At 33.0% G+C, this 72089-nt stretch overlaps 4 protein-coding genes across 4 annotated transcripts; 3 read left to right on the top strand and 1 right to left on the bottom strand.

Moving 5' to 3' along the window:
* The first annotated feature begins 5566 nt into the window (after positions 1-5566).
* On the top strand, positions 5567-6430 carry LOC107949897 (factor of DNA methylation 1-like). The gene is made up of 3 exons (XM_016884662.2): positions 5567-5587; positions 5774-6061; positions 6175-6430. The coding sequence occupies exons 1-3, from the start codon at positions 5567-5569 to the stop codon at positions 6370-6372; spliced, it is 507 nt and encodes a 168-aa protein (XP_016740151.1). The 3' UTR covers positions 6373-6430.
* A 21491-nt stretch (positions 6431-27921) lies between these two features.
* On the top strand, positions 27922-33527 carry LOC107949706 (transcription factor GTE10). The gene is made up of 10 exons (XM_016884444.2): positions 27922-30152; positions 30257-30305; positions 30409-30549; positions 31678-31721; positions 31855-31924; positions 32019-32099; positions 32177-32292; positions 32388-32454; positions 32556-32686; positions 32772-33527. Exons 1-10 carry the CDS (start codon positions 28830-28832, stop codon positions 33102-33104), a joined length of 2355 nt encoding a protein of 784 aa, XP_016739933.2. The 5' UTR covers positions 27922-28829; the 3' UTR covers positions 33105-33527.
* A 2432-nt stretch (positions 33528-35959) lies between these two features.
* On the bottom strand, positions 35960-39635 carry LOC107949707 (26S proteasome non-ATPase regulatory subunit 6 homolog). Its single transcript, XM_016884446.2, has 8 exons — positions 39338-39635; positions 39119-39233; positions 37766-37856; positions 37516-37661; positions 37198-37417; positions 37002-37110; positions 36722-36890; positions 35960-36560 (listed from the first exon to the last, which is right to left on the bottom strand). Exons 1-8 carry the CDS (start codon positions 39618-39620, stop codon positions 36386-36388), a joined length of 1308 nt encoding a protein of 435 aa, XP_016739935.2. The 5' UTR covers positions 39621-39635; the 3' UTR covers positions 35960-36385.
* A 20000-nt stretch (positions 39636-59635) lies between these two features.
* LOC121202866 (adenine/guanine permease AZG2) lies at positions 59636-61566 on the top strand. Its single transcript, XM_041090129.1, has one exon. The coding sequence runs from the start codon at positions 59791-59793 to the stop codon at positions 61396-61398; it is 1608 nt and encodes a 535-aa protein (XP_040946063.1). The 5' UTR covers positions 59636-59790; the 3' UTR covers positions 61399-61566.
* The last annotated feature ends 10523 nt before the right edge of the window (positions 61567-72089 follow it).

The raw sequence follows: 72089 nt of genomic DNA, 5'->3' as shown, positions 1-72089 counted from the left end.
TGAATGCTCATGTAAGCACATAAATGAGAAGCTCTTTCGAGCCATATAACGGAAAGTTCATGTGAGCCATGTAACGGGAAGCTCCGGAGAGCCATTAACGGGAAGCTCATACAAGCCAATATCGGGAAGCTCCAAAGAGCCATTAACGAAAAGCTCACAAAGAGCCTTTAATTGGGAAGCTCACGAAGAGCCATATATCGGGACGCTCATAAGAGCTACGGTGTGTCCACAACACATGTAGGATCACAACCAAATCGGGATGCTCCGAAGAGTTATTAACGGGAAGCTCGCAAGAACCATATAAGGGAAAGCTCATAAGAGCTAATAACGGGATGCTCTTTTGAGCTGTGGTGTGTCCGCAACACATGCAATACCACAACCAATTGGGAATACTGTATCCATCGAATTTCATTTATTCAAATTGGACTTACTACTTGTCAGATATATTTGGATGTGTGTTCAATTTTCATACATGTCAATTACACTATTTAAATCACATAAAAAAATTCAATTCAAAAATATAAATATACAATTTAGTTACACGAACTTACCTTGACAATGTTCGTGTATAAAAAATCTACTAATCCGACATTTTTTCTTTTCCTCGATCTAACTCCGTATTTGGTCTATCCAGATCTATACGAATGAATTAACATCAATTTAATACAATTTACATTCAATTCAATCCAATTCACATCTTAGGAAAAATTACTATTTTGCCCCTATACTTTTAATTAATTTCAATTTCATCCCTAGGCTTGGAAAATGAAATTCATGCAATTTAATCCTTATTCCAAGCCTAACTGATTTTTACCTATGACTATAATAGTCTATGCATTTTACAAAAATCAAAATTTTTCCATGAATTTTACATCTTTTCAATTTAGTCCCTAAATTACAATTTCATGAAAATTTCCTTTACAAAAGTTGTTTATCTATCAACAGTCTTTCCATTTCTAGCATAAAACTTCATAATTCATGCATACTCATCCATGGAAAAAAATTTAATATCTTAATAACTTTGCAAATTAATCCCCGAGATAGCTAGGTTAGGTTACTACGATCTCAGAAATATAAAAATTACTAAAAACGGGGGGCAAGATTACTCACCTAATTAAGCCAAGTAAGATTGTCTTTCTTCAGGCTTTAAATTAGGGTTTCCATGTCTTAGGTTTTAGGAAAGATGATAATACGATGATATTTTATGTTATTTTATTATTTATCATCTTTTCATCTTTTTCTTTCCAAATTAGTCCTTTTCTTTATTAGATTTTCTCATGATGACTAATCATGCTTATCTACTAACTCCACTAATTGGTCTATTTACCATATAAGGACCTCAAATTTTGAATTCCATAGGTATTTGATACCTATAGCTACTAAAACTTAACTTTTGCATTTTATGCAATTTAGTCCTTTCCATCTAATTAAACATGTAATTGGTAAAATTTTCTTAACGAAATTTTCATACGACATTCCTATCATAATGAAGACCATGCAATAATATTAAAATAATTTTCCTTTCAAACTCGGATTTGTGGTCCCAAAACGACTGTTCTGATTTTACTGAAAACAGGCTATTATAACTCAACCCGAGGTGAAAGCTCTTGCTCGAGCATACACCATACGTACTCGTGAAAAGGTCGAAACCAAGGATGTTGTCTCAAGTATATTCTTCATATTTAATATTTCAGTGCATTCATTAATAGATCCTAGTTCCACACACTCTTATTGTTAAACTAAGCCTTATTGGATAATATGTTTTGATATAACAAATTAATGTGTTTTTGAATAAAAGTAAAGTTGAGCAAATTGATAAAATCAAGTTGAAATGGTTTCAATTGAGTCAAACATTTTTAAATATGTTTTAACCATTTTCAAACAATTTAAAATTGCTCCAGGACAAAAAGTATCGATACTTTTTGTCTAAGTATCAATATTTTACAAGATATCGATACTCCTCTGATAATCGATACCAAATTGACATTCTATTCCTTTCAAACCCTGGTAGGTTTCGATCTGGTACCGATACTTTTCTTAAGGTATCAATATATTTCCTAAGGTATCAATATTCATGCTCCAACGGTCACTGAAATCTACATTAATTACAAAAATATCGATACCTTTTTAGTAGGTATCGATACTCGTTGCTGCAGGTGCAGTTAATGACCTGATATTTCATCCCCAACAGCTACATTCACTTCTACAATAACCCCAATAGTTGAAAATCAATTAGAGGGTATTAATATCATCTTCCAAAGGTTTAGCAATAAGAAGAGCAATGTGTAAAGGTTAAAGATAAATCAAAAAATCCTAGAGCTTAATTCTTTCATACCTTTTCTTGTTGACACTTGTGAGCTTTCATTATATTTATTTAGCTCAAGTGTTCTTCTTTGTTTTTGTGCTTAATTGGCAAACATCATGATCTTGTGGGGATTGTTTTCTTTGTTTGGTTATCTGTATCTCTTTTGAGAAAATGGTTTATTCTTACGGTTTAGGTAGAAACCTTAAAAGAGTTGTATCTTAAGATTTTAGGGTATAAGTCTTAAGAGAAATTGTATGCTTAAATCTTGTCCTCAAAGGTTGCCAAATTAGTGAATTTGGGAAAATCCTTAGTTGTGGAAAGTTAAGGTAGTAAAGTAGGCAATTGGGGACGAACCACTATAAATCCTTGTGTTCTTTTTTGCACAATTTTTGTTGCTTCCACCACAACTTCTCAAAGGTCGATTCAACCTCCCTATCGTCGATTTCAAATTGAACCTTCCGAGCTAACACTTATATTAGCACCAGTTTAGTGGGTTCGAGTAGTTTCCCGGTGGAGAAGTCTAAATTTGATATAAATGTATTGAGTCCTCTAAGTCAACCCGTAATCGTGAATTAGGTGTGTTGTTGTTTCCCACTTGAAATCCATGGTAGAATTGTTTTGGCTAATCTTTTAATTACGTTGTTTAATAAATTTAATGTGATTCTAGGAATGGAATGGTTTTTAGAGCACGGTGTGATTTTGGATTACCGACAAAATAAATTTGAAATTCAGTACCAAGAAGGTGATAAATTTTTGGTTTAAGGCATAAAATCGAGTAATGCTACTCCTATTATCCCCGCGGTGCAAGCTAGCAAACTTTTAAATCGACGTTGCAAGGCATTCCTAGCTTATGTTATTAACTTAACCTCTGAGAATCTGAATTAGAATGAAATTCGAGTCATATGGGAATTTCTAGATGTGTTCCGAAAAAAGTTACCTGGGTTACCCCCTGATCGTGAGGTAGAGTTTGCAATTGAAGTTTACCCTAGTACAACTTTGGTATCTATTGCTCATCACCGCATGACACTGATTAAGTTACAAGAGCTGAAAGTGCAATTATAAGACTTATTAAATTAAGGCTTTATACAGCCAAGTATATTGCTTTGGGGAGCATTGATTTTGTTTGTCAAAAATAAAGATGGCACAATACGACTTTGTAATTATTATCGGTAGTTGAATAAATTGACAATAAAAAAACAAGTATTTATTACCTCAAATTGATGACTTGTTTGATCAATTAAAAAAAACTTCAGTGTTCTCAAAGATTAATTTGAGATTTAGGTATTATCAACTGAAGGTTAAAGAGCGTGATGTGCCGAAAACAACTTTCCAAACGAGATACGGGCATTACGAGTTTTTGGTGATATCATCTAGGCTGACGAATGATCCTGCATTATTCATGGATCTCATGAACAATATTTTTCAAATGTGTTTAAAAATAGTTACATGAGAAGCTAAATAAATGTGATTTTTGGACTTGTGATATCAACTAAAGGAATTTGGGTAGATTCCAAAAAAAATTGAAGCTATTTTACAGTAGAAATGCCAAAGAATGCTACGAAGGTTCAGAGCTTTTTGAGTCTAATTGGCTATTATCAATGATTCGTTCAGGGATTTGAAATAGCTCTACTAATGACTTGATTATTACAAAAAAAATAGAGTGTTTGAGTGGAGTGATAGATGTCAGAACAATTTTGAGAAGCTAAAACAAATGTTGATAGAGGCTCTAATGTTAACGTTAGATGTCAGAACAATTTGCGTTCAAAATCTGACAGCATTATTTGTATGGTAAGAAGTGCCACATCTATATCAATCATAAAAGTGTTAAATATCTCTTCACCCAAAAGAAGTTGAATTTGAGACAGTTTAGATGAATTAAATTAATAAAAGAGTGACATACTCTGCTTGGCTAAGGGTAAAACAATCCAACTCTTTTGATTAAATTTGTTTCCATGCAATTGACAGATTTCATGTGATAGTGGGTAAGTTGAAATATTATGCTTGGAAAGTGAGAGCTGGGAGACGATAAGTAACTGTTCTTTGATGGAGAGGGTAAGTGTGAAAGCTACAGTCTTTCTTTTGAGCTTTGAACTGTTGACTTAACCATACGTTTGTGTTTTGAGGATCTAAAGGAATTGGATTGTGTCCGGTCCCATAAATATGCCAGTCTAGTTAGAACTAGATTTGCTCTTGCCTCTGACTGGAGAACTCAAATTAGTTCTAAATTCTATTATTCTGACTCTATTAATTGATGGCAAATTAGCCACCTTGGGAGGAGGGTTGGGTGTTGCAGTAGAACCTGGATATGGTGGGTGCCTTAAATGGCTGATTACCAGCAAACCAAGAAGTTATTGGCAAAATAATCATGTATCCCTAAAAATTAGAAACAGCAACAAAAATAAAGAATGTTCACAAAATATGACCACTTTATTGTTGTCAAACCCTACATGATTTTCTATCCAAGCATATGATTTTTACAGCATCACTTTCTGATCCTTCATTGTTTGTCTTTCTCTGTGACTTTATCCTACTAATCTTGCTCTGCCCAGTTTTTGCATGAAAGTAGGTTCAACCATCGACTATAATGACATGCATCTTGCTTTTTCCACCTCCATGAAATTAGTATTGGACATATTACTTGAATAATTTCCTTTTGTTAAGTTTATATACTTCATCATGCAAATCAATCTAGTTATTTGGTACTCCAACTGTTACTGTTGTTTAGCAATGCCTCAATTTTGTTACTTTTATCCTTTTGTTAAACTTTGTTTTTGGTACGAGATAGAAAATACAGTCTTTGGATTTTATGTAAATATACTTTTTAGTATTTGAATTTGATTTTAATTTCAAATTAGTACTTATGTTTTTTCTTTTTTTCATATTGGTACTTGAATTTGACTTCCATTACAAATCAAAACTTATGGATTTTATTCCTCATTGCTGTTTTCTGCTTTCCTTTTGTTGCATTCTGGTCTCAATAGTGTCAAAGACACAGTTGATAAGTTAAGAAGTGATGTCAGGCAAGAGTCTAAGACAAAATTACATATAGAGGATAGTAAGGTTCTTTGCAGAGGTAATTTATCTATTGCATTTATTATCTATTTTCCTTTTCTTTTTCTCCTTTGTAACTCTTGTCTGTTCTTTACATGTGTCGTTCATTAAGGGGCTTTTTTGATATTTTAAATTTATAGAAATGTTATTTAATTTTATGATCTAGAGAAGAAAAAGAGATCCAAAAGTTCATCATCAATATCAGAAGTTATGAATATAGATGAAGATGCTGTAAGTGCCCCATTTATACATTTTCTTCCATTCTCTTTCTAATATAAGAAATCTTGAAAGACCATTTCTTAATATCTTCATTCCAAGGAAATATTACCATATTTTCTAAAATATTGGTTGCACTGTTCATTGTACACAACATTTATTGTCAAATAAAAGATTGGGTTTTGTTTGGGATTGTTTTAGGTTGCAAGAAGAACATGGAGTAGAAAGTATAAAGTGGAATCGGAAGGTGTAGTTATTGAGGAAAGAGCAAATGAAATGGAAATCGAAGACTTGAAAAGCAAGCTGCAAGTGATGAAACATCTTGGACAAGATGATGCAGCTGTACAGAAGAAGATAGAAAAGATGAATAATGAGTTGCAAGAGAAGACTGATGATCTGCAAGATCTGGGGTCAACAAACAAAACTCTTATATACAAAGAACGTCAAAGCAATGATGAGCTACATGAAGCAAGGAAAGTGCTAATTCAGGTATTGCCTACTTTATCTTGGCTTAAGACTGAATTACGTTTGCCTAAGCCTTGGATTACTATGCAGACTCAAGCAACTGGTTATAAAATCAATGTTCTTTTTCTTTTATGTAGGGTTTGCCAGAATTGTTGGGTAATCGCACTAATATTGGATTAAAGAGAATGGGAGAGCTTGATCCAAAGACTTTTCATGACACTTGTAAGTCGCGATTTCCTCCTGATGAAGCGGAAATTCAGGCCACTACTCTATGCTCATCATGGCAGGAGAATTTGAAGAATCCAAATTGGCATCCAATTTTCAGGAGAAACTAACAAATCTAAAGCTGGAATGGGGTGAAGAGATTTATAATGCAATGGTAACAGCTTTGAAAGAACTCTTTTGTGGCAACTTATTGTAGTGTGCTTGTAGTTGAAGTTTCTTATAGTAAACATCATGTCGTTTATTCGGTAGAAGTTTCAAAGATTTTAGTTTTAAAAGAAAGTATGTACTGTAGTTGTTAGATTGGGTTTTCAAATATGATTATGTTAACATTTTGATCAAACATTATGAACAGTTCTCTTGTTAATGTTTTTGAACTCAAAAATAATTTAAAAAATGTGTCCATTGTTAGGTCATTTAAATTTTGTATAATTATTTAAGGTAAGAATGTAAATGAGATGATTAAAAAAGAAGGTGAATTTGATATGGTCTTTAGCAGCGTTTTTGGGGAAAGCGTCGCTAAAGGTTGTTCTTTAGCAGCATTTGTGGGGAAAGCACCGCTAAAGGTAATGTCTATAGCGGCGTTATCTATAGAGGCATTTTTAGTGGCACTTATAAGCCCAAAAAAATACCGCTAAAAACTTGTTTTGCTGTAGTGTAACACTTTATACCCAACACAATTTATCAAACTCGAATATAAGATTTCATAATACTTACATACTTAACAAAATTTTACAATCTGGGAAAACCATATTGAATTTACCTATTATTTATTTAAAATCCTTTCTAAGACAATGGTTGAACAAAACATTTATCGTTCGTCCTAGACTTTCAAAAATAGTAAAAAAACCTTACAACATAAATGTTTGATTAAATAGACATGTTCATAGCGTGTATTACTACTTTTCATTTGAGAACATGTTTCTGAAAGTGCCCCTCTATATGCATAACATTACCCTCGATCTGCCACTGTGGCATATCCCTAACTTGGTCCTCTCAGGCAAACTGGTGCAAACCTATTAACCTGCATAGAAAATAAACACCCATAAGTTCAATGGAACCTAATGAATCTTAACCAGTATTACCTTTTTAACATTACTACTGAATTCCTTGACTTTAATATTCTGGACTTCCTTTCAAATCTTGGCAAATACTTTTTTGCTTCCTAGTTGGCGGATAACCAAATGCCAAAATCTACTTTTTTAACCATCTTTTACACATTTTACTCAATTGGCAGATCACGGACTACACGTCATATCTCAAATCTCATTACACAATTTCTTTGCAAATAGTAGTTGGATACACTTCTCAGAATGATACTCAATGGATGCTACTCTTAATGTATTCTTTTACAGGATTTAGCAATTATCAAGACACCAGTTACATCGTATTTTCAAATCAGTCTAGACAACTAAACTTGCTTTGAAGAATATAACATTTTAATTCAAGCGATAGAATCTCAGATGACTTCAATACTGAATCTAATAAATTTCAAGTTTGGTGGACACTTGCACCACCAATATTCCAAATTACCTAAATTCCCTGTCATGGAGGAATCATTAAACGTGTTCACTGTCAAGAACTCTTTCATATAATGCATCATAAGCATGCTCAGGTCTTACCACAAGGGTGGAATAACAACTCACCATTTAGGCATTGCAAAATTCACAATACAAACCTTCCAGAAAACTTGCTACAAGTATTCCCCAGATTACTCCGCCACTGAAGCTTTCTAAATAGTGCGCCACGAAGGTTTTACAGCGAGTGTGCCACAAGGGTTTTCTAGAGAATTCGCCACAAAGGCTTTCTACATAATTCGTGTTTACTGTCCTGACGGACCATCTTTGTGGATGCCACGGGGCTTCCCCCACATAGTCTTATACCTTCACGCCCTCTTGGCATATTATCATATGATGCCATGGCCATGGACTTTTTACAACTTTATTCAGCAATCTTCCAATCCAATTAGTATTATAGTTGCCCTATCAAAGACTACACAATAAATCACCATTTTCACAGTGATCTACCTATCTGATCAACAATATATCTGCCCTACCAGAGGCTACACAAACGAATCTTTTTCTCACCTTTTTACATAACTCAGATTTTTCAGGTTCATATAGTAAGAAATTATTAGGCAACAAACACACACACGCCACCAACAACAACTTATATCACACAGCATCATATCTTGTCGCACATTGTTCACATCATTTACATATTTGTAGATACCCCTCAGAAAACACACATAAAAATAATTACATGACATTCAAGAGTCAAGTTTAAAGACTTGTTAGAGACCTACCTTTACTTAGACCTGGAGTTTCTATTTTGACTATCTTTCCCAATTCAATAGTAGCTACTGCTTAAAAGATCATAAGATTTCTATTAGAATTCTTTTTACAGATATTTTACTAACATTTCAACTACATGTGACCCCCATACAATGCCTTTCTAAACACTCTTCCTTTCTATAATCGTAATGTGTAATGCTCTAAGACTTACCAGAAGGCAAAATCATCTACTCATTAAACAATATCTTAGTCTGATCTTAACGAAGAAGAAGAAGAGAACATTGAGGTTAGAAAGAAGAACCTGAACATTAAGTAGATAGAAAAAACCATCTGAAATGTCCCCTTCCCATAAATATACTCTTGGTCACCCTGATTTCGGACCAAATCCAAGGTAGATAAAAGAAAATCTGACAAAGGTTTACCTTACTATTGACCAGTCATGGGGAGGGTCAAATCAATCTAATTGACTCGTATTGAGGAGTGGTGAACCATGTTGTCGTGATGTTTTGTTTAGTTGTCTTGTTTTAGTGTACAAGCAATCTTTCAAACATCTTTCTACTCTATTTTTTACTATAATCTCTACTTTTGTTGTTGCAGAATTCTAACAACTCTCAACTAAGCCTGATACAAGATCTACTTGAATAGTATTCATGCAAATCGAGTGTACCATGTATTGGCAGTGTTTCACGTTCGGCGTGTTCTTAAATATAATTAAGTTTTTTACAACTTCCTCAAACACTTGGCAGACTCTTAGTGGTCAAACAAAACTCTAGGCGTACTCTCCTTAGGTGTGCACTTTCTTGGGCGTAATCTTTCTTCACTTGGAAACATCCTGTAATTAATTCCTTAGATACCGCCAACATGAAAATACTTTAACGCTAGTATGCGCCAATAATCTATCTCACCAACCAACCAGCCGAGTAGCGGATCATGCTATCATAGTGCGCCAAAACAAAATTAACATGCATATCTTACTTATATTTTCAGATTCGTCAAATTTAAGATTGTGACAAATGTCATTTGGGTTATCATGGATCGTTGACAAAGTCAACGTATTTTCTAGCTATGAGGAATGATTGGTCACTTCAAAAACTAGTTGAGGTATACATTTACGAAATAGTTAGCTTGCATGGTGTTCTAGTGTCAATCATATCAGATAGAGATCCTCGTTTCACATCGAGAATTTAGAAACAACTATATTAATCTCTGGGTACAAGATTACATTTTAGTACGGCCTTTTATCCATAATTGGATTACCAATCTAAATGTGTTATACAAGTTCTTGAAGATATGTTGTGAGCATGTATAATTGAGTTTAAAGGTTGTTGGGAGCACTACCTACCGTTGGCTGAGTTTGTATATAATAATAGCTTTCAAGCAAGCATCCAAATGGCTCCATATGAAACTCTATATGGTCGGAGGTTCCAAATGCCATTATGTTGGACCACATTGAGCAAGAAAAATATAGTTGACCAAATCTGATTCAAGAAGCTAAAAATAAGGTTCAATAATCCGAGGCAAATTTAGAGCGGCGTTAAATTAAAAAAATCGTATGCAGATTTCAAATGAAATGATACTGAGTATTCAGTTAGGGATATGGTGTTTCTGAAAGTGTCGCCATGGAAAAAGGTTTTGTGCTTTGGTCGCAAAGGGAAGTTGAGCCTGAGGTATATCAGACTATATAAAATTGTCGAACGAGTCGGTTCGGTATCTTATTGTTTGGCATTACCTCTAAAACTAGAAAAATTCAAGTGTTTCAAGTTTCTATGCTTTGGAGGTATTGGTCGAACCCATTGCATGTAATTTCAATCGAGTCTATTGAGATTCAACTCGATTTATTCTTCAAATAAAAGCTAGTGAGATCATAGCCCAAGAGATAAAGGAATTATGAAATAAGCATGTATTGCTAGTAAAGGTTCTATGGCGAAGCTATAGTGTTGAAGAAGCCACATGGGAACCCAAAGAAATGATACAGTTACAATATCCCCACCTCTTCTCAAGTAAATTTCGAGGACAAAATTTCTTAATGTAGGGTGGAATTGTAACGACCCAACTTTCAACGGTGTCGTAAAATTTGATTTCAAACTGAATTAACTAAGTCAAGTTAGTATATAATTATAATACAATAATTATGTGCCAAGTACAGATTAGAGAGATCAAATCACTAGGTGTTATAGAATTAAATCGGTTAATAAAAATAGTACAGGGACTAAATTGATTAGGGATTAAATGAAGAGAAATTGAGTTTTAAATTGACAAGTGCCTTAAATGGCAATTAAACTAAGGTTCTATTATCAATAAAACCATTTTTATAAAGTTATGTTAATGCTTTAATGAACCACTTATCATCATTTTTCACTAACTTATATTAAGGTTAGTTAATAACTAGATTAATTAATATTAATTTGATTACTTTTTTTAACTAAGTTAATTATTTGCTAATTATTTTTATATATATGTACATAAGATAGTGAGTGAGAGAAAAAAAGTGGAGTTAAAAGCATCATCTTTCATTCATCCTCATCACTGGTTGTCTAAGGAAATAAAAGAAGAAAATTTTTCCTTTCATTTCCTCCATAGTCAAACATAGCTCAAGGAAAATTTGGTAAGTTCTCATCAAATTCTTATTGAATTTTGGTTAAATTATGATAGATGTTAAGAACCCATTAAGTGAATTACAACATGTTTGGTTGGAGGGAATATGAATGGATTACAACCCAATTCGGTATGCCTACCACCAAACTAATATTTGGTTGACTGTAACAACCTATTACGGCCCGTGGTGAATATGGCCTTATTCTAGGAAGACGCAACATAGGCATTCCCGTCCTTCACCACTGAATAGTGATTCAGCTTGGGTGGAATAAGATTATTTTTCCCATTTTCAGTTTTTTTCCCTCAACTTTCTGAAACCTTCCTCCCTCAACTCGACAATCGCTCTCACCCAGCCTCCCTTGCTTGCTTCGCCTTCGGCCACTTTCATTCCTCCACTCTTTCACGACATTCAATTGAAGCTATAAGTTCCTTCGCTCTTTCTTCTTTTTCTTTTCCCTTTCATTATTGAATCACGTCAATCGATATTACCTTGAAACCATCAATTCCTCTAGATTTGAAACAAAGGTTAATTTTTTATCCAAGTTCTCATGGGATGTATTATTTACATGTTTTTTTTATTTTTGTTTTGTGTTTAATCTGAGATTAAAATGTAAATATTGTATTACTATGTTTTTATAAACCCAAAAATTAGGGATTCAAATTGCATTATTCTCCCATTAAGTTGTTTTCTTTTTAAGAATTTCCCCTTAAGCTGAATTGGATACTTAGCACCTTTATCTGTATGTAATCGTTGGTGCTTTGAATTCCAACTTAAAGCAAAGGCAAGGTCAACTTACTTTTTTTCTATTTTCAAAAATTGATAATTTTTCTACTTGGTTTGTGTTTAGATTTGTTTTATGTTCCAGGCATATATGACGTTTCATCTTATTTGACTATGTAATGTAATTGTTAATTATACTGCAATACATTTATGACAGGTTCTTACCCATAATCATGTTAGATATGTTATGGTTGTTTAAATCATGATCAATGAAAATGAGACGAATAATTGATGCCTTTCTTGATGTTCAAGTGAAGCAGTATAACTAGCATGATGTGGAGTCGGGGAAACTGATAACTGTATTTAGTGCTCCAGACTACCCACAGTTCCAAGTTTCTTTATGATGTTCAATATTTTAATTGTTTTCCTTTAACATTTAAATGTCTTGTTTCTGTTTAATCTCGACAAAAAATGACAAATTATGTACATGTTTTGTCTTAAGTTTCATCTACAACATCATTTTGAAAATTTTATATCTATACCTGGACTTTATATTGTTGTTACACTTTTTATGGTTATGTAGATGTCTTTTGATATCATTGAAGTGTTTTAGGAGGTTTGAATGCCTATTAATGTATCTTTTGGCTTCTATATTGGAAGTAAAAATTTGTTTTATTTCTTGGACATGGTTAGAATGAAGTTATGTGATCTTATTAAAATGCATAAAACTCAAAAGGGTATACATATGTAACAGCCTGCCCGACAAAGTCTCTGTATTTGGTTACTGTTTGGCATAAATATGATAAATTAAGGATGGATTTGAGTAAGTAAAGTATTTGTTCTGACTAAGTATAGAATTATGTGTAATACACCATTTGGCAAAATCCTAGTTTGGCGAGCTCTAAGGTTTGGCGGACTCTTTTGTTAAGTATCCGCCAAACCGAGATGATTTGGGTCAATTCGTTAAGTTCACAGTTGTTTAGATTTATATATTCTTTTATTATAGTGATTTAGTTAGTCAAGTTGAGGTCTAGTTAGAATAGAACTAGACTACTATAGATGATAAAAACTAAATTTTGTTAAGTACACTTAATCACGTGAATCAAGAGAGTTAGTGGAATTATCCGATTTTTCCACTAGTCCTTGCCTCCGTAGTTAAGTATATAAGGATAACGATGGTCTTTCTAAACACATTTACATCTTCTTCTTCTTCTTTCTTGATTTCCTCTGAAAGTCTTTAAAAAACTTAAGTTTAGAGAACATCTTTAAAGTGAAGGTTCACAGTATCTAGTTAACATATACGTTAGTACCAGCTCACTGGTAATTACTAATGAACCCTTAAGTTAACATTAAAGTAATTTACGTGCTTTTCGTACTACATGCATAGATGTTAGAATGGAGTGTGAGGAAGGAAACTTCTTGATTCTAGATTAAGTGTTGTTGATTCTTGCATGCATGTTCAGATTTGATAGATTGATGATCTAATATGTATAAATATCTATCTTTTAGCTCAAGAAGCTGACAAAGGTCCAAGTGATTAAGGCAAATGACCTGCTTTGTAGATTGTGCTAGAATTTCTGGTGAGTTCCTTCTTACTTCCATGTATTGTAAATTTATTGTTTATATAATTCGTGTAAGGTAAGTAATCCTCCTCTGTAATGAATGAAAGGTGTATATGTGGATAATGGTTATCCAAAGTCATCAGTATAAGTTCAGTTTGTCTGTGACATGAAGTAAACGCCATTCTTCATGCTCTGCCACTACAATCTATTTCTAATATGTATGATATGATCTTACTTATGGTGATGGAGAAGAGGATATATGTTTATGTAGCCTTCGGTAGGGCAACTATATTGCAAACCAGATTGGTAGTAGGGTGTAAATGAACAGAACATTCGATGAACTTTTCGTGAACCATTCGTATAACGTTTGTTTATGTTCGTTTATTAAGCTAAATAAACGAGTATGAACAAAATTTTTATGTTCGTTTAATAAAAGAACAAACACGAACAAAGCTGTGTTCATTTTGTTTGTGTTCACGAACAAGCTCGTTTATTTGTTAATGATATTTTTTTATAAAAATTCCATTAGTATATATTAATAAAATTATCTTGGTTTGTATTTTTTTAATTTATAATATAATTATTAATATTTATATTTGACTATTTTTATCTAAACAATATATGTGTGTATGTATTTAATTGTTTGTTTGTTTATTATTTATTAACAAGGTTCGTGAACATGTTCAATTATATGTCCATGAACAAGTTCATTTAATGTTCGTGAACATGTTCAATTAAGTTAAATGAACATGTTCATGAACACTAAACAAATGAATATGAACACACATAATTTTAAATAAACGAACATAAACAAAAATTTAATTTTTTTAACGAACACAAACTGAACACAAACAAACTTAAAAAATAAACAAACAAACATGAACAAAGGTTTGTTCATTCAAGCTCAATTCATTTACTGCCCTAATTGGTAGGTCACGATAAAACATGTTATTCTGAATGAAAATGATATGAGGTGTTAAGGGGGTGAATGTATGAAAATGAGAATGTATGATATGCTTCTGATTTTGAACTCTGGGTATGTTGTTGGCATGAAAATGGGTGGTCTAAGCTATGTTAAGTTGGCGTACAGTATACGCCCATGTGTTAAGTAAGTTGGCATACTTACTCTGTCTGTGTTTTATATACGCCATTGGGTGTACTATGTTCATCGTGTGTAACTGTCCCTAAGGTTGTGTTGTAAGTAATGATATGTATGGTTTCTTCTTGGAATTTACTAAGTTCATATGAACTTACTCCGTTACCTTTTCCTCCTCAGGGTTGCTGACTGAAGGAAGACTTTATTAGAAAGACTACGCCAAAGTGCTGCTGCTATTCTGAGCTGAATGTTTTCTTCTTTATCATGCACGACTCTTGGGGTGGCATTTAAATGTATTTTGGAAATGAATTGTATAAAGAACTTATATTTTGACAAAGCTCTGTTTTTACAAGATTTCTATTAAGTATCAATGTCTAGATTTGAATTATTGCATTCTACTTAATGAAGTTATTATATTTGAACTTAAATGCCAAATGGCTTGAACGTTATTTCAAATTGTTACTTATTTCATTCAAACTTCAGTAAACCACTATCATATCTTTATATGTATAACTTTATAATAAGTTTATAAAGCTTCCACCAAGTTGTTTTGCTACAAGCTAGTTCGATTTTAAGTAGTGACATATCAAACTCGGATCTTATAATAGGTTCGGGTTTGACGTGTTACAACATATCTTAAATTTACATATTTTTTATGTGTCAAGGTTGATTTATGTTTCTTATACATGCAAGGGAGGTAATTGAATGTGATGGTATTAATACATGTTCAAGATCCGCGTCTAGCATATAAGTATATCTATCGATTTTATGTTGGTGCCATATATAAAGGAACAATATATTTCCTATGGGGGTGTCATTGTAACAGCCCGTTTTCAGTGAAATTGGAACAGTGGTTTTGGGACCACAAATTCAAGTTCAAAAGAAATTTTATTTTAATATTATTTTATGGTCTACCGTATGACAGGAATATCGTATAAAAATTTCGTTAAGAAAATTTTACCGATTAAATGTTTAATTGATGAAAGGATCAGACTGCATAAAATGCAAAAGTTGAGTTCTAGTAGCTATAAGTATCACATGGCTATCGAATTCAAAGTTTGAGGTCCTTATATGATAAACAGACCATTAAGAGGAGTTAGTAGATAAGTATGATGATTCATCTATGGAAAATTAAATAAAGAAAAGGATGAAATTGGAAAGATAAAATAAATAAATATGATAAATGGATTAAATAATAAAAACATCATCATTTATTATCATCTTTCCCAAATAAAGACATGGAAACCCTAGCTAAGAGAATTGAGCTCAAGCAAGCTTATTTTTCCTAATTAGGTGAGTATTCAAGTCTTGTTTTTAATGATTTTTATGTTTTTGAGATCATAATAGCTTAATTTAGCTATCTCGGGGATTAATTTGTAAAGTTACCAAAGTATTAGGGTTTTTTCATGGATAAATATTCATGAATTATGAAGTTTTATGGTAGAAAATGAAAGGTTGTTGATAGATACACAACTTTTATAAAGTGAATTTTTATGAATTTGTGATTTATGGACTAAATTGTAAATATGTAAAAATTCATGGAAAAATTCTGATTTTTATGAAATACATGGGCTACTGATGTTATATGTAAAAATAGGCTAGGCTTGGAATAATGATTAAATTGTATGAATTTCATTTTCCGAGCCTAGGGATGAAATCATAATTAATTAAAATTATAGGGGAAAATAGTAATTTTTCCAAATATGTGAATTGAATTGAATTGAAATGAACATGAATTGATGTTAAATCCATTCATATAAATCTAGATAGACCAAATACGGAATTGGATCGAGGAAAAGAAAAAGTGTCGGATTAGTATATTACAAATACACGAACACTTGTCGAGGTAAGTTCGTGTAACTAAATTGACAATTCATATATTGTAATTGAATTGTATGTATGTGATTGTATTGTTGCTATGTATTTGAAAATGATCTTATATCCGACAATACCTTACAAACATTAAGTCCCGATTAAATAAATGAAATTTTATGGATATAGAATTCCAGTATTGGTTGTGCTCCTACATATGTTGCGGACACACCACAGCTCAAAAGAGCGTCTCGTTATTAGCCCTATCAAGCTTCCTGTTATATGGTTCCTACGAGCTTCCTGTTAATAGCTCTTCGAAGCATCCTGATCGATTGTTATCCTGCATGTGTTGTGGACACATCGCAGCTCTTATGAGCTTCTCGATATATGGCTCTTTGGAGCTTCCCGATTAAAGGCTCTTTGTGAGCTTCTTGATTAATGCTCTCCGGAGCTTCCCGATATGGCTCGCTTGAACTTTCCGATATATGGCTATCCAAAGCTTCCTGATTATTGGCTCTTCAGAGCTACCTGTTATTGGCTTGCATTAGCTTCCTAAATATGGCTCTTATGAGCTTCCCTTTATATAGCCCGGACAAGCTTCCCGATATACAGCTCACATGAGTTCTTGTTATATGGCTCGAGAGAGAGCTTCCCGTTTATGTGCTCGTATGGGCATTCCCGAATATGAATTGACGGATTATAGTTTTGTACACTTCAAGTGTACTACCTGTGTATTCATCGATATTTCAAATAAATTCAACAGGCAAAGTTCCGACATGGGATAATCTGAACTTGAGATGAATTATTATGGAAATGTATATGTTATATGAATATATGATGTGGAAAACATATGTATATGAAAATTGCTACATGATGAGCTCATCCTTGTTTCTTGATATTCACATGAAGTACATGACTAACATGTTTCTTGAGGTTATATGTGTTTAGGCAAATTTCCAAATTTCTTTGAATGAATTTTGCATGCTTACTTTAAATGTAAATGAGTGCTAAGTTAATTTCTCATTATACGAACTTACTAAGCATAAAATACTTACTTTGTTTTATTTTCCTCTGTTCTATAGTAATTCAAAAGCTCGTTGGGTTGGAACTTTGGCGGAGATATCATCACACTATCCATCGGCTCATCTCGGTATATTTTTAGTAAATCAACTTTGGTTATAATGGCATGTATAGGTTAACTTGGCCAATGTTGGCATATAAATGTTTTGGTTGTAACTAGCCATTGGAATGGCTTATGATGGACATGTTTAGATGTGAATATAAGAGGCTATATCTTGTTTGATATGTGTTTGAAATGGTTGATTAATGGAATCTTATTGGTATATTAATAATTAAATTGAGTTAGCATATTTGGTACAATATGCTTATATGTGAATTTGGTAAGTTAGGTAAGTTTGTATACTTGGTTATAAGGGCTATTATATCATGCATAAGACTTGATTTTGAATGGATTTGAATGTCTTGTATTGGTTTGAGAATATGTTTAAGTGTTTATGTAGGTGGAAGGCAAATTTGGGTGAGAAATATGGCTTAGAAATGGTCTTATTTCGTCCACACGAGCAGAGACACGAGAGTGTGTCTCAACCATGTGTTTTGGCCGTATGTCCCCTGCATCATTAAAATTTAAAACAGAATGCTCAATATTTTTCACATGGCCTAGCACACGGGCATGTGGCTTGGTCGTGTGACCCTACACCTACATACGGCCTAGCACACGGACGTGTGACTTGGCCGTGTGACCCAAGTCAGAGAGTTAGATGGGTACAGACACGGGCTGGGACACGGCCGTGTGCCCTATTACAAATGCCTACATGGCCTGAGACACGGGCGTTTCTCTTGGCCGTGTGGCTCACACGGCCTGACCACATAGGCGTGTGTCCCCTACACCTTGGAAAAATTTTGAAATTTTGTGAAAAATTCTCTGAGTACCCGGTTTAGTCCCGACTTGTTTCTAATGTGTATTTTGGACCTCGAGGGTTCACATAAGGGACTTATTGATTGATTTCTGATATGAATATTGTAAGAAGTGAAATATCTATTTAATTGATCTGTAAATTTTGGTATTACTTCGTAACCCTGTTTCGGCGACGGATACGGGTTAGTGGTGTTACAGTCATAGTCTCCATATCTTGTATTCTTTGGTATTATGACTTGTGAAGGAAAGTTCAACATTTTCCTAAGAAGAGTCACTGCACTTTATTTTTTATTTAACTAAAAAGATGTTCAACAAAGCAATTTTATCTTGCGTTTCATATTTCATCTCTTTCTTATGCATAGTAATTTGAAAATTGTTGCAAGTATTTGTATTTCTTTATTTTAAGCAATATCCTTAACAGATACTCCATTAAACATCCATGAAACTTGATAAAAGATTCCATGCTTATGGTTTATGTCCTAATTTTGACATAAAGAAAAGTAGCCATACAACTAAAAATAATAATGATGTAATGAATCTAAATTTAGTAAAATAAATTTAATACTAAAAATAATGACTAAATTGCTAAAAATAAAATTATGGTGACTAAACAAGTGGCATGTATTAAGCTTTTCTAATACGTTTTAAATTGGTCAAATTATAATTTCAGTCCCTATACTACCTCAAATTTGACGATATAGCCACTTTATTCTCTCTTTTTTTAGAAGTTATAACGGATCTAATAATACAAGTACTGAATTGAAAAGAATCCATACATGTAAATACAACATATAAATGGAACTAAACAATTAAAGAGCCTACAACCTATTAAAATTTTAAAAAGTAATACGTAAATACAACATGTAAATACAATTTCATGCAATTTCCACAACATATTTATAAAAAAAAATTTCCCGTAGAGCCTGTTATATAATTTTTGTGCAATATTGAAGACATTATTACTTGCAAAGATATGAATTTTTGTTTAATGAGAAATTTTTTCAAGACATTATTATTTGCTAAACAAAGAGTCGATTTTGTTGAATGAAATTTGATAAAGATATGAATATCAAGTTTTTACTTGCAAAGATATTTGTAATTTGTAATTTTTGCTTTGCAAAGATCCTTAATATGTATTGTTTATTTTTCTTTGGCATTGTTTCCTCTTCTTCTTTGGCTTGCTTGATTGTTTCCTCCACCCACAGCTGAGCCTCTTGTATTCATTTATTGAATCACTGTGACTTCTTTTGCAATTAAATTCTTTGATTTTGTTTTACTGTTATCAAGATTAGTATTGAAGAAATGTGACCCTTTTTAGCTTTGCGTTGTGTGCTTTGAAGATATATGCACCGCATTATGTTTTGAGATTGATTTATACTATGATTTGAAGATATGTAACACTTCAATATCTTACAGGAATGGCTCGTTTGCCTTTAATAGTACAATGTGAGAGGCAAAAAGAATTGGTCTTGCATTGACAGTATGGTTGCAAATGTGTTAAGTTGTGAGTTGGTTCGTAGTTATGTTGGATGTTGTCTCTAGCCTACAAACTTATAGACCAAAGATTAGATAATAAATTTTAGATTTTTATACTCAAAGAGATTATGTGAAGCAACTTGATTATGCTAGTGACAGGACCTGTATTGAACAAGTTAGGATGAATAGATTTATTTTTTTAAAAATTATGTGCAATGTTACAAACTTTAGGAGGATTGAAGTCATCAAGGAACATGCTTGAAGATGAACAAGTACCAATGTTCTTACATATTATTGCTCATCACCATAAAATCGAGTTATCAAACATCACTTTAATAGGTCTAGAGAAACCATTAGTAGATCATTTCACAATGTATTAAATGGTGTGGTACGCTTACAATATGTGTTATTTAAAAAGCCAGAGCTAGTTTCAGCTAATTCTACAGACACAATGTGGAAATGGTTCAAGGTATTGGAGTGGGTATATGTATTATTTAGAAATAACTCACTTGATTTCGATTTCAATAGAGTATCTTAACTTCACCTTTTAATTTATTTGTAGAATTACTTAGGTGCTTTAGATGGAACTTATATCAAGATTAGGGTTCCAACAGTTGATAAATCTAGTTATCAAACTCAAAAAGGTGACATAACAACAAATATGTTAGGTGTATGTACACCTGATATGCAATTTGTTTATGTTCTTCCTGGTTGGAAAGGTTCTGTCGTTGATGGATGAGTTTTTCGAGATGCCATTACTAAGATACATGGACTAAAATTTACTTATGGTAAAGTATATACATGAAGGAAATTTAATTATTTTTTTAGATCATACTATTATTGAAAACAAGAGATTGATAAATTGTGTTATCTTAATATAGGTTATTATCATCTAGTTGATGTTGGTTACACAAATTGTGAAAGATTTCTTGCTCCTTTTAGAGGACAAAGATATCACTTGAATGAATGGCGCCAAAGTCACCAATCAAGTACTCATGAAGAATTTTTCAATATGAAACATGCATCAGCACGTAACATTATTGAAAGATGTTTTGGTTTATTAAAACTTAGATGGGGTGTACTCAAGATTCCATCATTTTGTCCTGTGATGGTGTACAATCGAATCATTATTGCTTGTTGCTTACTTCATAATTTTATTCGAACTGAAATGAGTCTTGATCCTATTGAAGCAGTGTCGAGTGAAGGTTTAAATAGTAATGTGATAGAGGATGTTGAACCTAATATAATCAATATTCATCCAACTGATGCATGGGCAAATTGGAGGATGGAACTAGCAAATCAAATTTTCAATGAATGGCAAGCATCTAGAAATTAATGGGGCTGAAAGTGTTGTTTGAAAGACTTTATGTTATTTTATTTATCTTTGATTTTGTGTTTATTGTATTTTGTATTGTACTAGACTTGTATTAATTGGTTGTGTGAAATTTTATTTAAAAGTATGTCAAACTTTTCAAAATAAATTGCAACTTCTTCCCAAAATTCTAGAGGAACCAAAAGGAAATGAGTTCCGGAAGAAGATGTTGCGTTGATTTCATGTATAATAGACTTACACAATGTTAGAACTTTTAATGCAGATACGAGATTCAAGGCTAGTTATTTACTTGAATTGGAGAGAATGATGGAAAAAGTTTTACCTCATGTAATGCTAAATGTTAAACCTAATCTAGAATCAAGGTTTAGGACATTGAAAAATGGGCAATCATTTACGGTATGCTTAGAGGAAAAGATAATAGTGGCTTTAGTTGGATGAGCATAGGTAGATGGTTTTTGCTGAAGGTGCAGTGTGATACTAATATATAATGTAAGAATTTTATTTTTTTTGTATTTATTTTCTTGTATCAACTTACTTATATACACATAGTATATAATGGTTATGAAATCTTTTTTTATAGATCCATAAAGAAGCTACACAATTCAGAACTCAAAGTTTCCCTTATTATGAGCAACTTACTTCCATATACGTAAAAGATCGAGCCACAGGGAAATATGCTCAAATAGCTGCTAATATTTTTAAAGAATTATGTGCAGAAGATGTTACAAATAAAAGAAATCCTGAAGAAGGAAGCAATGACAATGAATACGAAGATGATGCTTCCTTAGATGAGATGAATGTCTTGGCTACACAATCGTAATCGTCTAATCCAAACAAAGTTGATTATACATTTCCAAAGAAAAAGAAAAGGAGTTCTGAGGCTAGTGAACCAAATTCTTCTACTTCACTTATTCATTCTGCCGCATTATTTGGGGATAATAAAAGGACAATTGGCCTTCAATTAAGTAGGAGCATTGCCTCTAAAGTGGTCATTCAAGAGAAGTTAGAAATGATCATTTAAAAAAATGTACAAACTCTCCATGTGGCTTTGGGTGAAATAAAAGGTTTAACAGATGATGATTGAATTGATGCATTGATCAAAATTCCTAATCATCCAACGCAAATGGTTGTTTTCCTAAGTTTACCACCTTCTATGCGATTAGCATGGGTGAGAAAATTTATTTCTACCCATTAAAGATGTGATTGTGGTGGTGGATGAATATAACTTTTTGTATGTCATAGAGCGTTGTCACTTTGTCTATGTGTAAATGTATGTGGTGGTGAACTAATATAACTTTTTGTATGTAATTGTAGGTTGCTACTTTTTGAATGTTTAAATGGGTGTGGTGGTGGAGTATTATAACTTTTTGTATGTAATTTCAGGATGATATAATGACATGGAAGTATGTCATATTAATATTGTCACTTTTTGTACATGTGTAAATGAGTTTTCTACTGTAATTGGACTCTTGAAAGTCGACCATGGTTTGTTATGTTATTTAGATGCTGAGATGATAGTTGGATTATGTTGGTGCTACTTCTTTAACAATATTTTTATTTTGATAGTAGCATGCTTTAACAATACTAATAAACAAAATAAACAAAAAAAAAGTGAGAAATTTTGATACGGAAGCTTTGTAGATCTAGGCTATTGTTGTACTAAGCTTTATTTGATAAATTATTTTGATATAACAAATAAAATATTTTGAATAAAGATGGCTTTTGAACAAATAATTGATGAAGTTCAAAGTAAAAAGTTGGAAAGGAGGATGAAGATGAATTTGGGGAGAGAGTGGGGACCAACGAAGATGAAGAAGATGGAGAAAATAAAAAAAATCTTTTAATATAAAATATTATTTCCACATTTCAGAAAATATAAAAATAAAATATTTTAAATATTTTAAAATAATTTAATATAAAAATAAAAAATTTAATATAATTTAATATAAAATATTAAAATAATATTTTATATTAAATTATTATTCTTTTGATAGAAAATATTATTCTTTAATATTAAATTGATGTGAGAAATAAATTAAAATATTAAAGGGCATATTCGTCATTTAAGTTTTTTTTTTTTGCTATTACATATTTATTCCTCCCAACCAAACGCATGAATACTATTACAATACTCATTCTATTCCATCCAACCAAACTACTGTTACGCCTATTCAATTCCATTATAGCCTTATTTCATCCCCGCGGAATGGCTATTCCATAGCAGCCCTATTCCATTCCACTAAACCAAAAGTGTCATTAGTGAATATAGAATGAAGTTTCATTAATGGAAAACTTAAATAAGTTGGGTTTTGGCGTTAAAATCATGCATTCTAACAATACTTAAGATTATGGTTATTCATTAGGTAATGTTAGTGAAAAATGTTGAATTAGCTTAGAATTAAGTATAGATTATATAGTTAAATTATGAAAAATTAAGAACTGAACTGTAAGGGATAAAAACTTTGAGGTTAGATAATAAATAATAGTTGCAAAAGGTCCTTGTACTATATTTATTAAATTGGATTTAAATTCTATTGAGTGATTTGTGAGATATGAGTGTTTCGAATAATAACGTTATTCAGGACTAAATCAAATAATGCACATACATGTTTAATTATCAGGTTTCTATGTTTGAATTACATATCTAATGGATTTTTCGTATCCAAATTAATCGTACATAGCTAAAGACAATCTCGGGACATCGAAAAGAAAAATGAAAGGCAAAGCCATCAACAAATAGCTAATCTGGTTTGTGCTCTCATAATTTGAGTTCGTTAGATAAGTATATGTATATGTTGATTTGTTAAATGTCTGGAAATGGTAATCTAACAATGTGAAATATTCGAAAGGTACATATATAATTGATTATGTGATTTGCAATCATTTGGTTGGTTAAATACATGTATATATTCTTGTTCAAGAAATACAATTAATAGTTAGGATATTTGCCCTATTAATGTTGTCGGATAGAGTCACGAGTATAGTTGGCATGCTATAGGGTCCATTTTGATAGGTGGAACATTAAGTGCTATACGCATACATATCGTGATAGTTCTATAATACCCTGGGGGTCGAGAACGTATCACCATCTCAAATACCCTGGGGGTACTAGTGTATTGTGGTGTGGTTGGTTCAATGCATTTATGCCCAATTAGCATTTCGGTGTGTATTTGGTGTGATGGTGGATTGATTCGAGTATTCATTCTTGTATCTGATTTGATTAATAGGGATTAAAATTGTAATATTACTTATTGTATACTTGTGTAACTAAAATGAGATAAAAATATTTAAATGTTACACAATTTGATATGTTAAACTAGATGCAAATACCCTGAGGGCATTAGAAACTATAGTTGAGTAAAGCATTGATGTGAATTAGTGAAATGATAAACAAATTATTAGTATAAACGTATCCTTAATGTTAATGTTGAAATGGTTCGTTAGTTAACTTGAGTAATCTTGTTACTTATTACTATTTGATTTTAGTTATGTTTTTATTTAAATTTGAATTATGTTAGCACCATTGAGTAACCATTACTCAGCGTACAGATTTGTTTGTTTTCATATGCAAGTTTAAGATAAAAGCTATAAAAGTTTCGTGATCAAGCATCCAACTCTCAGGCTCTGCTCAGAAACCATTATGATCCTATTTTGTGTGTGTGTGTGTGTGTGTGTGTGTGTGTGTGTTTTGACATCATACAACATGTACCTAGGTTGGTAAGCTTGTTGCTTAAGTTAGTTTTGGCATTTTTTGGAAAGTGACCTACAATGTTATATTGGTTGGATATTATCTTTAGTTAATTATACTTGTTTATGTAAGTTTGTTCGTGCAAGTTGGTTGGTTTAATAATGATGCATTGAAGGTTATGATTTGGTAATGTCTGAACATGTTTAGATAGGCTAATTGGATGGATATGTCTTGTGGTAAGTTTTATGTATGTTCAATTTATTTGGTTGAGGCTTTAAATACTTAAAAGTACAGAATTTTAACCATTTGGTAACTAAGTCTCAAGATAGAAAGAACATGTTTCGAGACCATTAGAACAAATTCCACTTAATTTTTGCATTCAAAAGTTTGATGTCTCGAGACATATCTATATAGTCTCGAGATAATTGTTCCTAGGCCTAGAGACAAATGACTTTTGTCTCTAGACTTAAGTACATTGAAGCTAAATATATTTTGCCGTGCTTCAGATTTTGAGACAAGAATCCCTTATCTCTAAGCATTCAAACATTGAAGAAAAATAGGAAAACAGGGGAGGTTGGTTAGTCTCGAGATATAAAGGATATTGCCTCGAGACATAACATGTAGTGTCTTGAGACATGTTAACTTCAAAGCTAAAAATTCCAAAATAATTTATGACCTGTCTCGAGTCATGGAGACCCTTGTCTCTAGATATAAATTTAAAATTTGACATTTGAGTTTGGATTCAAGTCCTACTTTGAAAGTAACTCGTATAACCCCGTAAAGTGATGAAATGAAATTAATGAGTGTATAAATGCATGCATATGAATTATTTTGATGAATGAATAAAATGTATGTGTGTTATAGTAGCTTGAGTTGCTTTGGCGACGTAATGTGACACCGCACATTCGAATCCGGTGACCGGGTTAGGTGTGAGGTGCTGCACTGGTACTTGAAGGTCAGGAATGAGCCTGATGCCCCGTTGCTTAAGTCAAATTTTGGGGCATCGTTAAATTAAATTAAAAGTTTTGGTGACTAAAATGATAATTTTTAATGAGTAACAATGACATGGATTTTACTTTAATTACGAAGAAAACCAAATTTTTTAAAAAAAAAATTCCATGTCAGATTTCCATTTGTGATTTTAGTAGGAGTGACCAAAATGATCGAACTACGTACGTAGGTGCCTAAATCACAAACTTTTTTTAAGTGCCTAAAATGAAAATTTTTTATAATTGGGTGACTTTATGAATAGTTTACCCTAAAAATTATTTAATTTAAATCAAATATATAAATTATCTAATTGAATTTATGTTTAATTAAGTAAATTAATTATTTTAAACAAATATTATCTATTTAATTTTTTTAAAATTGAATGGGGGAGTCAATAGATTATATGTGTAACTTGTCGCAATATTATAATGACACATTGATTTTTTTTTTTTAAATGTCTATGTAAATTGTTATATATATGTGATTTTTTTTATATTAGTAATTCGAAAAAAATTTTAATTACAAAAATGGAGTAGAAATCATACTATTTACGAGGATGAATCATTTTTAACAGTAAAAGTTAGTGTCATCAACGTATCAAGTGATACAACTAATAAAAAATATCATTTTAATAAAAATAAATAAAATAATAATAAACTATTTTAATTATAATTTCACCTATCACCTTTTATTTTATATTTTTTAAAGGCATAATGATATATTCGATATTCTAATTTTATAAAAAGAATTATTTTAGCTATCTATTTAATTTGTTTCTTTTAACTCTTTAATTTGCAGATTTTGTTAAATCACCTCAAAATAAATAGAAAATTTAATGTTTGTTAACTTTGCTTATGTGACATACATGTGAATTTTCATGACATGGAAAATTTGGTTTTTTTTTTAATTTTAAAAAATTAATTAAATGTTGATATATCATCCATGTAGCAATCTACGTATATGCCACATCATCAAAATTAAAATATTAAATTTTCTATCTATTTTAGAGTAATTAGACAAAAAGAAAAGAAAAAATTAAATAAAAGGATAAAATAATTTCTTTTTATAAAATTGAAAGGTAAATAATGTTTTTATGCCTTTAAAAATATAAAAATAAGAAAACAAGTTAAAAGCCACGGGTGAAAAAGGGGTGCTACCCCCTTAGTTGGTGACATCCCTTATTTTTATATTATTTATTTATTTATATTAACATAATATTTTTATAGGTAGCGTAGTTTGACACGTTGACAACATTAATTTTTATTGTCAAAATAATCCATTCTTATAAATATTTTTTTCGTAATTAACTTTATATACTAAAACTCTAATTAAATTAATTTCATTTGAGTTTAACTCATAAGACTAAGGGTGGGTTTGGATGGGCGATTGAGTTCGGTGCGGTGCATTTAGTTTATTTTTTGTCTCACGTTACAGTATCGTTACAGTGTCTAATCTTACCGCCACCGCTATTTTTACACTAATTGTAGGTAAATACACCGCCCATCCAAACTCACCTTAAAAATACATTTTACAAAAAAAATTATTACAAATATATTTCTATTTTTTATATAAAAATCAATAAAAAAACAACGCAAGACAATGATTTTTAAGCTTCCATAAAAATATCATTAGATTATTATTAAATAAATTTTTATCTAAGTTATTCTCGCCAACCAGTGAGTGTGGTGGCATGATGTAATAAGATTAGATAAGATGAGGATTTAGTTGACAAAAAAATTCTAAAATTGGATTAGAGGCTCCCAATTCAGCACGTGTGGATAAAGTATCGTGAGAGGGCAGTGAAAAGTCAATGCAGAAACGTGGTGGGCGTACTTTCTTCACTCTCCATTAATAACTCTGACAATTTGTTGAGAATATTTACTCGCCAACTTGAATGTTCCACCTGTCAAATAGTGAAACAGTTAGAAACGTGTTGTTATAAAATGAGCGAGTAGTTTATATTCAATCACACGAGAGTGTATTGTAATTATGGGAACTCAAGTAAAGTCATCAAAGATTTGAATCGTAACAATGACAGCCGTCAGATCTAGACTCTGACGGTGGATCAGAAATTATAATGCTACCCGTTGGATTACACCGACTGAATAAATCAAAGGCTAAGATGAGTTCAATAGCGGCGGGAAAAGAGGCCATTGGGCCTTTAAGTTGAGAGGCGAATAAGACCTTGGCCTATCAACGACTACATTCTCTCTTTCTTTCTCGGTCTCTTTTTGTTATTAACTTTTTTTTCTTTCTGATTTTGCTCGCGCTTCAAGGCCAAGATTTGTCGAGGAGTGAGAGGAAAGGGGGAGTTTCAACTTTCAATTTCTCTCTCTAGGGTTTCTAATCGGGAAAATCCATCCGTGGCTCTGTTGCGAGATCCAGGTTTTGAAATAAGAGAATTCATGTGGAGACAGATTTAGGGTTTGAGCTACATTTCAAATTTTCCATTTCAACCTCGATTCTAAAGACATAAACGAGCTTAGCGTAGATTTTTCAATTTTTTCTCCCGTAAGTATTGATTCGTTCTTATTTTCTTCAATAATTCTTTCTTTAAACAAATCCTCATCATGCTGTGGATTCATACCAATCATTATGTCGGAAATACGACGGAAAAATGACTGAATTTTGTTGTTTTTTTTTTCCTTTGAGCGGCAAGGAAAGGAAAGATAAGTGTTATAGTTTTTCTTGAGGTGCCGTTGATTGGGAACTTAAGAGAAAAAAGTTCATAATTTTGGGTTTTGTTTTTTATACACCGATTGCGATTTCTTTAATTAGGGTTATAATTCAACATTTCATTCTTTGACGAATGTGAAGACCAATATTTGGGATTGGTGTATGAATTCTTTTGGAGGACTAATGAACTTCCCATTTTGGAACTTCTCAAGAAATTAGGATAAGTAGATACACTTAACATTTGTTGCAATTGGAGCTCATAACAAGCGAATAGAGTGTCATTACCCTATCGAATTTTACATTTTGATTCTGGGTTTCAATATGATCAACCATGGGAGATTATAGAACTTAGCGGAGTGGTTGTTATGTGCTGTCATTGGAAGTCAATCTTATGGCACCAGCTATTCCCATAGAGTACACAGGACAGAAGGAATCTGGAAAGTGTTCATTTTCGAGATTGATGGGGAAGTCTAGGAAGCATTCTAAGGGACGGAATTCTTCTAGTTTCAGCCATGATTACAAGCATGCTGTTGAGACTATGGGTGAATCAGAAGGCTTTGGGAGTTCTAGACGGATTTTTACAGAGATGACGGTGTCAGAGGATTCTTGTGCACGGAAAAGGAAATGCATCAGTTTGAATGCCGATGGTTATGATAATTTTGGTGTCCCCATGCAAGTATTGTCTCTGTCTAAGATGTCACTACGGGAAAGAAAGGATCTGGGATTGAGGCTAAAAATGGAGCTTGAACAGGTTCGGGTGCTGCAGAAGAAAGTTGGTTCTTTTGGTACAAGTGTTCTTTTATCACCGTCTACTGATAACAGGAGTTGCAGTGATGGGAAGAAGAGGCCTCCACTAGAGAGTGTGCATCAGTCAGTAGAAGAACTGAGTTTGCAGGGGAAGAAACGACCTTTTGGAGGACTTAATGGAGCCTGCACAAAAAAGAATCCATCTGGATGTTCTGAATCTCTGAAGCCTGCTGTGGCAGTGAGTAATTCAAATGCTCATTTGATGAAGGAATGTGAGGCTTTGCTTAACCGTTTGATGCAACATAATTTTGGTTGGGTTTTTAACAGCCCTGTTGACGTAGTGAAGTTGAACATTCCAGATTATTTTACTGTCATTAAGCACCCCATGGATTTGGGCACTGTGAAGAAGAGGATAACTTCAGGGCACTATTCAAATCCTTTGGACTTTGCTGCAGATGTTCGCCTTACATTTTCTAATGCAATGACATATAACCCACCTGGAAATGATGTCAACTTCATGGCCAAGACACTAAGTAAATATTTTGAAGTAAGATGGAAAGCTATAGAAAAGAAGCTTCCTGTAACGAAAAATGTTGATGCTGTGCCTTCAACAGCAGCTGCACCTATAGAAGGTGAAACGAATAGTAATGTTTTACCTTTGAAAAAGAAAATAATTAACCCAAAAGATGCTATGGTCAAGCCAGAGCCCATCAGACAGATCATGACCGATCAGGAGAAGCATAATTTGAGCACAGAATTAGAGTCTTTGTTGGTAGAATTGCCAGAAAACATTGTTGACTTTCTTAAAGAGCAGAGTTCTTGTGATGGTCAAATGGGTGAGGATGAGATTGAGATCGATATTGATGCTCTAAGTCATGAAACATTGTACAAATTGCGTAAACTTTTGGATGATTATTTGCTGGAGAAGCAGAAAAACCAGGCAAAAGCTGAATCCTGTGAAATGGAGGTATCCTTATGCATCTATCTCATCCTTTGGTGCCTTTCTTTTTCTTTTATCCAAAATGCAACATTGGCACTTATGATATTGCTTTGTCTTTTCCGTTTTTGTAGCTTCTTAATGAGTCAGGGTTTAGCAATTCATCAATGCAGCCATGTAAAGGTAATTTACCAACCTCTGTGCATTTTTGGATTTATTTACAGATAGCAAGGTAGTAGTAAACCAAATCATGGCAGAAACTAATATTTCTTCTCTTTCTTGTTAGGTAATGATCAAGTTGATGAGGTCGTAGATATAGTTGGTAGCAGTTACCCTCCAGTAGCAATAGAGAAGGGGTTAACCCGTAGAAATAGCAGATGCAGTAGTTCCAGTGGATCCAGTGGTGAATCAGGCTCTTCTTCTAGTGGTTTGTACAATTATACTGTAGTGAACTTTTCCTTTATTTATTTATTATGCTTAAGAGATCTTGCTTCGAGCAATTGTTGTGTGTTTGAGCCCGCTGTTTCTGCTTTATTATTGAAGAAAACTTAAAGGAAATATATGTTTTGGATATGGGAAAATATATGTATGGAAAAAATTCTATGTGAAAGTTATCTCTACTAAGAGTTCTGATTTTTGTTGAACTTATTCACAATTTAGTAGATCATAGTTTGTCTAAGTCAAGTTGTTTTCTAGCTTGAGATCATTCTTTGATGCTCTTCATTGTTGTTGAGTGGTTGATAAAATGTTTCCATGTTGTTGTTGTTGTTGTGTTTTTTTTGGTGCTATTCCATGCTTTTGTTTGGTTTCTACTCGATTCTGTGTATTTTTTATATCTATCCTAACGTGTAGAGGACTCAGATTAGACCTTAATCTTTAGGTATTTGGCTTTTGGCTTTTTCCTTTTTGAGGATGACTCCCAAATATATCTCTGTGGAAAATGTTCATTGATGGAATTGAATCTATCAATCCTTTTTCAACAGTTAATTCTGCCCATTTGCAAACATATTCTATCATTGTAACATGCTTACCCATCTCTGCTGGCTGGCTTATTTTATCTCAGCTGTATTTAGATAACTTGATTCCCTTAAATTAGAATAGGGTGAAACTATGGAGATGAGTCCTGAAACTTGGGGATACAAGATGAAAGAAAGAAACGGGAATAGCTTTTGAGAAACGGGAATAGCTTTTGGGTAACAGGCCAGCTTTCTTTATGATAATTTGTTCACCGTGTGGAACTTTTGACTGAAACTCTTGCTATCAATTATGCAATTTGTTATCTTAGGTCTTCATGCGAATAATAATGGTCACCATTTTTCTGATTTTTAGAGGTTCTCTAGTTAGAACCATTTTTGTTAATTTTTTTGCTTGAGATTTGATGCCCGCTGCCTACTTTCTACTTCATGTTAGTGATGCAAGTTAAATTGGGGACCATCTAAAACAAGCTATAAAATCACATGTTATGAGGATTACGTGGGACATGCTTCACAGCAAATGTAAACTTGTGCCGTTTCTTAACATACTGTAATTTTCATTTTGTACTTTTCTTTTTCAGATTCAGATTCTGCTAAGGCTTTTGTTCCATTTAGTTCTACAAAGGTATCTCTTTTTATAATTTGGAAATTCCAAGTGTTTTTGTAAATTGAAAACGAATTTCTTGTCTGCTGTGAGCGTATTTGAGACACAGTGCATCACAATTCTAATATTTATCTTTACCATCCTTATGTGATAGGAAAATTTTGAATCAGGAACAAATATGGAGTCAAAGAACGGAAGTGTTGCTGTTCCTGATGCTGGAAATCGTAAGTTTTCCCATTCTTTTTATACACATGTATGCCTCTGGAAAATCTATTTTGGGTCAATATATAATATGCCTATTCTTTTGTGCTCATACAGAGTCTTTAAATGAGTTGGGTCAAGTTGAGCTAAACTCTCATGATAAGTCTAGTGCTATTGAGGTAGAATGCCACCAAGAGGGTAAGCATAATTATTAGAAAGGCTCTGTACTGTTACAGTTGGGGCATCATCTCACCCATAATGCTGTAATATTATAGAGGAGAGTGCTCCATCTGAGAGGCAAGTCTCCCCCGAAAAGCTCTATCGTGCAGCTTTATTGAGGAACCGTTTTGCTGACACCATATTAAAAGCTCGAGAAAAGGCACTTGAAAAGGTTAGTACAGAAGCTTGATTCAGTTATTCTTACATGCCTGTATGGGGAAGATGGTCAAAGCCCCATTGATTCATTTCTAACGTGATTGAGCACAGGGTGAGAAGGGTGATCCTGAGAAACTGAGGATGGAGAGGGAGGAACTTGAGAGGCGACAGAGAGAAGGTTAAACTTCATATTTTTGTTGAATGCTTCCTGCAAGTGTAGATTCTTTTTCCCCCTGAATATCTGAAGAACTATGATCCTTTTTCCTTTTACCTTATTAGAAAAAGCGCGATTACAAGCAGAGGCTAAGGCTGCTGAAGAGGCTAGGAGAAAAGCCGAAGCAGAAGCTGCTGCTGAAGCCAAAAGGAAGAGGGAGCTGGAGAGAGAAGCTGCACGTCAAGCACTTTTACAGGTAAATTGGATATGTCAGTTTCTCTTTGTAACCAATGTGGTGTGTCCTTGTCTTAATGCCACTGAGAAGTTAATCTGCTTTGCAGATGGAGAAGACGGTGGATATCAATGAGAACAGTCAATTTATACAAGATTTAGAAATGCGGTTCGCAGATGGAGAAGACTGTAGAAGTAATCCCCTTGAACAGCTAGGATTATACATGAAGGAAGATGATGAGGATGAAGAAGATGAACCTCCCCGAAGTGCTCCAGAGCCAGCAAACGATATAGATGAAGGAAATCTCTGGGGAAGAAGTAATCCCCTTGAACAACTAGGATTATACATTAAGGTCGAAGATGACAAGGATGAAGAAGCAGAAGCAGCTCCTCAAACTGCTCAGGAGCCAGTAAATGATGTAGAGGATGGAGAAATTGATTGATGGTTATTCTCCCTTTGCTTGTTTACCATGGGGGTTCTGCAAAATTCTGATGATGGATCATTATATTTCGCTCCCTTTGACACCAAGAGCACAACCATGGGGAGAAATGAAGAACTGCAGAAGCAAACATTATCCTTCAGCTTTGAATGGTCATTTGGCATAATATGGATGGATTTGCCTACTGTTTCGCAGATCTTGTGATTGACTTTGCTTTTGGATTGTGCTTGAGGAAAGTCTTCTTTTTTTTTTTTTTTTCTAGTTTGTTCATCTTCTTCCTTTTGAGGATAATCAAGTAGAAGAATCAACTTCCTGATCATCAGTTGGGATCAGCTGAGAAGTGTACTATAATAGTTGTTTAAAGGTTGTGGCCTTTTTGGTACTAAAGTGGGATTATAAAAATCTTTTTTGTAGATATTAAATTTATTTATCTCATGTTTAGCGCTGACTCTTTTTTCCCCCTTTCTGAATCAACGGATTAGATAGGGTCACAGACTTTAGGCATCCCTTCATTTATGCAATTAGATGCTTTCTTCTCTTGCCAAAAAAAGAAATTATAATTCATGATGGAAAAAAGAATTTTAGATATTAAAATTTGAATTTTAAAAATGGGCATGATGAAAAGTCGATTTGATGTTTATTCTATTTAGTTAAAAATAATTCATAACTTTTTGTTAAAAATGTTGAATAAAATATTAATTTTTTAAATATGTATTTCATGTTTGTTTTTTAATTTTACACTCATATATATTAAATTTATTTTTATAATTTTTTTATATATTTAAATTATTTATTGATGTGACATATAAAACAAATAATGTCAAACCACACGTGTTGCCACACTAACATCATTAAAAAAATTAAATTGATAAAAGATGTAAATATTGATAACTAAATTTATCATTATACCTTAAAAATTACTTGTGATTATATAAATTATATATTTAATATGTATTATATACTAATTTTCTTACCCATTCAACAAATAAATTTGATTGTAACTATCAATTAAAATATATTTAAGATATTTTATAATTTTGCATCTAACCTATATTATGCATTAGTTTTTTAAAATCATTATAATATATATATATGGTATATACAATTTTCTAGATAAAATATGAAATTTTTTTTATAGATTTATAAAATTTTTATTTATGAAATATATTTATAATAAAAATTTAAAAAAATTTGAAAAGCATTTTCTAAATTTCTTTTAATTTTTTAAGAAAGCTGTTTTAAAATTAACTTTACGTTTTGTAGAAATATACGTTATTGAAAAAAGATATAGGACACTTAATAAATGAGAATGAGATATATAGGTTCCTTTACACATGAAAATTATTACACATCTATTAAAAATAAATAAAATATATAATACATAATTCAAAAATAAAAAATTATAATATATACATTATATAAAATATAAAAATTCAAATATATATCAATCAAAAAATTATTAAATTAAAAAAATTATAATATATAGAACAAAAAATTATAAACACATGAATATATAAATTCAAAAAATAAAAAATAAAAAATTTTAAAATTTTATTAAATTAAAATAATTCCAATTTTATTATACATCAATTATATAAAATAAAAAATTATAAAATAAAAATAATTCAAAAATGAAAATTTTATTTTTTTTACAATATATATTAAACCGGTCAACGATCAGCACTCTCGTCATCTACCAATGGCCACATCATTGATGACATAGAAAAAAGTGCATCACATGGCGCATTCTCATCTATTGGGTTTATCATCTATTTCTTTAACCTTATCAAATTTTTTGAACCAAAAACTATGTGGAGGAATAATATATGTATTAAAATGGGTCAAAAAAATTTAAATACTAAAGTAGAAAATTTTATATAATTTAAGAACCAAATCGTAATTTAAGCCTCCTAGAAATAATATGCCAAAATACATATTCACAGTGGAAATAATAAAGGTGCCCTGGAACATACAAACTACAAACTTTTTAATCTCAGAGGTAGAGATTTGTTGGTACAATCTGTGAGATTGGAAAACTTAAAAAGGGAAAAGAGGTTGGCGCTGCAATTTCTTCGGCGAGGTATAACATTAATATATTGTGACCATATTCAACTTGTATATGTTTTATCATATCATGTAACTTAAACGACTGTTAATTCAATCCACATTGCTATGTTTGTAACATCCTCTAGATTAGAGATCTGGGGGGATTATAGATAATTTAGATTTGTATAAACAAAATCATACCACATAAAAACAGATATTGGGCATTTAACTCGGTTTCTCACCTCCCAACATTCTTAGTGGATCAGAAAAAATATATTTATATATGGCCTGCTGATTCTCTAACTTGTTTAATGCATTGGAAACCACTCGACATTAATCTTTTACATAGATCATGGTCCTGAATTAATGTACGGTAATGCAAAAAAAGAAAAAGTTGTAAATGTTAACACAAATAAACCATTAAATGTCAGGTTCCTTGTTCAGCCAATCTCAATACTAAGGTGTGTTTTGAAGTAGTATATCGAGCAACGCTATTTTATTATAAAATCACAACAATCAATTGGCCAAAGTTAAACTAAAGGCAAGTAACAACGCTAATAAAAATTATCAGGTGAACCTACTATTATTGTCTTGGTACTGCTACATATCATACCGATGTGTTCCAGGATTATATATCATCTAATTTTTATTCTCAATAAAATATTATTATATTGACATGCAAATTTTTTTTTTAAAATTTTGAGATAATGGAAGTTAATTTAAAACATCAACATCTCATACCATACCAACCATATGGCCGGTACACCAGTTCAAACTGGTATTGGCCAAAACACAAACCGAACCACACCGGAGCAGCAAAACCACACGGACATTTTGACTGAAATAAAACTTAAATTTACATATTGGTTTAGAATGGGAATGATATGTATCAGCTAGTACGATCAGTACCAGTATAGTACTGACTACCATGAGGCCAATCCCTTTTAAAATATTTCACAGATTATAGGAAAACCAGTATTTTCTCAACATAATGATGCTGTAAATCCTATTTTGTAGCTTTTCTACTGCAGAATATGGGTACGGAAAGAAACTTTAAAAGATATGTTTGTGTCAAACGCTCGAACTAGAATCTGAATAGCATAGGGTAAAAATGGTGAACTCCTATAAAACGGGAACTTGTAAACAACTTTGCTAAGAAGCCTCTCAGCCTAGTAAAAACAGTTCTGAAACAGCCTATTTTCATAGTTCTTTGGAACTGTTTAATGTGACTAAATACTTCATAGGTCAATGACGCGTGACAACTTCTGGATCCGGTTTAGTAAGAAGTCACCTTGTTTAATGGTGGCTTGGTAAAGAGCATTCTTCGCATCAGGGCGGTTAGTTTCGAGAACACCAGCAACCTTGTCAATCTTGCAATGAAGCTTCCCTGCTGCAATGAAACGGGATAGCTCCCTGGGATCATGGAAGATAAAACACAATTACGTCAGGGTAGGAAAAAAAATACAGCCAAACTCAACCAGTTTTAACAGCAATGCTAAAAGTAGGGAAAAGGGTATTTGTCAATGAACCATAATCCCTAACCTAAAGAGAGATCACTGGCTTTAATTACTCACATATCAACGAACTCCACTGTCACTCCAAAAGCCTTTGCCATGGCTTCAATCGTAACACTTTTGTAGGATTCCAGAAATTGAGAGTAAACAACAGTTCTGACTTCCCTCATGTAAAACCGGAAATGAGGATGCAAATATCGGTCCAGTTTTATCTGCTCCGTCAGGCCAGCTAATATATAATTCAAACAAATTGAATGAATAGAACAGTGAAAAAAAATAGCTTTTATCAAACATGAGATAATAAAATGTTAATGGCAGTAGAATTTAGACCAATACATACCGAAGGCTAAGAAGAATGATTTGTACTGGCAATCATATAGAGAGTTTAAAAATTCCGAAAGATGTGGAATTTTTCCAATCACAGTCAGGATTTCAGGAGCATCAGCCACCTACAAGATTTAGAGATTAAGAGACTGGCCCAGGTAAAAGATAATACAGGTCATAGGATCAGAATGCTGAGGCAAACTCCAAAATACCTTTTGTTTCAGGGAAACTCTATCCAATGATATGATGCTAGTAAGCACGGTGTAAAATATGAATGTGTCATAAGGGAAAAGTTCATAAGTTGTGAAGGTTGAAATAGAATCCAAAAATAGATTGGCAGCTTTCTTAAAATTTCGAGTGGACATGCAATACAAGCCTTCATACACCTTTAAACGGTTCTTCCTCTCCCAGTCACCCCCTCCTTCAAACAAGCTGGCATCAAAATAGTAGCAGAGTAAGTAAAAGGCATACATCAGAAGTTATGCAAAAGCCAGAAGTAATAGAAACTGTTGATACATATTGTTATATACTTTTTTGCTTTATCAATGCTCTTGGAAATAAGATCAAAATCCATATAGAACAAGCCAATTTGCAAAGTATAGAAAACCAAGTCCATCTTTTGGCCAACAGCAACTGTCTTGCTTTCTGTCACCTTCAGTTGCTCCAATGCTTTCTCCTAGATTGAGAGGGCACACAAGTCAAGATGAGAAATACAGCACTCAAACATGAATAGATGAGCTGACATCAGCTTCAAGAGTAATAAACTACAATTATAAATACCTTTTCACCTATCCGAATGTAATATAAGGATTTTGTTAAATGTGCTTCTCGAACTTCACTTTCACCTAAGTTTTCTTCAGCATCAGCAATCCTACAATGCCAAAAGGCAGACATGAGTTAAAACATAATTCAATAAGAAAAGAGTAATTACTCTCATATGTTAAGATTGTTTCTTTCCTTTGTTAAAGAGGCAGACTGGTGGTTGAAAGATATTGCGACATAGTTTAGATGCGAGAGTTTTAGAAGAAAATTAATGCCATTCCATCATTCTTATATTAAAGCATTCATCATTGACAAAAAATTATTCCCTCTTTAATTGATAACATCATTTAGTTCTAAATCCTAATAATATTACCATGCAAACTCTCAAGCAATTGAATGAGTTATGATCTTGACTGGGCGTACATTCTTATATAGATAGAAAAATGCTATCAATTCCCCTCTAACTATTTTGTGAATGCTGTGGAGAAAGAGATTGACTGTCAGGCAACTGACAAGGAGTTATTATCTTGGAAGTGTACATTCTTGTATAGATAGAAAAACAAAATGCTACAGATTCAAATCCATCTAAATATTTTTTGTATATAGTGTTAAAAGTAAATAATGCTATAGAATTTGTTGATCTATTGTTTTATAAAACCAGCATTGTAATTGGGTTGGTACTGCCTTGGGGCTTTTAGTGTGTGTATTTAATTCACCAAAAATAGGAACATTAGCAATGATTACTTCATCCCACTTCGTTTTTATTACAGACCCCGAGAGTTGAGATAATTCAGCTACTACAATGAATTATACCAACTTTGGTCTTGGCGGTAAAAGAAGAACATTCAACTCATTATCTATCTAGCTCAGCTGTATTTGATTAACAGTAGTTCATGGGCATACCTCTTGTAAATGTTACAACTCCAAACAGGTAACCATAATAAAGCAACTCTCATAATAACAGCTGCTAATAAAAAAATGACCAAGAAAAGTTGCAAGGCATAAAGATATCAAAGCAACAAAAAGGAATTTAAAATTCAAACACTCAAAACACTCGATTAAAGTTTCAATTCTTGAAACCCCTTAGTGGTTCATAATCTGTCTGTTTCTCCAAAAACTCAATCCACTAAAAGTTCCCAATCACCAAGCAAATGATACAGTCAATACACGTTAGGCTAAAAGTTCCACATTATATTCTCATCAATTGAGAATTAAACAAACCCTAACCAACAATGTGAACCAAAAACCTTAAATATATACTTCCCATCAACAATTAAGGCCAGAAAACCTAAATCTACGGTAAAGTAACTTTTTATTAACTAGCAACCACACAGGAAACGAAAATTAAAGGGGGCAAAAAGAAATACTCACTTCTCGTCAAGCTTCTTAATCTCCTCCTCATTCTTGGCACGCATCGATTCCAAAAGGCTCTGATCCAGCTCCAACACTTTATCAGTAACGAGGGTTTCATAATATGAAGTCATATCTAAAACCACCACAACAACGAAAAAAAAAAAGCAACGCATATCGTGTAAAATTAGAACCGAAATAATTAACTCGCAAGGAGAAGAGTTGAATCTGGGAAGTTACCATTGGATTGGACCGAGTTGAGGACCTCATCGCTGAGGCGGACCTTCTCGATGTCAGAGACGTCTGGATGCTTGAGGAGGAAGACGTTGTGAGCAAGGATGAGTTGCTGTGACTGCTGAGTTCCATCTTGTGTGTCCATGGCTGAGTCGATGTAGTGAACACTGAGTTGGAGCGAAAGGAGCCCTGCTTCTCTTTTGAGATAGCTCGGGAACTGAGAAATAGGAAAATAAATCTGGTTTGGGATACAAAAATTTTGGCTCACATCCGAGTCCGGCCCGCCCATTTTTTAAATGAACACTAAAAATTTATTTTAAAAATAAAAAATATATTTTAAAATTTTAAAAATAAAAAATTCTTTTTTTGCCCAAACTTATATTTCGAGCCTATATTTTTATTCGAATCCTGCCATATTTTAGATGGGCCGTTGGGCTGGGTCGGGCCACCCGGCCCATGATCACCTCTACTTCCTACTTCCTAGCCCAACCAATTTTTTTTATTACTAGATACTTAACTATGTTTTTTTTATTCAATTATTTTTTTTATTTATTTTTATCACTGAGCTATTTTTATTTTTTAGTGATAAAAAAAGATAATTAAATAATTGAATCACTATTTTGTAAATTTTTAATACGAGATAACCAGTAAAAAAACTATATTCGGGTCACCTCTAGACCTGTCCATGGGCCGGGCGGCCCGGCCCGGCCCAATGGCCCGTCCAAAATATGGGAGGGTTCGGGTAAAAATATAGGCCCGAAATATGGGCTTGGGCAAAAAATAGGCTCGTTTAAAAAATGGGCCGGGCTCTGGCTCAACTTTTTTGGCCCGAGCCCGGCCCGAATATAATAAATATTTATTTTTATTTTTATTTTTTATTTTTTAATTTTTAATTTTTAAATACTTTAAAAATATTTTTTTTATTTTTTATTTTTTATTTTTAAAATATTTTTTGTGTTTATTAAAAATCGGGCCGGGCCAGACTCGAGCTTATTATTTTTTTCCCGGGCTGGGCCCGGTCCTAAAAGGTGGGTCAAAATTTTTCTAGGCCCAGCCCGGCCCGACCCATGAACAGGTCTAGTCACCTCTACTTTACTTTTTTTTTTCTAAAGCTCATAGTAACAAAATTAGGCAAAAGACAAAGGAGTGTAAAAGGTATAACCAATTGAGCATTTATGGAAAAAAAAAACTCAATTACCCCTTTTGTTAACAGCATTAATGTAGCTGACGAAGCTCCCACATGACATGTTATGTGGGCAAATTGTTGCCCTTACATACTAGCATATATTTAAAGATAAAAAATCTTAAAAATTTGAATATTGTAAAATTAATTATTAAAAATAGTAAATGATTATAAAAATATTAAAAATTATAACATACTAAAAAATTATAAAATTTATTGTTTTTACATGTCTAAAATAAATTTCAGCAATCATTTATTTCGATTCATTTTGAATATAAATTTTAAATATTATAAAAATATTTAAAAATAATCAAACATAAATAACTATTAAAAATATAAAATATGTCGAATAAAATTTAAAATTTAATCTTAATATTTTTATTATTTAAAGATTTGAATTTTTTTTTTTGTAAAAAATGGACATTAATACATTTATACAATCATATTTAAAAGTAAATTGTTATAAACTTAGTTCACGTACATTATTAAAAGCAAATTGTTAATAACTTTTTAAGTATAAAAATTAACATTTTAAAAATTTCATCAAAATATAAATACACCACATACAATTTATAAATTTATGAGGGCACCATATTTTCAGAAAATTAGCTTCTATGAGTTTGTATCTGAAACTCATAATTAATAAACAACAAATTAAATTTTTAACTGTTAGATTTAGGGCTATGATTTTAATACTTTTTATGTGCTACTTTTTAATTATTGTCATTTTCCTTTTCTAAAATTTTTAGATTTTTAATAATTATTTATAATCTTTTTTACCATTTTTATTATTTATTTCTAATTTTTAAAATATTTTTATATTGAGAATTTATGACCAAAATAAACCTAAACATGTAAAAACAGTAATCTTTATAACTTTTAGAACTTTTATAAACTTTTTTATTTTTTTATTTAATAATCGTCTTGATAATTGTTATTTCCTTATTGAACATGTTTGTTATTGAACATATTTTTTTTAGCTCTAGTTTTTCAAATATTTTGATATAACAAAAAGTATATTAAAAATTCTCTACTTAAATTTGTAAAAAAAATTATAAGTCCTTAAAATTATTTTCAAAGTGTTTGATAAAATAACCTTTTAAAAAGCCTTAATTTAACTTATTAACAAGTTTTTAAAGTTTGAAGAACTTCTACTGATACTTAGGTGGACAAATGTAACGCCCCCACGCCCGAGACCATCGCCGGAGTCGAGTATGAGGTGTTACTAAGCTTAGTTTAACATTTTTAGAACTTTGGATTATTGTTAGCATAAGCTTAATCGAGCTACCGGGATCTCAAAAACGTAAAAATCATTAAAAACGGGGCTTGGAATCACTTACTATGGAGCTTGGAAGCTTGAAACAAACCCTAGCTATGGAGAACCCTTGAAATTTCGGCCTAATGAAGAAGATGGACAAAAATTGGCTTTTAATTTTGTTTTTAATTCATTTTAATAACTAAATGACCAAAATACCCTTACTACTAAACTTTCCAAAAATTCCTTCCATGTCCTAATTTTGTCCATGAACTTAAAATTGGTCAAATTGCTATTTAAGACCTCCTCATTAATATTCCAAAACAATTTCATACTAAAAACTTCTAGAATGCAAGTTTTGCAACTTATTCGATTTAGTCCCTACTTTCAATTTAAGCACTTTAGGCATAGAATTTCATCACGAAATTTTCACACAATCATGCAATCATATCATAAACCTCAAAATAATTATAAAATAATTATTTCTATCTCAGATTTGTGGTCACGAAACCACTATTCTGATTAGGCCCTAATTCGGGATATTACAACAAATATCGGTAGAACTCAAGATGGAAATACCTTGAAAAGGCTACAGAATTCTACCAGTAGAACTAGGAGTTCTACCGATACAAGTCCACTTCTACCGATACAACGAAGTTTCAGACTGCATTTAATGCTAGTTTTTTTATGGCTGCAACGACTCTATTTTGTTTCTAACGGCTATAAACATCCACAAGGTTGTTAGAAGACTTAAATACAAGGTCAAGAGTCCTTATTAATATATAGAAACAAGTGCCTATATTCCAAAAACTCAAATTTTCAATCTTTTACTAAATATTTCTTGTACACACTTATGGGTTAAGTCTTTTATCATTCTTTCAAGTGTTATAACTTTGTGTGAGAGTACTTAATTGTTGATTATCTACCTTTTAGAGGTATCATCTTATTCATCATTATTTTCTCTCATTTGTGAGGTGTTACTTAAGGTTTTCTAATCTTGGAAAGTGGTTCTATCTTACTTTTGAAAAAATATGATTTTGTAAGGTTAAACTAAAAAGATAAGTTCTTTACTTTTATCACTTAGAAGCCGTACAAGATGAAAGTCTCATGCACAGTTTTGAATGAGAGAAAGAAGTGAGGAATCCTCTTTTCGACTCTGACTTTCCCACTCTAGTCAATGATTTTCTTTCGGTTACTTCGAAAGTAGCTGCTTCGGCTTCAGCCACTCGAATTTTCGATATTCCTTTTTATTTCTTATCAAACAAATGACATCTTCTTTTGGAAATCCTAGCTATTCTTAGCATGATATTAGGGAATCTCATTGCTATTACTCAAACAAGCATGAAACGTATGCAAGGTTCAAATCTAGTGGATTTGGGAAATCCTTAATTGAGGAAAGCTAAGGTAGTGGAAGTAGGCAATTGTGACCGAACCACTATAAATACTTAAGCCGTTTTATTTTTGTCATTTCCCATAAACATTTTAATACACCAATTCACCCCTCTCTTGGTGTATTTCGATCTCAATAATTGGTATCAAAGCTAGAATTCTAGAAACGATTTTACCACCAAGAGAGAAGATCCTCAAGATATCCAAGACGGAAGCCACAAGTCAAGAAATTTGCATCATGGCATTAGAACAAAATTCCACCATATTGGGAGAAGGGCATTTCACTATGAGGTCTCCTTTATTCAATGACACCAACTACTCATATTGGAGAACAAGAATGAAACTATTCATCCAAACTAACGACTATGAAGTTTGGAAGATAATTACAAATGGGTCATACCTTCCAATTAAGAGGGTCGAAGATGTTATTGTCCCAAAGGAATAGAGTGAATGGAATGATAATGATATCAAGAAGGTGCAATTAAATGCAAAAGCTATGCATACTCTATTTTGTGCTATTGGTCCAAATGAGTATAATAGAGTCTTCTTGTGTGACAATGCAAAAGAAATATGAGACAAGATTGTAGTCACCCAAGAAGGGACAAGTGGAGTTAAAGGTACGTTTGAATAAGTTGAGGGCAAACTACTGTATTAACCCTAAAGAATTTAAGGGTTAATTTTGGTCAACAATGTAAAAACAATGGATGGCTTGCCCATCTTTCGGGCCAAACCTTTGCTCAATTTATTTCTGGGCTAATCCATTAGGCCCTTGAGGCAATTGCTTTCCAGTCCTTAGACTTTTTCTGCTCTTCAATTTCGTTGATGCGTTAAAATCATCGTAACACATTTCACTTTATTTCATGTTAATTTATCTACTTTCAATTGCTTTTGCTCATTGATTTGACTGGGTTAGGTTTTAATAAGCTTTATTTCCTTTTATTGATTTGATATTTCCTTTTGCAAGACAGAAGTCTGATAGTTTTTAAGTTTTTTCATTGTTGTTTTTTCTGGTTTCTTTGTTTGGGCCATTGTTTTGGGCCGTCTGCTTTTAGTTTATTTATTAATAAAACCCCAGTCTTTGCTTCAAAAAAAAATTTATTCGATTTATACTTTCATATAAATATCACGATTTTAATGATTGATTTCAGAGTACACGATTTTCATTTTTTTTAAAAATAATTTTCTAAAGTCTCTTGATGCTGCAGATTAGTCAAAAAAATTTTTTTTATAAAAATTTAATTGTATTTCTAAATATTTTTTTAAAAGTTTTCAAGGTGCCATGGATTGAAATATAAATGTTATTTTGTTCTCAAATGATTTTCTAAGTCTTCAGTGAATTAAATATTTTTCAAAAAGTATAAATTTCATTTCTTTCTAAAAGATTTTCTCAAAGATTTTCGGTGCAAAATATAATATTCTTTTGAATTTGAAATTTTCCAAAAAAGAAAACCATGTGATCATTATTGATTAAAATAGATTTTGATAAAGTTTATTAATAAATTCAAGGGATAAATATCATATTTACATACAAACTTTAGTCCAATGTATAATTTGATATATGAACTTTGATTTTATGTAATTATATACGTGAAACTTGAATTACGGTTCATATGTATACATGAAATTTTGATTTTGATTCAACTATACATATTTTTAAAAAAAATGAATACATACATTTATTTTTATATTAGATTAATATAATTGTTTGTGCATGCAATATATCAACGTAAAATGGTGTTAATTCGATAATGTTGTCAATAACTTGTGAAAATTGGATCAAATCAAAATTTTATATAAAAAGTTGCATAAAATCAAATCAAAATTTAAGTATGACATTACACATTGGATCAAAATTCATATATAATTATAATATTTATCCCTAAATTTAATCTAAAATTCAAACCTAACTAACCCTAGAACTCCAGTTTTAGTGAAGAGGAAAAAATAATCCAGTGTTGTGAAAAAGAAAGGTCTATAAAGGAAGTTTATTAATAAATTCACTAAAAAAATTTCCCCATTTATGTTGCCAAGCTATTTTATTTTAAACAATTCAGATTTTCAATCTTTTAACCTAACGGTTCTTGTTCCTTTGAGCTCATGGGAAGCTTTTTATTATTTTTTTGATAGTTTCTCCTTGTTTTAGAAAAGTAAAATTTTGGTTAAAATTTAAATGTTTAGTGTTTTTTTTAAATGTGTTTTTGAGAAATAAAATGTTCATTTTAAATATGATGTTATGAAGTAAAAATATACATTTAAATAATGTTCAAATTTGTTAATATTATGATATCTTATAAAAAAACAATTTATTTTAACTCATTATTAATATTTGATTTATTAAATATAAATTTTAAATATTTTTAAGTAATTAATATTAATTATTTGTAAATTTTAATTTGAATGTATAAATTATATTTTTAATATTGAAATATAACAAATACAAATTTATATATATTGTTATATATTTGAAATTTCAATAGGAAAAAAAATTATATACTCGCTAATACTTAGATTAGAGATGATAGTGGTATTGGATAGTTCGCCTTACTTGTGGGTAAGGCGAAGAGCTGCTACGTGTGGTGGTCGGAGAATAAGGGTCGTTAGATGTTAGATGTAGTAGGATATGTACATGGAGAGAGAGAGAGAGAGTCGAGGTCCCCTTTCATGGACGAGCTGTGAGGTTATGTATCATTAGCCCTGATCTCGAGGTATCATGGGTTATTTTTTTATTGGTGGGTTTAAAGCAAGTTGGTCAAGGGGTCTATCACCCTAAACTTAGGTAGGGTGGCGATTGAATATGTTGTCAATCACTTCAAATGAGATGTGGTTTATTGGTGCCAAAGGTGACGGTTAAAATATGCAGGACCCACATGATGTTGTGGTTGATGAGTGGTTGCAAGGACTTATCCTCAAGAACCTTTCAGAGGAGTAGCTCCTAGTTTCATGAGGCTGGACCTTTCATCTCACGATCCATGCGGCCTTAGGCGATCCGTTCGTCCAAACTCGCCTAAGTCAGCCTTTACTTAAGTGAGGATTCTTTAAGAACTCCTCTAAGGCACCAAATTGAAGAGCGAAAGCGATTTATGCCAAAAGAAGAACAACAAAAAGAGCGCACTCAAAGTGTTTGAGTAAATGCTCTCAATTCTCTTATTCACAAAGAATAATGAAACAATGAATGGAGTGAGTACAAATGAGGGGAAGGCTCTCTATTTATAGTTGAGCTCCCCCAAAACCGATAGTCAAGATACATTTACATCGACAGACGAGATTAGCCATATCCCTTTATTTTAGGGATTTAAAAGATATGTCATATCAAATCTAATCTAATCTTTACAAGATATGATTCTCTCAATCTTCTAAGATTAGTTACCAAATTAGTCTAAGTTGACATATCTTCATTATTGGGCCAACCAAAGCTTCAATTTGACAGGTTTCTCCAACAGCTCTTTGAATCGGGCCAATTTTCGTGGGCTAAATGATCCCCATCTAAACAATAGACCTCCATTGGATGCATTTGGCATGATGGTCACGGGCTTTGAACTGTGGCACGTGACATTCTCCCCCACCTATTCTCGCAACGTCCTCGTTGCGACTTCTGAATGGCACTGTCTTGATTCGCTTCGGTCTCGTCTTGACGCCTTAACTTTTCCTTTCCTTCGGGAGTTTTGCTTCGGCTTACGTTGCTTCTTAACTCGAATCTTCCTACTCGTTTGTACATCTCGATGACAAGAAGATATGTCACTCTTTTGCCCACATTTTAACTTGACTCGAATAGAATCCTCTTGATTCATAACACTTGGCTTCGCTTTGCCCACAGTCTCTTGGACTATTTGCTTAAGAACTTCGAAAGGGGCCCTACATTCTTGCCAAGTCAACAAGTTAGAATGCAACACACTATCAAAGTGTTCGGAATGTACCTTTGCATTTACTCTGGTCAACTGTCCCATATGCATCACTTCTTTTCTTTGAAGTCTGATGCACCACCCACCTCTCCCATAGGTGGAAGCCTTGTCGATGAATCGACCAACTCTGACGCTTCACTCAATTCGAGCCTCATTAGTCTCAGCTTCACTATTTTCATCGTAACATTTCCCTTTAAGTTCGATGGCAAAATCACCTCTTCCTTAGGTGGAAGCCCCTCCAATGACTCACCAAGCTCAAACGTTGCCTTTCCTTTGACTCCGACTTGCTTTGGACAGTTCCGCAACTCATGCGGACCATAGCACAAGAAGCACTTTACTCGCTTCTTTTTGTTCCTCTTTGCCCTCTTGGCTTCGGCTTTTCTCTTGCTCGAACCAAGCTTCTTGGGCTCCTTGTATGATCCATCATTCCCACTGATGACAGACTTTCTCGGACACTTCTGCAACCTATATGGACCATAACAAAAGAAGTACTCCATTGGCTTCTTCTTACTTTTGGCCTCCTTGGCTTCGACACCCCTTGCACTCGAACCAAGTATCAAGGCCTTACCCACCAACTTTTCCTTAAGCGCGAATTTTTTTGGACATTTCTTCAACATGTGTGAACCGTCGCAGAGAAAGCATTTCAGCTTGTCCCTTTTCCTCTTGGGTTTCTTCTTCTCAACTCGTGGTTTCCCATTACCACTATCGTCGCCATTGCCATTGCCATCAACAATATCTTCATTGTGATCCATTTCACATACGCTCATTTCCTCGAACTTGAAAGACCCAAGCTTGTCTTTCCCTAGACCAAGCTTGACCACGGGCTCAACTACCGTCATGGCTTCTGACAACTTTTGGACACCTCTTTGTTCCACCTCCTGTTTGACCCATGGTTTCAATCAATTCTGAAAAGCAAGCAATAATTCTTTCTCAATCACATATGAAACTTGGAGCATGGGTTCCTTGAACTCTCGAACATACTCCCCCACTGTGCCCCGTTGTGTTATCCCTTGCAACTTTGTCCGAGCTTCTTCCTCGAAAAATTCTGGGTAAAACTGTCCCTTCAATTCGCGTTGGAACTCTTGCCATGTCCCAATCTCACATTGCCTTTTATCTATGGTTCTGCCTCGCCACCATAAAAGCGTAATATCAGTAAGAAACATTGAAGCAGTGTTTGCGTTAACCGCATCATCCATGATGCCTTTGGCACGGAAGTAGTTTTTCATCCTCCACAAAAAATTATCCACATTGTATGTAGACATTGTCCCCACAAAGTCTTTTGGCTTTGGGACATCCTCGTTACTTAGTGCTGCATTTGTCACTCCTTTCCCCACTGCTGTTCGGCACAAGGCCAGCTCTTCCTCGAGCTCCTCTATTCTTGTGCTCAAAGCCCTCGTCGTGGCCATTATTTCCTTCTTCAAAGCCATCTTCATGGCCTCGAGAGCATTGTTTCTCTCCGTCAGTTTCTTCTTTTGGGAATTTAGCAACTCTTGCACGCTATCCCTTTGGGAAGTGAGACACAAGGTCACAAAGTCCCTGGACTGCTCCCTCAAGCCTTCAATGCTTTCCCCAAGCGCATTGTCTGACCCTTTTGCGTCCTCTATGGACTCCTCAAGTTTACCCACGCGTTACTCAACAGCCGACAACATCTCCCTCAAAGACTTTCTCGCCCACCTTTGTTCGAACTCTTCTTTCGACATCCCAACGTGCCTTCAAACCAATAACTCGGATATCACTTGGTTCAAACCAACAGCTCTGATACCACTTGTCACAGGGTTAGACCTTTCATCACGTGATCCGTGCAACCTTAGGCGATCCGTTCGTCCAAACTTGCCTAAGTCAGCCTTTACTCAGGTGAGGATTCCTTAAGAACTCTTCCAAGGTACCAAATTGAAGAGCGGAAGCGATTTATGCCAAAAGAAGAACAACAGAAACAACGAACGCAAAATGTTTGAGTAAATGTTCTCAATTCTCTTATTCACAAAGAATAATGAAACAATGAATGGAGTGAGTACAAATGAGGGGGAGGCTCTCTATTTATAGTTGAGCTCCCCCAAAACCGACAGTCAAGATACATTTACATCGACGGACGAGATTAATCATATCCCTTTATTTTAGAGATTTACAAAGTATGTCATATCAAATCTAATCTAATCTTTACAAGATATGATTCCCTCAATCTTCTAAGATTAGTTACCAAATTAGCCTAAGTTGCCATATCTTCATTATCGGGCCAATCAAGCTTCAATCTGACAGGCTTCTCCAACAGCTCTTTGAATCGGGCCAATTCTCATGGGCTAAATGATCCCCATTTAAACAATAGACCTCCATTGGATGCATTTGGCATGATGGTCACAGGCTTTGAACTGCAGCCCGCGACACTAGGAGTGAGTTCCTGAAAGGTGTGTCTAAGGGGTAATAGTATAACAATATCCAACATAAATATTATATAAAATACATTGGATTATAAATAAGGGTTAAACATGTCATTTGACTCTAAAAATACTTTTCTTAAATGCAAGAATTAAAAAAATACTTCTACATGTGAATTCAAAAGCACTTTCCAAAAAAAATATTTATTTAGTATTGTTTATGATTACAAAATCACTTTTTAACTCTAAAACATTAAACAATGAAAAACAAAGCTTTGTAGAATTTTCTATTTAGTTCTATAGAGATTTAAATACATGTGAAATGTTTTTTTTGCAAGATAAAATCACAAAACTTTATGTCAAAATAAACATCACTGTGATCAATCTCAAATATAACAATCTTAATATCATGGGAGAATGTATCTGGTGCTGGCCTTTATTATAAGGATTTAATTAAATTAGTACATTTATTATTAAATGAAATAATTTAGTTATTGTATTATTAAAATAATCAAAGAAAGTTAAATTTTAAAAGATTCAATATTTATCGTTTAAAAAATGTCATTTATTGTTTAATAAAATTATATTTTAAATGTTTTTTTATTATTTTGCAAATAAAATATTTTGTTTGGAGCTGAACTGTAAATGAAAAAACAATATTCATGTCATTTTTATGTTAATTTTATTCTATTTTGACTTTATTTGTTATTTTTAATAGTACAATAGTAGAGGAGCTAATTTGATCCAACATCTATAATAGAAGGACTTCTTAGATACTTTCACCTAATATATAATGTTACAAACTTCATTCACGCGATGTTTTTAGTGTTGCTTTTACTGGTGGCAAAAACTTTCTTATTCCACATAAAAATTTTCAATATTCGATAATTACATTATATCTCAATTACATTTAAAATTAAACTAGATCAGACACTTAAATAAGCAGCAAAGCTTACACAACTCGTATTTTCTTCATTCAAAGTAACTCAAACCCATAATCTTACTTAGGAGGCATGAATCTTCTTACTACTTAACAAACAAGTCTGTTTTATTTATATTTATCAAATAATCACATATTTATGGACCATAAACTAGACATAATAATTAGTATAAATTTTATTTTAAATATAAACATTATTCACTTATGATAATTATAAAATTGTTAAAATAAAAGCATTGCTAGTATAAAGTAACTGTATCTTTTCCGAAAGAAAATTTAAAACTACTTGTATATAATTTTTCATGTTGGTAAATAATTTATATTTAAAATTAATAGTTATCCTTTTTAATAATTGTTGTGACCAAAATTTTAATCTATTTTCTCTCCTAAAGAATGAAATGTACCTGCACTTATTGGTATAACATATTTATTATTACGAAATTTACTCCATTGATAATAAATGAAATAACGAATAATCTCCTCATGAGTTTTGGAAGAAATGGGGGAGGGGAAGCATGAACAAAGTTGTAAGTAAGCCTCAAAAGAAGAGCCCATTTGTTGGAGGTGGACAGTGGGTGGCACTGCCATTCCCTTCTTTTCACAACCCTTTTCTTAAGTTTCAGTAACCCCAATATCTAAAATTATTCCAACTTTTCTTTTCCCATTTTCAGTTTTGTTTTCTTTCCAGTATTTGATAATGTTGTTATTACTTTTTAGGGTTTTAGCTATCCTTTGAGTCTCTTAAAAGAAGAACCCACTGCACTTCTAAACACAATATTATACATACACTCCTCACGCATGCAGCATTTAAACTTTTCATGATCTCTATATCCTTCTTCTTTTTCTTTTAACTTATCATACTAGAAATGATAATGGAATGTTTAAGGTTTTATTTCTTATTTTATTCCATTTTTTTCCTCTTCGTTATTCTCATTATACTTGTATTAATTCAACATTAATTCAATTAAAAATTTACTAAAATATTTCTTTATACATAAAATCGATTATGAATTTGTAACGCGGTAAATTTTGAATATTTATTCAATTTTATCATTTCAATCCATGTATTATTTAGTATTTATATGAAACACATTGTAGATATACTGAAATATTATATAATATATTATATCCAAATCAGTTTGAGTAAACTAAATGCATATTGAGATAGTGTATGAATAATAAACAAATTTAGACAATGAATAAATTAAATGAATTGAGGTTGATATTAATGTTAAAACTTAGAATCGTAAAACTCTTATGTAAATTTAAAACTATAAATCATGATTTGTCATGTCAAAACATTAAGAACAAAATTATATGAGGAAGCGTACCTGAATCCATTATTGAAAATTGCCCAAAAAGTTTTGATCTTCTAAAAAAATAGTTTTTCTCTTTGTATAACTCTCTGATGAGGATGTAAAAGAAATACGAGAGATATTGGGGACCACTGCCTCTTTTAAATAACTGATTATTAAATCAGTTTTGGGCATTTATAATTTGGCCTCTCATCAGATTATAAATACTACTTATGGTATCTACACATTATTTCCATGACACTTGAATACCTATGATACTGATAACATAATTGATCACTTAATTTTATATTCCACCTTGTAATAACATTATACATACAATAATTGAGGGTTTTAATCCAACTATTAATATTTAAAAAATATGGGATCTTGCACCAATAAGCATTATCAAATGTAAAAGGAAAGGAGTCTCTTATAATTGAAGTGGGATTAATATAAAATTGGCATATATTTTTGTAGGTTCCTAGCCAATCAATTCTCTTCTTTTTCAACGAATCTTTTTGGTATAAGGATGAAGAATATCAAAGTTATAATAAATAATTATTATTGGTATTATTACTACCTCAATTTTATCTTTAATTAATCATTACCACTCTGAATATAATTACACATATAACCTAACAAACAACACAATTTCATTTCACATCTCAATATTTTTCTCTTATAATCTATACCATCAGGCACTAAGATATTATCAAATAATCAAACTTTTAAAACAAAAACCATGTCTTAAAAAAATTATATAGGTAATTTAATTTATTTATAAATAATAATAAAAATTCATTTCCTAGAGGTTTGAGCTTAGGTTCATAAAATTCTAAAATATCAATCTTTCCTCCACACAACCAAAATCTAATTAACAATTATTTTTCCATTTTATTACTTTTATCAGCAATTTAAAAACAAAAACCATTGCTTCACTATTTTCATATTATTTTTATTGTATCTATACTCTTATTTAAGTCAAAATAGAGTTGCAATAAGTCAATCAAACATTAATTTAGTCATAAAATTATAAAATAACTAATTTTTTATATTATATATTAAAAGGGTTATATAAGTAATTTAATTTATTCTAAAAATAAAAAATAAAAAAATCACTTTTTAATCATTTGAACTTGGGTACATAAAGATATAATATCTAATTAATATTTTTTACATATTTATTATTTTCAAATAAAATAAAATCATTGCTTAAATACTTTTTATATTTTTTGGGTGCAATAAATACTTTTTTATTATTCATTATTATATATTATAATAAAAGTATTTGCTGAATTTGGTATTACAAGTCAAGTTGGCACAAATTCAATTAGAGAAATTATTTAAGTCTATTTTATAAGGCTTTAACTACCACTCCATAAAAATTAAGACATTAAATTACTTTTATGTTTTATTTTTTTAATTTTTTAATTTTTTAACTGAATTTAATTTATAATACCAACTTAATTAATGTTTTTTTAAATAATATTATTAAGAGAAAATATTTAGGACACTGTTAGTGAAGTTTTTAGACTCTACAAGCAGGATTAATAGATGAAAAAGTGTCCTATAAAAGTATAGTAAAATATTAAAAAAGAAGACACATGGTAATTGGTTAAAATTGCTTGTGAAATAAAATAAAAAAGTACATCATCAATATACCAAATACTAACTTTATTATTAATAGGAACCCTGAGCAGTAATAATACAAAGACATGGCATATACTTAAATGATAAATAAATCACTAAAAAGTACTAATGCACAAATATCATGTCTACATAATAACCTTAAAAAGAGAAGAACAAATTAACAGTAACTATAACACCAGAATAATTCAGAAACAAATCATAGATGCATCAACTTGATCAAATTGCTGAAATTTACATCCTAACCTTACTATTATTAAATCAAACTGACGATGAACACCAATCAATAAAGAAAAAACTATCAAAAGCCCCAAGAGACCCATCGCATCAATGATGCACAAAAGGCCATGTTAGATACAATGTAAAAATGTGTATGAACAGAAAGATAAACTATAGTGTGATTCTTTAATCAATATTTCCTTATTTCTTGAATGAACATATTGATGAAGTTTATATATTCATATGAGAATAACTGCTCCTAACCAACTACTTAACAGATTTGATAACAGACTAACAATCTTAACAATCTTTATACTATTGTTTAACATTCACCTAGCTTCTCAATGGGTAGGACCCGAAGTAAGCTTCGAAAACGAGTAAACAAAGAGACAAATAATGGTTTAGTAAGAATATCGACAATTTGATCACAGGCTGGCACTTCACCGACAACGAGAGACCCATTAGCCACATTTTTACGGACAAAGAACAAGTCAAGTTCAACATGTTTGAATTTGGAGTGTAAGACTAGATTAGCTGTAACAGCGACCGCACTTGAATTATCACACCAAACTATAGGAAGATCAGCAAAACTGATTTGTAACCCTGTTAACAGAGAGACTAACCACGCAATATCACTAGAAGCTACAGTTAGACTTCTATACTCAGCCTCTGCCGTGGACCGAGACACAACTTGTTGTTTCTTAGAACACCACGAAACAGGTGTATGACCAAAGTAGACACAAAATCTTATAGTAGACTGACGATCATCAAAATCAAGAACCCAGTTAGCATCAGCATATCCAACCAAAGATAGTCTGTCGGATCGTCAAAAAACCAGCCCATGAGTGATAGTACCATGTAAATATCTTAAGATACGTTTTAAGGCTATCAAATGAACCATAGTAAGGGCATGCATGAATTGACAGACATGATTTACAGTATAGTCAATATCTGGTCAAGTTAGAACCACATACTGAAGAGCATCAGTTAGACTTCTGTATTCAGTAGGATCAACAAGCCGATCATCGTCATCTTTAGACAAAGTCGATGAATTAACCATTGGCGTATGAACACTCTTTGCATTAGCCAGAGAAATCCTGTCAAGAAGGTCTTAAATGTATTTGCGCTGGCATAAATGAAGACTACCAGCGGAGGACTTACTGACCTCAATCCCTAAAAAATAATGAAGCTCACCCATATCCTTTAGAAAGAACTTGTTATGTAGTTGCTAAAAAAATAGTTTACTTCATCAGTCGAACTGCCAATAATAACAATATCATCCACATATACCAAGATATAAACAGTGGATGTGGTTGAAACTTTAACAAAAAAGGAGGCATCAGCTTTAGATAAAACAAAACTAGTAGAGATAATAAATTGTTTCAATGTTTCAAACCAGGCATAGGGAGCTTGCCGTAATCCGTACAAAGCCTTCGTCAGACGACACACCAATGGCTTACCATTTGGTCCATATTGAACATATCCTGGAGGCTATTGCATGAACACTTCATCAGTCAGGTCTCTATTTAAAAAGGTATTATTTACATCGACTTGGCGAAGTTTCCAACCATTAGACATAGCAACAGATAAAATGATTCGGATAGTAGCAGGTTTGACCACTGGGCTAAACGTTTCTTTGAAGTCACACCCAGGAACCTGAGAACACCCATTTGTTACCAATCATGCTTTTTGACGACTAATCGACCCATTAAGATTCTTCTTGATTTTGAAAAGTCATTTACACCCAATTACTTTCCGACCAAGAGGTAGAGAAACCAGCTCCCAAGTAGAGTTGGCCATTAAAGCATCAAATTTAGCTTGAACTGCGAATTTCTATTCAGTATGAGCAAGAGCTTCCTCAACAGATCAAGGCTCAAAATCTACAACGCCGACTGATAAAGCTTTAGGCTTAAAAATTCCTGCCTTAGACCGAGTAACCATAGCATGAGTATTTATTGCAAGAAGAGAAGGAATAATTAGAGACACATTGGATTGACCGACCGGACTAGTTTCTGTAGACGAACTGGAAAGACAATGCTCCCTTATATTATTCCCACATTCAGTTAGTAAATCAACTGAGACGGACTCACTAGGATGACACATATCTGGTAACTCAACAAATCAGTTAGAATTAAAACTTGGATCAAGAGGTAAAAGTACAGTTGGTGATGGGACAGTGGTGCTGTTGGGTTTTACAGTAGACTGAATAGAAGAGGTCCGAACAATAAGAACATATGTGGGAGAACGGGAAGAGGACTGAACAGTGGCTAGGGCAGATGAATGAAACAGAAATCGATATTCATCAAACACAACATGACGAGAAACAACAACCTTACCCTCTGGTGTGAGACAATGATAACCTTTATATTGAGAGCTATACCCCAGAAACGTACATGGCTGTGAGTAAAAATCCAGTTTGTGTGATACAAAAATACGTAAATACGAAAAGCAATAATAACCAAACACCCTTAAATGATCATAAGTAGGCTCATGACCATAAAGATTCTGATACGGAGACTGACCTTTCAAAAATGAAGTGGGCAATCGATTAATAAGATGCACAGCACAGTAGAATGCATAACCCCAATAATTTATAGGTAGGTTAGCCTGGGCTAAAAGTGTAAGATCAGTCTCCACAATGTGTTTGTGTTTGCGTTCAGCAACACCATTTTGTTCTGAAGTATGAGGCCAGGAAAAACGATAAAAAATCCCATGGCTAGCTAGAACGGAAGCAACAGCACGAAACTCACTACCCCAATCACTTTGAAATTTCTTAATAGTCTTCCCAAATTGAGTGCTGACCATATTCTGAAACTGAAGAAAACATTCAACTGCTTGAGATTTACGTTTAATCAGATAAACCCAAGTAAATTGACTACACATGTCAATAAACGAAACATAATACAGATTACCCCTACAGTCAACAAAAGCTGGTCCCCACAAATCAGAGACAACCAATTCAAATAATTCCATATATTCAGTAGTAGAGTGTGAAAAGGGCAATTTATGTGATTTTCTTTTCTGACAGACAACACAAACATTATCAAGATAATTCTTATTTGAAACAATCTGACACTTGTTAAGTACAAGTTTAACAATCGCAGAAGAAGGATGACCAAGTCTTTTATGCCACAGTGAAAATACATCATCATTATCCAAACGGTAATCTTGAACTCTAGTGTTGTTAATAGAGGGTATTGGATCAGAAAAGACAGATGAACCAGCCGAAAATTGATAAAGACCATCATGAATTTAGCCCCGCAGTAAAATTTCCTGTGTTTGGATGTCCTTTACAACACAATAAGAAGGGTGAAATTAAAAAAAAAACATTGTTGTCAATAGCAAATTGAGAAACAGACATAAGATTTTTCCAGATACTTGGCACGCACAAAACATTAGAAAGATGTAATAACTTCTTCTTTGTCGGTAGAACAGTATTCCCAATAGACGAAATTTTAGTAGGAGCTCCATTTCCCATTAAAATGGAAGAAGTACCTATATATGGAGTGGAGGCATTTAAATCAGACGCATTCTGACATACATGATGAGTGTCCCCTGAATTTGGACACCATGATAAGGTTACTATCGGTACAAGAACATATGAGTTAGTATTATCAAAGTTGGAAACATACTGTGTGGCATCCAAAAAATCAGACGCATGAAAATTAGGGATTCGGGGTAGCCCAACACATTGTGAAAAATCAAAATCAAATACACGGGCTCGTGGTTTAGTCCACAATGAAACTTCAAGAGCATTATTTTGTATAGAGCCTTCAAGATCAACATAATTAGCATTAGGCCCAAGTGAACTGAGTCTAATTTTTTTACTAGCATTGACCTGTCCACTATTCGGCCCATTATTCTGCCCACTAACAAACCTAAGAGACTGACCTACATTCGGCCCAAAATGCTGCCCATTATTCTGTCCACTAACAAGCCCAAGAGACTGGCCTGTATTCGGCCCAAAATGTTGCCTATTATTCTGCCCAAGAAACTGGCTTGCATGACTCGGCCTGTATACCACAGCAGAAGGCCCAACACGTTGTGCACATCACTGGCCCAAAACATGCCCTACATCACTCTACATATCATGCCTACCATAAAATTCAGATGAGCCACCAGTAGACCCAAACCAAGCACCATTTGATCCACCAGCAAACCCAATTCCATAACTAGTTTCATTAGGGTAAAAATCTCTAGCTTGTGGCGGATAAAAATCCCGATTTTGAAAGTGTGGCCAGCCTCCCCAAAAATTATCATCAGATCCAGAATCATCAAACGAACTAGAACAACCAGAGAAGCCATCACCTTGTAGCCCCTGTCTATTATGCGCAGAAGAAGAAAATTACGCCGTGGTGGAAACATTCTAGCCATCGTAGGTGCGATTGAAACAATAGAAGCAACGCTGCTTCAAATGACCTAATCTATTATAGATTTGACACTACATTCGTGACCGAAATCTATGCCCTCGCGAACCTACTGTAGCACACCCTCCACGCACATCGCATGAAACGGAGTCAACCACTGCAGCAACCACAGACATTTCAACTAGATGGGCATGCATCGGAACCTCACGCGCCACTCGCATCTGTCGACTTTCAAACTCCATGAAAACGTCGACTAACCGATGAAAGCGAAGAGGCTCCGTTGAGAACGAGGCCAAGTTTAACACTGCGTCAAAATCCGATGAGAGGCTAGCCTTAACAGCTTTCACCTTTTTGGCTCCTAACACCATTGATCCAGAAGCTGCAAGTAATGCACAAATATTTTCTATTTTCGTAGTATACTGTTTTACAGTTAAATCACCCTTATTTGTAGAGTGAAGATCATGTTTAATACGGGAAACTTTCACACTAGTTGAAGCAGCGAAAAGACGATTGGCATTGCTCCATTTTTCACATGCAGATTTAGTAGATGTAAAGCATGATAAAAGAGATGAACTAATTGTAGAAAGGAGCCAAGAGGCTAACAACTTATCCTATTGATTAAACACAGACGCATCTGGATTTGGAGTGAGTGCACCTTCTGGAGACGCGACGAACTTAGGTGGAGCAGGCAACGTGCCCTCCAAGAATTCTTGCTGCTCATATCCCTTTATTATCAATTGGATATGTGGCTGCCATTAGACAAAATTTCCTTCCTCTAGCTTCACCGTGTCATGGCGAGGGAAGGATTGAACCAGGTGTGCGCTGGAAAATGATGGACTCGTATGATCAGTAGAGGTAGAATCGACTGATGGTGCCATAATGCGAAAGCGGAAGCACGTACCAGGACTAAGCGACTGATACCATATTAGATACTATGTAAAAATGTGTATGAACAAAAAGATAAACTATAGTGTAATTCTTTAATCAATATTTCCTTATTTCTTGAATGAACATATTGATGAAGTTTATATACTCATATGAGAATAATTGCTCCTAACCAACTACTTAACAGATTTGATAACAGACTAACAATCTTAACAATCTTTATACTATTGTTTAACAGGCCAAGTCTCAGATAACCTATTCTCCTCATCACCATTTCGAATCTACCACCATACTATGACCTATCATGATAGAGCCCTTCGAAAACAATTCCTAATAGATTTGGTGACACCCTTATATTAACAAATTTCATACATATGTTAGAGCATGAACAAAAATTAAAATTAAATAAAACCACATCTAATTTAAAAAAATTGACGGGACAAAACAAAAACAAAAAAACTACAAAAACGCGAACAAAATCACATTCGGACTGAAATTAAGAATAAAATAAACCTACGAAGAAAAAGATACTGAAAAAATCACGACCAGCAAACAGCCCGCAATTCCACGTGGCCACCAATGAAACAAAAAATTAGTTTTTTTTTCAATGAAAAATATACTTAGTTAAGATTTAAATATTATAAATATAAATTTAACAACATTATAACATAAAAAATAATATGACATGCATGTTATCAAATTTTAATTTTTCTTTGAAAGGCTAAATTTTTAATTGTTTTTAAATAATGAAAATCCGATAACGCGATGAATAATGCAAAAAACAGGAAGTAGCTTGCTCAACATTCCATATAAAGCTACCCCCACCATTTTCATTAAAATACTACCCCCAAAAAAAGGTTCATGTAACGCTCATGAATGGACAACTCTGGTTTCCTGTAATGAATGACAAATGCCTTATAAAATCCAACAGGGATTCCTTTCCATTATTTTCTCATTAAACCACTCTTCAAAATCCAAGTAAACCAACAGGGAGAAATACAGACATCAATGGGGTTTGGGTTAATGGGAAGACTGGCAAGTTCATGGCGGAAGATGGAAATGGCTGTCAATGATGCAGTTTCTAAGAGCATCGTCGGAAAGTATTTCAGGCTTGAAGCAAGGAAAACGTGTTTCACAACGGAACTACGAGCTGGAACTGCGACCTTTATGACCATGGCTTATATCATTGCTGTTAACGCCACCATCCTAGCGGATTCCGGTGGCACCTGCTCTCGGGCCGATTGCTCGGTTCCGGCGAACCAAACTGCCGCTTCACCAGATTGCATGTTCAAGCCTAATGCAGGTTATGAAAACTGTGTCTCGAAAACCAAGAGTGACCTTGTGGTGGCCACTGTTTTATCAGCCATGATCGGGTCGTTTGCAATGGGGATGTTGGCCAACTTACCTCTGGGTTTGGCTCCTGGTATGGGTCCTAACGCTTACTTGGCTTATAACTTAGTAGGGTACCATGGATCAGGATCCATGTCATATCAAACTGCATTAGCTGTAGTTTTAGTCGAAGCTTGTGCTTTCCTCGTAATTTCTGGTTTAGGGCTTCGATCAAAACTAGCCAGGCTCATACCTGACTCAGTCAGGCTCGCTTGTGCGGCCGGAATCGGCCTTTTCATTGCATTCGTGGGATTACAGATCCACCAGGGTGTAGGCCTGATCGGGCCTGATCCCTCGACCTTGGTCACTATCACCGCCTGCACCACCACAGACCCTCTTACAGGCGCTTGCATTGGGGGCAAGATGAAGAGCCCCACGTTTTGGTTAGCCATGGCGGGGTTTTTAATAACTTGTTATGGGTTAATGAAGGAAGTTAAAGGAAGTATGATCTATGGGATTCTGTTTACTACGTTAATTTCATGGATTAGAGGCACTGTTTTTACTTATTTCCCTGAAACCCCACTTGGCGACTCTAATTACAATTATTTCAAGAAAGTTGTTGATTTCCATAAGATCGAGTCCACCGCCGGGGTCATCAGTTTCAGCCACTTCAATTCCAGGGCGGTTTGGGTGGCTTTGGCAACGTTGTTATACGTTGATTTGCTTGCCACAACTGGTGTTCTATATACAATGGCCGAAATTGGTGGATTTGTGAATGATAATGGGGGATTTGAAGGAGAATATTTAGCATACATAGTTGATTCAAGCTCCACTATAGTCGGATCGGCGTTGGGAGTCTCTCCTGTCGCCACCTACGTAGAGTCATCAGCGGGGATGAAAGAAGGCGGTCGGACGGGATTAACGGCAGTAGTCATCGCAGCGTATTTCTTCTTTTCGTTGTTTTTCACACCTTTGTTGACCAGTGTTCCACCATGGGCGGTTGGGCCTTCACTGGTAATGGTTGGGGTGATGATGATGAAAGTGGTGAAAGACATAAAATGGGAAGACGTGAAAGAAGCAGTGCCAGCGTTTGTGACAATGGTGTTAATGCCATTAACTTACTCAATATTCAATGGGATTATTGGTGGAGTTGGGGTTCATGTTGCTCTTAGTTTATATGATTTAGGGTTGAGGTTGATTAAATGGTTGAACCAGATGAGAAAAATAGTGCGCAATGGACAAAATCAAGTCTCGGCTGGGGCAGAATCCATGGTTGAAATCATTTGAAGTGTTTTTTTTTTTCAATTATATATGGGGCAGAACTTTTCTTGTAAAAATGGATGGGGAAACTTTCAGTGATCCTATCATTTTTTCCAGGAAAATTGTTGTCACCGTATTTAAAATACTAGCCAGTGATTTAATGTAATATATTTTATCCATGGGAAAATTATGATATTCAGTTTCAGATGAGAAAAATATGGGCAATGGAAAAAACCAACATCACGTTTGGTTCGCTCTATTAGAATAGAGGCGTAATGGGATGGAGGCGTAATAGCAAATCAATTGTTTGGTTAGATGTAATGGAATAGAGGCGTAATAGTATTCTTGTGTTTGGTTGAATGGAATAGAGGTGTAATAGCATAATGGAAAAAACTAAAATGACTAGAATATCCTTAGCATAAATTTGTTTGGGTAAATGATTATTGTTATTGTTATTTAAATTTTAATAAGATTATTAATATCAATAATAAATAATTTAATCATATTTAAACATAAATATTATTAAATATATTATAATTAAAATATGTAATTTAATAAAATTCTTAATAATCAATATTCTTATATGAATTTACTCAAATCATAATATATGATACTATAAAATATAATTTAACATAATTATTATTAAATATATTTTAATTAAAATATATAATTTAATAAAATTCTTAATAATCAAAATTTTTATATGAATTTACTAAAATCATAATATATGATACTATAAAATATAATTTGAAATAATTAATATTAAATATATTTTAATTAAAATATATGATTTAATAAAATTTAAAATAATTATCACTAATAAAATTTCTTATATGAATTTGTATAATTTAAAATAATTATTATTAAATATAATTTAATAATAATATATAATTTCATAAAATTCGTGATAATAAATTTTCTTATATGAATTTATACAATTTAAAATAATTAATATTAAATATAATTTAATAATAAAATGTTCTTATATGAATTTACTAAAATCAAAATATAGCTTGAGAATTATATTCTGTATAAACATAATTAACTTATATTAAGAAAATGTTAGATGAAAATGAAATTCTACATCATAATCCATATGTTATATAGTTTTACAACATCAAAAAGTTTGAACATTGATTTTTAATGGTCAGAAAGAAATCTTCTGACACATTTCAATCGCGCAACAGAAGGTAAACTAAAGAAAACGATCATTTGAGTTGGATGATCTGAAATTTTACTCAAAGCTCGATACCGCTCATCGTCGGTTAAACCTTCAATTTCCCATAATGTTGAATATAAAATTGAAGATTTCTCTTGCATGATCTAGAATTCTTCTGACTTCTGCTGAACTACCACATCAGAGGCAATACTCCTACTGATTTGATCGCCAACGACCTTGATGTTTTCGGCTAATAAAGTGACAGCCTCATCAAATAAAGAAGACATATTATCACGAGCATCAAATTTCTTCTTTCTCTTGTTTGAAGATGAGGAACCCCTTGGTCTCTATCTCGTTGCGGCTCCGCAGCAGAAACATCCATGTCATCCAAAGAGACGTCAGCTTCGCAGTCATAGAATGAGTTTCTTTCTTCATCCATACCTGTAGTAGGTACACCCTCATCATTTATTTCTTCAAGAACATCAGCAGCTGTTTAAACATCTTTCCCAGTTGCTCGATCTCTTGCGTATATGGGAGTAAGCTGGTCGTAGTAAGGGAAAGCACGATGTCTGAATTGAGCAGCTTCTTTGTGACTCTAAAAAAATGAGGAAATCATATTAGTTATAAGTTTGGTAAAAATAAGATAATAAAGACTTGAAATAGTTCTTACCTTTAAATAGGAGTCCCAAACCGCATCTTCAGCAACAACGAGCTGCCTATGCTCGTCCCAACCAAAACCGCTATTGTTTTGGCCATTAAGCATGTCATAGACGATTGACCACTCCCTTTTTAGTAACCTAATCCTCGATTCAATATTAGGTTTCGCCTTCAACATTGCATTTGGTAAAACCTTTTGTAGCATTCTTTCCAACTCGTTTAAATAACCGGCTTTGAACCCGGTATCAGCATTAAATGTTCCAACATTGTGCAGGTCCACCATGCAGGAAACCAATGCTGCATCTTCTTCTGGAACCCATTTTCTTTTGGTTCCTCGAGAAGCTTGAGAAGAAGCATTTGATTCTGGAACACCTGACATAATTATCTTAAGAATAAAAAAAACAAATGATATTAATTACTATTTTAATATCATGAATCAAAAGGTGAACACTTTATAAAATTATAATTAAGTTCAATATCATGAATCAAAAGCTTCATACCACAAAAATTTTTAAATTATAACACATGCTGAATGAGAAGAAATTAAATTATAATTCAACAAGTTTAGTACAATACAAAAATCAATACAAAAGTTTCACAAACTAATTTCTAGATGCTTGCCATTCATCGAACATTTGGTTGGCTAGTTCGAATATTTGTGATATTCGGTTCATCGTCATCCACCACATTACTAGGTAATCCTTCTCCCACCTCCGCTTCAATGGGATCAATACTCATATGGGTTCGAATAAAATTATGGAGCAAACAACATGCAATAATAATTCTATTGTGCACCATTACAGGATAGAACAATGGACTCCTAAATATTCCCCATCTAAGTTTTAATAACCCAAAGCATCTTTCAATAACATTACGTGCTGAGGCATGTTTCATATTAAAAAACTCTTGCGGAGAACTTGGCTGATAACCGTGACACCACTCGTTCAAATGATATCGTTGTCCTCTAAAAGGTGCAAGAAATCCATCACAATTTGTGTATCCAGCATCAACTAGATAATAACCTATAAAATAATTTTTTTAAATGATTAATTCAGCACAAAAAGTTTGATCTTAATGAACAATATCAAAGTCCTCTAACTATCCACTTTACCATGAGGAACTTTTAGTCCATGTCTTCTACTAATGGCATCTCGAAGAACCCGTCCATCGGCAACTCGAAGAACCCGTCCATCGGCAACTGAACCTTCCCAACCAGGAAGAACATAAACAAATTGCATCTCAGGTGTACAAACACCTAGCATATTTGTTGCTATGTGACCTTTTCGCGTTCGATATCTAGGTTTATCAACTGTTGGAACCCTAATCTTGATGTGGGTTCCATCAAGAGCACCTAAGCAATTCTATATCACATGATATAAAACCTTGAGTTAGAATACTAATTTAAATCTAAATCAACTAAATGTTGTACAAGCTATATATAAAACTCAGTCCAATACCTTAAACCATTTCCACCTTGTGTCAGAAGAATCGGCTGTAATTGGCTCCGGCTTTTTAAATAACACATCTTGTAAGCATATGACAGCATTTAAAACACTATGAAATGCTCTGCTAACAGTTTCCCCGGACCTTCTAAAGTGATGCTTGATAACTCGATTTTTCAAGTGATGGGAGATGATATGTAAAAACATTGCTACTTGCTCATCAACAAGCATGTTTCTTGACGACTTCAATCCCCCTATCGATTCTAACATCTCACATAGTTTTAAAAAGGCAGTTCTATTCATTCTAACTTGTTCAATACAAGTCTCGTCACTAGCATATACAAGCCTTTTCACATAATCCCGTTTTGCATAAAAATCTAAGGTATAGGACCTAATCATTGGTCTATAAGTCTGTAGGCTAAGGCTGACACCCATTCTAAATAAGGACCAAATCGCAATTCTACAGATTTCTAACCATATTGTCAATGCAATACCAATTCTTTTACGCTTCACACTTTGTGCAATTAAAGGCAGGTGAGCCATTACTGCAACATATTAAAATTAGAACACACTATCAAAGAATTGAAGTTGCAATTACACATTATCAAATAAAAATAAAAAAATACAAATTTAGAACACATGAAGCAAAAACGTATATACTAAATGATATCGTTGCAACTTTAATTTCATTTCTTTATCAATCATAAAGCATGTATAATTGACCTAAAATTAATTGTTGGTATATGTGTAATTGACCTAAAATTAATTGTTGGTATTTTTTAGATTATAACTAAACTCATTATAATTTAAAATTATAAAGCATGTTTAAAGTTTGAACATTGATTAGTTTATTTATTGATGATTAGTTTAATTAAGGTGACCTAATTTTAAAAGAAATAAAATAAAGAATGAGGATTTGGTTTAATAATGAAATTGAAGTTTTAAAACTTTTATAACATTTTAAATTTAAATTTCATTTCGTATAAATATATTGATTAGTTCATTAAAGCATGTTCAAAGTTTTAACATTGATTAGTTTAATAAAGCATGTTCAAAGTTTGAACATTGATTAGTTTATTTATTTATGATTAGTTTAATTAAGGTTTTTCTAATCTTAAAACAAATAAAATAAAGAATGAGGATTTGATTTAATAATAAAATATTAAAGTCCTTATTTTAATTATTGATTAGTTTAATTAAGGTTTATAATTTATTGAAGGAATTGCTATTTTCGCATGAGAACTAATAAATTTAAATAAATCATAGTTCAGCCTTCATATCAACAACAAAGTTAAGAGATTTTGGTTGGCCAAATTTAAAAAAAAATCATAAAAGGATTAAATTGTATTACTAAATAATTAGAAGGTTTAATATTGCAATAAATCTATTTTTATTCAAGGGAAGCTAGATCCCTGCTTGCCCTCCCTTATATTAACTATATTAATTAAGGTATCAAAACTTGTTTATTTTTTATTCCCATCTTTTGATTATTTATTTATTCATTTTTGCATATTTTGGTTCTTCTTATGTGCAACAAATTTTGTGGTATGATTGAGAAAAATATTTTGTTAAGCAAGAAAAACTGGAAAGAAACTAAACGTGATTATCTTTACAAGTATACAATCAAGAAGTTTCATGTAATTTGTATCACAGTTTTGCTTGCTCCAGAATCAATTTTTGAGTATGAAAAGTTTTAGCGAATGTAATTTTAATGGCAGTAAGGTTACAAGGTGGTTGTAAGGTTGTAATTATGAGTGTAAGTCAAATTTAAATGAAAATTATAACATATTACTCTGAAAAGCCAATTTTTTTAAATGCTTTTACAATAATTAAAGGAAAGGTATTTTAATGAAATTAATTACTTGCTTTTACAAGTTTTAGCGAATGCTTTTACAAATTTTTTGAAAGCCAATTTGAATGTTTTTTTTTGAATGCTCTTTGATGAAATTAATTACTTGCTTATTTTAATGGCTGACTTTTTCCTTTGTATTATTATGGTTTATGTTCAAAACACATGCTCTTGAAATCATACTCTTATCCCAATCTATATACCTGTTACAGCACGGTTTTAAAATTCTCATTTTATACATTATCACTCAATCACAACTTGGTTGACATTTGATAAAATTAAATTATTATAAACAAAGTGGCCCTGCAAGTAACTCGTTTACAGCATTTGATTTCCATTTTCATATTCTACTGACTAACAAATCAAGAACAAATCAAGTTCCAGTTTCATATTCTACTGACTAACAAATCAAGAACAATTTCCAGTAGACAATCAAAACAATTTCCAGAACAAATCAAGAACAATATCAAAACAAATGCAACAATTTTCAGTTTTATCTTCTACTGACTAACAAATCAAGAACAATTTCCAGCAGACTATCAAAACAACTGCCAGAACAATTCAAGAACAATATCAAAACAAATGCAACAATTTCCAGTTTCATCTTCTACTCACTAACAAATCAATAACATTTTTCAGCAGACTATCAAAACAATTTCCAGAACAAACCAATAAAATCTTTATCGCCTATAAAGTCTTCAAATATGAAGCACGCAATCTCACATTTCCAGTCAAACAGGCTGACTTTGACTAGAAAACCATGGTCACACACATCTTAAAACAATATAAGGCCTGTTACATTAATGTATCTAGGAAGGTTTGAATCAATCTCTCTTCTAAAATATATAAATCCAATTAAAATCTTTGCAATTTTGAAGGTTTTTGGAACTATGGTATTTTTGTTTTGCAGAGTACTAGGAAGCATTGTTATTGTAATTGGCCTGTATCTAGTCTTATGGGGTAAGAGCAATAACCAACCTCAATCGACACCGGACATCATGGTGGTGCGAGTTGATCAACAGATGGCTATAATTAATGGTCATATTGAGAATCCAGATCCTAAGTTGATTCCGGTGGCACGAGCCAGCCAGCAAACGACTACAATTAAAGGGAATATAAAGAATCCAGATCCTAAGTTTATCACTATAGAATGATGATCAGGGATGAGACCCTAAAATCTAATCGAAGTAGCTGTTAGGAATAGATAGGAAGTTTTTCAGTTTTTTATTTAAGAACATTAGAAATCAACCTCTGCGACATGAAAATTGAATTAAATATGAAATGAACATTGATTGCAGAAATTTGAGATAAACATCTAATCTAATCTAATCTAATCTAATGATTGTAGCTTAAGACTTGGATTGAATATTCCAGGTTTCAATTAATAAATAATCCCAGCACTGTATCTTCCTGTGCTAAATGATCAGGAAAATAATAAAGGGATTCAATGATAACAGAGACAGAGATAACAAATCTATATTTCAATCATATACATGCACAACAGTTGAAGATAAACATCTCTTTTACTTCAATGATATACGATGACTCAAAATTCGGATTTAGATTTTATGATTAAATCGATGAAGAAGCCAATGCACTAACAAGGTAGTGATTCGAATCTGCTTACATGCAGAAAAAACAAAAAAACACTAACAATGCAGCCAATAAAACTCATTACAGAGAGAAAAAGACACAATTTTATTTCAGAAAAAAGACATTGTGCACAATGTATCAATACATACTTGCCTGACATAAGCCTTTTGCATTACATAACAAAGGAAAAGAAACAGCAATAGAAACATGCAATCGGGGAAACTAACCTGTAATGAGCAAATCGGGGCAGAGTGCGATGAAGAAGAACCTGTAATCAGAAAAGGGGAAATCGATTAGGTGAACAGTGCAATAATCGATGAAGAAGTTAATGCACTAACAAGGCAGTGATTCGAATTTGCTAACATGCAGAAAAAAGCTAAAGACACTAACAAGGTAGCCATTGAAACTCATTACAGAGAGAAAAAGAGATTTAGAAAAATTAAAGCAGTTTGAGAGCAAAAGAGAGTTAGAAACCTTTACCTTTCAGTTGCAATAACCTGGAAACCCACCAACTGAGAGCAATCGAAAGAGTGATAGAGAGAAAAATAAAAGAAAAAGGTTGACTGGTTGAGAAGGCTAAGCGTAAAATGTTGTAAAGAAAAAGAAAAGAAAAGGTTGAGAGACAGAGGGAGCAAATCGGCAGAAACTGAGCAAATCGGCAGAAGCTAGAAGGAAGGAAGAGAAGACGCAAAGAGGAAGCCGATTAGGAGGGTAAAACAGGAAGGGTAAACGAAGCAGCACCTAAACTGAGCAAAAGGGGGGATTAGAAATCGGTGGATTTTGGGGATTTGGTCAGTAATGTATTAGACCCGTAATAGCAATACCATGAACCAAACAACGGATTAAAGGGGGATTAAGTGGGGCCCATTGAGCCAATACACCCAACCAAACATGGTGCAAGTGTTGAATACATGAAATTAAAGAGTGATATTGAACCAAGAAAATGATACATCTATTGGGAAGTACTGATAGCATAAAATCTTGAAAGTATAAGGTTTAATATACAAATTAGGGGCATAGTACCAGAAAACGCTAATTTCTTAAATTATTTATAGAAATGGGTCACTAAAAAAATTATTTATTGGAATGGTCCGAAATCAGTAAAACACTCTGACGTGGACTTATTTTCAAGGGAAAACGTAGAAAAGCATGTTGACGAGGACGCGCTTTACCCCGTGTCAGTAAAAGCGCACTAACGTGGGCGTACTTTACCCTGTGTCAACAAAAACGCGCTGACCTGGATGCGCTTTACCCCGTGTTTTCCACCAACGGTCACCTCCAACGGCCAATTAAAAATTTGACCATTGGGCCCAACGGTCAGGAAAAAAAATTTTAAAACCCCCACCTATTTTTTTCACACAAAATTTCTTCCAAGTTATAATTCTTCCAAATTTCTCTCTAAATTTCTCAAAAAAACTCTCAAAGCTCTTTAAATATTTAATTTTTGTCAAAATTAGTATTTTTTTATAATTTCTAAGAAATTTAATCGTGTTAGCAATGGTCCGGCAATTAATTCGTCTCGATGATAAACATATCTCTGTCGACCAAATGAAAATGGTAAGGGTCAATTTCAATTTTTTAATATTTTTATTTTATTTTTGTAATTTAATTAATATTTTTTTATAATTTTTTTTATAATAGTCAGTAGATCGAGTGTTACAATGTTTTATTCGTAATATACCTGATTCTCCATCACTGTTGATTGAAATTTACTTGAGGGGAGCGGGTTTTTGGCACGTGGCCAATATAGGTCGGGGATGCAAGTTGGACCCGAAACTCATCAGTGCATTTGTAGAGAGGTGGAGACCCGAGACGCACACATTTCATCTTTCATGTGGGGAGTATACCATCACTTTGGAGGACGTGCAATTACAATTGGGGTTATCTATGGATAGGTCCGTACTCACCGGGTCCGCTCAATCTGTTGATTGGGAAACCATATGCTATGATCGTTTGGGTGCGATTCCGGATATTATTTACTGAGGTCAGATCAATATGGGTTGGTTATGAGACATTCCCAGAGCCGGGGGATGATTCTACTGAAGTAGAAAGAGTACGATACGCTCGGGCATACATCCTTTAGATACTCAGAGGTTATCTGATGTCGGGCAAGTCACGAAACCTCGTACATCTGATGTGGCTGCTGAAACTCATCGATTTTAGAGTACCTAGCAAACTCAGTTGGGGGTCTACCGTGTTGTCGATATTATACTAGGAGATGTGTCTGGCGACGCAACCAAATAAAATCAAAATCGAAGGTTGCCTCTCACTGCTACAATCGTGGGCTCGTTTTCGCTTTCCATTTTTATATCCTCGAGTAAACCACCCGTATACATTCCCACTCTTAACAAGGTAAAATCTATATTAGATTTTACAATTATGACATAAATTTAAAATATAAATTTATGCCAAAATTTTATTTAAATAGGTGGAACCATTCGGTGAGTTACGGGGTAATACCTATCGCTCTTGAAGATATACAACTTCTATTAGACTAATGGTCGGATGTACATATAAGTATTTATTTCATTTTGAACTATATATACATAACATAGTCAATTTCATATTTAGTATTTAGTATTATGTATATAACTAATATTTTTATCACGTTCATATAGTTTCAATGGACATCATATGAGGATTCGACAATTCGGCCAGTAATTCCGGATGAATTCTTACAGAATTCGAACATCTGGCATACTAAGGTCTCATTGGTCAACTACGCTACCGTCGAGATGCACCAGACAGATAGAGTGTTGCTGCAATTTAGATTCTGGCAACCAATTTCTGTGGCACCTGAGGTGCTCGATGATGAGCACAAAATCCACTTACGATGACCGAATATGCATTGCCGGTCTCCTACTTGGAATATATCGAAATATGGAAAAACTAGTATGATAATATACTTACTCACAAACCGATTATCGTTCCGGAGTTAGCATGCGATCCGGATTACATGCCATGGTTTAGGATCTATGGCAAGCCATATTTTCTCTCAGAGTAGAGGTGTCGGTAATTCTATGTCGAAGGGGAACGACGGGGCCCTATAAATACAATGACAATAACTGGCCGAGCGGGCCCCTCAACAGTGTCCATGCAATCACCAGCCCCAACAGAGCAAGCGACGATGCCCACACCACAGTATTTTTAGATTATGCTAGGTAGGTATTCTAACCCTTATATATTTCTTTTTTCCACTCATATGCAAGGTTGGAATGCATGGTCCGATGAATCTTATTTCTTGATGACTCCAACTCAACAGACGATATATAGGCCTTCATCACAGGAGGGATCGCACGAGGCACTATCGGGGAGCACATCTTATTTCCAATCCCCATCGCCTCATGATATTCAAACACCTCCACTGTGGGTGATGCAAACTCCTTCGCAATCTTTGTTCTATCAAGGTGGGTCATTCTTCCATCACCCACAACCAGAAGCTAATCCTGAACAACCACAACCCCGACTGAAAGTTAAACCAAGAAGGAATCCAACGCGTAACCATTGACCACCCCCATGTGGAACTGATTTTAACTGGCGCCTTCATTGATTTATTTTTGAATATATTTGTACAAATTATTTTTATATTGTTTTATTTAATAAAATAGAAGTTCTTTTGAATATTTTTGTACAAATTATTTTTATATTATTTCTTTTAATAAAACAAAAGTTCTTTTGAATATTTTTGTACAAAATATTTTTATATTGTTTCATTCAATAAAATAGAAGTTCTTTAGAATATGTTTGTGCAAATTATTTTTTCATTGTTTCATTTAATAAATTAGGAATTATTTCGATTTGGACATGTTGACATTGCATGACCCGAGTTTCTGCACCACCCACATAACTTCTATTGGTTCGTTCTTTCCTGGATATCCTTATCATCACGTATTCTAGTCGAGCACGACTGACCTTTTGGTTTGTGACGTAATTCTCTATTCGGTAACAACTTAAACAGAGTAAGTGATATAGACGACCACTTATGTTTATCTAGGACTAGTGGGAATACGTGTCTCCA

Source organism: Gossypium hirsutum, chromosome D03, assembly GCF_007990345.1.
Source record: "Gossypium hirsutum isolate 1008001.06 chromosome D03, Gossypium_hirsutum_v2.1, whole genome shotgun sequence".
NCBI lineage: Eukaryota > Viridiplantae > Streptophyta > Magnoliopsida > Malvales > Malvaceae > Gossypium > Gossypium hirsutum.
The sequence above is the reverse complement of the archived record's forward strand: the minus strand, read 5'-3'. Positions and strand labels throughout refer to the sequence as shown.

Coding starts and splice junctions, on each gene's coding strand:
- LOC107949897 (XM_016884662.2), top strand. CDS start 5,567: ATGAATATAGATGAAGATGCT. Junction 5,588..5,773: donor TGAATATAGATGAAGATGCT/GTAAGTGCCCCA, acceptor GGATTGTTTTAG/GTTGCAAGAAGAACATGGAG. Junction 6,062..6,174: donor CAAGGAAAGTGCTAATTCAG/GTATTGCCTACT, acceptor TCTTTTATGTAG/GGTTTGCCAGAATTGTTGGG.
- LOC121202866 (XM_041090129.1), top strand. CDS start 59,791: ATGGGGTTTGGGTTAATGGGAAGACTGGCAAGTTCATGGCGGAAGATG.
- LOC107949707 (XM_016884446.2), bottom strand. CDS start 39,620: ATGGGCGGGCCGGACTCGGATGTGAGCCAAAATTTTTGTATCCCAAAC. Junction 39,234..39,337: donor CAACTCGGTCCAATCCAATG/GTAACTTCCCAG, acceptor TGGTGGTTTTAG/ATATGACTTCATATTATGAA. Junction 37,662..37,765: donor ACATTCGGATAGGTGAAAAG/GTATTTATAATT, acceptor CTCTCAATCTAG/GAGAAAGCATTGGAGCAACT.
- LOC107949706 (XM_016884444.2), top strand. CDS start 28,830: ATGGCACCAGCTATTCCCATAGAGTACACAGGACAGAAGGAATCTGGA. Junction 30,306..30,408: donor ATCAATGCAGCCATGTAAAG/GTAATTTACCAA, acceptor CTTTCTTGTTAG/GTAATGATCAAGTTGATGAG. Junction 32,687..32,771: donor CACGTCAAGCACTTTTACAG/GTAAATTGGATA, acceptor TCTGCTTTGCAG/ATGGAGAAGACGGTGGATAT.